Source organism: Azolla caroliniana, unplaced genomic scaffold (genome assembly GCF_043228905.1).
Source record: "Azolla caroliniana isolate FFs.n. ecotype wild unplaced genomic scaffold, voAzoCaro1.0.p SCAF_21, whole genome shotgun sequence".
In the NCBI taxonomy this organism is placed as follows: domain Eukaryota; kingdom Viridiplantae; phylum Streptophyta; class Polypodiopsida; order Salviniales; family Salviniaceae; genus Azolla; species Azolla caroliniana.
In genome coordinates, this window is record NW_028230456.1 from 1413909 (window position 1) to 1481158 (window position 67250).

General features: G+C 36.7%; 7 protein-coding genes across 13 annotated transcripts in view; 3 read left to right on the forward strand and 4 right to left on the reverse strand.

Annotated features, from left to right (window-relative positions):
- Positions 1–6686, forward strand: part of LOC147850226 (Putative N-acetyl-gamma-glutamyl-phosphate reductase) — a 7806-nt gene extending 1120 nt beyond the window's left edge. The window contains exons 2-14 of the mRNA XM_087336370.1: positions 27–102; positions 367–549; positions 970–1077; positions 1199–1285; positions 2083–2133; positions 2249–2320; positions 3292–3411; positions 4735–4795; positions 4919–4999; positions 5173–5252; positions 5612–5701; positions 5851–5979; positions 6370–6686. Of these exons, the coding sequence (XP_087192496.1) occupies positions 67–102; positions 367–549; positions 970–1077; positions 1199–1285; positions 2083–2133; positions 2249–2320; positions 3292–3411; positions 4735–4795; positions 4919–4999; positions 5173–5252; positions 5612–5701; positions 5851–5979; positions 6370–6477 (1206 nt within the window). The 5' untranslated portion in view covers positions 27–66 and the 3' untranslated portion in view covers positions 6478–6686. The remainder of the gene's footprint in view (positions 1–26; positions 103–366; positions 550–969; positions 1078–1198; positions 1286–2082; positions 2134–2248; positions 2321–3291; positions 3412–4734; positions 4796–4918; positions 5000–5172; positions 5253–5611; positions 5702–5850; positions 5980–6369) is intronic.
- A 2535-nt stretch (positions 6687–9221) lies between these two features.
- On the reverse strand, positions 9222–12198 carry LOC147850227 (uncharacterized). 4 transcript variants are annotated; one of them, XM_087336175.1, is made up of 6 exons: positions 12118–12197; positions 11609–11676; positions 11160–11231; positions 10856–10941; positions 10597–10696; positions 9222–9467 (listed from the first exon to the last, which is right to left on the reverse strand). In XM_087336175.1, the coding sequence occupies exons 2-6, from the start codon at positions 11639–11641 to the stop codon at positions 9399–9401; spliced, it is 360 nt and encodes a 119-aa protein (XP_087192301.1). In that variant the 5' UTR covers positions 11642–11676; positions 12118–12197; the 3' UTR covers positions 9222–9398. The 4 variants fall into 4 exon arrangements, with proteins under 4 accessions (XP_087192301.1, XP_087192302.1, XP_087192304.1 ...); XM_087336176.1 differs by lacking the exon at positions 12118–12197 and adding an exon at positions 11933–12077; XM_087336178.1 differs by lacking the exon at positions 11160–11231 and having other exon boundaries at positions 12118–12198.
- A 3294-nt stretch (positions 12199–15492) lies between these two features.
- On the reverse strand, positions 15493–20800 carry LOC147850228 (external alternative NAD(P)H-ubiquinone oxidoreductase B1, mitochondrial-like). The gene is made up of 9 exons (XM_087336417.1): positions 20546–20800; positions 18765–19041; positions 18210–18664; positions 17767–17986; positions 17530–17634; positions 16580–16852; positions 16233–16354; positions 15972–16091; positions 15493–15770 (listed from the first exon to the last, which is right to left on the reverse strand). The coding sequence occupies exons 1-9, from the start codon at positions 20734–20736 to the stop codon at positions 15683–15685; spliced, it is 1851 nt and encodes a 616-aa protein (XP_087192543.1). The 5' UTR covers positions 20737–20800; the 3' UTR covers positions 15493–15682.
- A 4466-nt stretch (positions 20801–25266) lies between these two features.
- Positions 25267–28553, forward strand: LOC147850229 (uncharacterized). Of its 2 annotated transcripts, XM_087336811.1 has the most exons (3): positions 25269–25633; positions 26976–27134; positions 27819–28553. In XM_087336811.1, the coding sequence occupies exons 1-3, from the start codon at positions 25319–25321 to the stop codon at positions 28197–28199; spliced, it is 855 nt and encodes a 284-aa protein (XP_087192937.1). In that variant the 5' UTR covers positions 25269–25318; the 3' UTR covers positions 28200–28553. The 2 variants fall into 2 exon arrangements, with proteins under 2 accessions (XP_087192939.1, XP_087192937.1); XM_087336813.1 differs by lacking the exon at positions 26976–27134 and having other exon boundaries at positions 25267–25633.
- A 2934-nt stretch (positions 28554–31487) lies between these two features.
- On the forward strand, positions 31488–37078 carry LOC147850230 (histone acetyltransferase MCC1-like). Of its 2 annotated transcripts, XM_087336589.1 has the most exons (7): positions 31488–31659; positions 31791–32099; positions 33483–33700; positions 33791–33938; positions 34023–34122; positions 34210–34438; positions 36732–37078. In XM_087336589.1, the coding sequence occupies exons 2-7, from the start codon at positions 32031–32033 to the stop codon at positions 36880–36882; spliced, it is 915 nt and encodes a 304-aa protein (XP_087192715.1). In that variant the 5' UTR covers positions 31488–31659; positions 31791–32030; the 3' UTR covers positions 36883–37078. The 2 variants fall into 2 exon arrangements, with proteins under 2 accessions (XP_087192715.1, XP_087192716.1); XM_087336590.1 differs by lacking the exon at positions 31791–32099 and having other exon boundaries at positions 31489–31659.
- A 1692-nt stretch (positions 37079–38770) lies between these two features.
- Positions 38771–49807, reverse strand: LOC147850231 (Pseudouridine synthase family protein). 2 transcript variants are annotated; one of them, XM_087336359.1, is made up of 9 exons: positions 49023–49804; positions 48743–48798; positions 48573–48655; positions 47560–47638; positions 47320–47430; positions 46506–46615; positions 40310–40393; positions 39389–39426; positions 38771–39282 (listed from the first exon to the last, which is right to left on the reverse strand). In XM_087336359.1, exons 1-9 carry the CDS (start codon positions 49777–49779, stop codon positions 39209–39211), a joined length of 1392 nt encoding a protein of 463 aa, XP_087192485.1. In that variant the 5' UTR covers positions 49780–49804; the 3' UTR covers positions 38771–39208. The 2 variants fall into 2 exon arrangements, with proteins under 2 accessions (XP_087192485.1, XP_087192486.1); XM_087336360.1 differs by lacking the exons at positions 38771–39282; positions 39389–39426; positions 40310–40393 and adding an exon at positions 45192–45371 and having other exon boundaries at positions 49023–49807.
- A 14383-nt stretch (positions 49808–64190) lies between these two features.
- Positions 64191–67250, reverse strand: part of LOC147850232 (187-kDa microtubule-associated protein AIR9-like) — a 10238-nt gene continuing 7178 nt past the window's right edge. The window contains exons 21-23 of the mRNA XM_087336766.1: positions 65293–65395; positions 64662–64855; positions 64191–64268 (exon numbers count right to left, since the gene is read on the reverse strand). Coding sequence (XP_087192892.1) covers positions 64191–64268; positions 64662–64855; positions 65293–65395 — 375 coding nt within the window. The remainder of the gene's footprint in view (positions 64269–64661; positions 64856–65292; positions 65396–67250) is intronic.

Here is a 67250-nt window from a genome sequence, read left to right on the forward strand (position 1 = left end):
TACATAGGCTTTTTGATATTATGCAGGTTTCAAATTTAATCAAAGTTCATTTTTCTGCTTCAACATATGGCTTCTGCATTGTCGACGAGTTTCCTATCCAAGGTAAATATCTTTAGTAGAAATTGGCAGAAATTTGTAAGCTCTACGCCTATTCCAGTTCTGCCGAAACCTATATGTAACATATGGCGAACATTGCCGAAACCTATATGCATTCATACATCTGTGTGTCTCTCATGTGTGTACGTGAATTTCTCACAATATTGAAAACGAATTGGAAAAAATGTTGAGCTGGATTAGATTATTAATTAACGTTTTTTTAAGTAATAGTTTATTAGTTTTGACATATTTGTTGATAATCATTTTTAGGTTTGCTGGAATGTTCAACCCTCTCCAGAGGAATGCAAGTTGAAACGTGGGTTACTTTGTACAAGAAATGTGGTATTATCACCCACACAAGATCAAGCCAAAATTGGAAAGCAGCCTGATTTGAGACTGGTGGAAACTAAGAAAATTGCTGTTCTTGGAGCTAGTGGCTACACTGGATGTGAAGTCAGTTTCTAAGATCTTATCTGTCTTATTTTATTTAAGTTGAGTGATGTTGGGAAAGCTAAAATCATAATAAATTGTGAGTATGCTGAACTGAACTATGAAGACCATTTAGTTTTAGTTCAGCATGGTGGTTTTCAATACAAATGACAATTGAAGAGGTTCCTAACATAGATAATTTTGAAAGCTTCTCCGAGTATCCACTATCTGTTTTTGGTGCTTGAAGCCCTCTTTCCTTAAAGTGAAGAATTGTTGTATTAAATGTTCTTTGCTATGCGAATGTTGGGATTGTTTATGAAATAACTTATGAGCGTTCCCATCCCAAGGAACTTTATTTTTTATTTGAGAGCTTGAATGCCTGCTTTATTCTTGGATATTTTTTATCTAATGCTTTTGTCTGCGCTTAATAACTCCTTTTTACAGATTGTTCGTCTACTTGCAACACACCCATATTTCAAGATAACATTGATGACAGCAGATAGAAAGGCTGGCCAACCTCTTGCTTCTGTGTTTCCCCATCTTGTCAGCCAGGTATTAGTTTAGGGAAGGATCATTACATATCAAAGCTCTTCTTCTATTATGTGTTACCTATACATTTGTAAACATCGGAAAATTGACCATGTGTTCGTGGATTTTTTTTATGCAATGCAAGGATTTACCAAATATGGTAGCCATTAATGATGCTGACTTTTCTGAAATCGATGCAGTATTTTGCTGCCTTCCACATGGCACTACACAGGTAACTTCTATAAAGTCACAAGCATATAAAATTTCTGATCCGACATGACTCCCTGCCCTTTTTCATATCTCTCTGCTGGGAGTGGGGATATGTCCAACATGGAATGTTGCCCCATGGAACAAAATAGGCTAATGTGAAAGCCATGTCTCTTCGAGTTTTCTATTGACAGAGTCTGAATGATTAATTTGAAACATGATTATAGATGGTTGGAAAAGAAGTTTTTTTCAACCTTTTACCTACTGGTAGGTCAGTATTATTGTGAAAAATGGGGGCTATAATGCAGTAAAATGAAATCTCAATAATATATGAAAAATGGGGCTGTCATACTGTAGTAAAATAGAATCTTGATATATTTATGTGTTTTTAACATTCATATGCATACCAATGTCCAAACATAATATGCACATTTTGGATATCCTTTGACCTCCTATGAAGTGAGACATACAATTCTCAAGGCGTTGCTCTGTTGAACAAAAAGGATTTGCATCATCTCTTACCAGAGTCATAGAAAGCTTGCATATTGCATGTATGTAAGAAGATTCAATATTCTACGAGTTGTTTTAACATGTAATTGCTAAAATCTAATATTATTCTTAATATTGAGATGTATTACTATGTATAATTTATGTAATCCAATGTTACTCTTTACTTTTCTTTGATTTATAAACATGAATATAGAAATAAATATTAAATTATTGCAATTGCATGGACTGGAAGACATTATTTATGCCAATGTGTCATCTTTGCAAAACAAAAATGAATTGCTTGTGATTGGTGTTACTATTGTTGAAACACAGGAAATAATTTCTAGCCTTCCAGACAGTTTGAAGGTTGTCGACCTTTCCGCTGTATGTACATTGTAACCTAATCTTTTTTCCTAGAAAGTTCACATTGCATTTTCTTTCTTCACAAGCACATACTGTTGAGTACTGTCTGTCAGAAGGTTGGCTTCTTTGTCTTCAGGATTTTCGATTGCACAATGTTAATGAATATGAAGAATGGTACAATAGACCGCATGGAGCAGTTGAACTGCAAGTAAGTTTACTGGAAAACCAAGGCACAATAAAATGCGCTATGATTTGAAAGCAAAAATAAAAATATTATAGGCAGTCTCGTATTGTATTGTCTGTTGGATTAGGATAATCTACTAACACTGCCTAGAGCTCAAAAGTTAGAGAATTTTGTATTCTTAGGATTTACAAGCGTTTAGATATAGAGATTCTTCATTGACCCCCTCCTTGGCAGTCAAAAAGGTAGGTCTAGACTTTTGATTGTAATGCTTCAAAATCTGAGACAAATGGTTGTGGTCAAATTTCTTGCATAAATGCAAGAATGTTAAGTTGCCAATTTATAAAATTGAACTTAGATATATTGGGCAAATTATGATTGCAATTGTTTATTTTGTTTGGAAAATTTCATTGCTAACTTTATCCAAGCTGCCTCTATTTATAAAAGGCCTTCCGTTTCATAATCTATTTGGAATCAAAGTTCTGAACATGCTAAATATCTTATGATAGTGGCATAAAGGCGCTTGTAGAGTTTGTGTTTAGATGCATACTTAAATTTATGTTTGGGCTATGAAACATTATGAAAGAGACAATTATAGAGATCCAGAACTTGCATCAACATTACTTAAAAGATATTCTACAATTAAACTTCTTATACCTATATATGCATGCGTAAGAAGGCTGATAAGAAGCAAAATTCATTCTTGTAATAGGTACTTTGGTTGTAGTTAACTTCAGGCTTCTAAATGAATTGACATAATTGTCCTTTTGCATGTGCTCACAACATTCTACTAATCTTTGCATGATTGGAGTTAGAACCATTTTTTGTGAGCATTGAAAGCATGAAGATTTTCAGATTTGCGCTGTTTTTGTGCATTGAGAGCTTGGGGATTTTCAGATTTGCACCATTGTGTCCATTGATAGCGTAAAAACTTTCATTGTATATCCCCAATAAAAATGGAAGAAATCTTGGTATAAATGGTAGCAGTGTTAGTACAGAAACAAGCGGTGTATGGACTTACTGAAGTGAATCGACAAGCAATAATTGATGCTCGTCTTGTTGCGAATCCGGGATGTTACCCTACTACAATTTTGCTTCCTCTTGCTCCATTACTGAAGGTAAGTGCTTATAATATAATACATGTTTGACTCTTGTTTATATGCTCAAGAAAGGGGAGCTGCCTCTTTTTATACGGGATTAAATTGGATCCATGACAGAAAGAAAGCTATATAAACTCTTCTTTTAAGAAAAGCCAAAATGACCTAAAACACCAAACAAGAGATTACATCTTACAATGTTTTCTTGTCCTTGGGAATAGCAAACCAAATTATAACTAAAGGTATGGCACTAAAGAATTTAGATGTCTGAGAACTTAAGATTCCAACTTAGACTGAAACTTTTGTCTTTTGAAAGCTCTCCAACATGGGGCATTTCACTATGGAGGGATCTCCAAAGCAAGGGAACCACCATCCCTCATTTCCCTGTAGCACTTGCAATGTGACAGGGATGATATTGGGGACAATGGGAGTTTGACAGGCAATGAAAGTTGTCACCATCTATGAGCATGTGAAGTACTGTCCGGATGTTTGGAATTAAGAATTGAAATTTCACTAGTGGCTGATCATCGAATATCTGCTTCACAACCTTGTCCATGTTGGGCAAGTAGCCTCGGAAGAACTGGTTGATGAGCACCAGGTATATCCTGCATGGCCCAATGCTGAGAAAATATTTAAGGCCTAGATGTGTCAGTGCAGGGAAGACTAAGCATGGCAGTTGGGCAGTTGTGGATGCCTGTCACAATAAACGTGTAGATGCAGGTGCGGCACCTCCATCTGGGAATGAAGAGTATTTGATGGCCTCAAAAGTGTAAGCCTGGCTGGTTCATTGAAACTTTTGTTGTGACTTTTTTTTCGTGGGAGTATTGGTATTTTTTTAGTCGACCCACCTGCTTGAAATTCTGTAAGGCAAATGTAGCAGGGGCATACAATAATCTCAATATGGGTATCACTGCTGAGCATGTTCTTGAACAGCCCAATCTGTGTAAGTAAATATGTCATCTATATTAAGAACTAAAGAACTAAGGGAGTGGCTGATAATGGGCATCCTTGTTTTACTCCAATTGTGCTAGCCAACCAAATTAATCCTAATTTGTTTGTTATTTATAAGAATACATCTAAACAATTTTGAAATGATCAGAACTCCTAAAGTTTTTCAGAAGTGATGAGAATATCTACGAGGCTATGACCCTACTCTAGAAAGCAAACCCCTCTTGGGAGGACAAGATTGACTGCTACATAGGGGTTGTGGTAGTGTTCTGGAAATGTAGTGGTATTTGGTTCAATACAAAATAAGCGAGGGTGTTTTTTCCCTATTATTTGTTTATCATGGTCCCAAAACAAACAAATCTTTGATTTTTAAATGAAACTAATCTTTGATTGCAGGCTGGTCTTGTTACTGCAGACAGTATAATAATTGATTCCAAATCAGGAGTTAGTGGTGCTGGTAAGAATAACTACATTTTAGAGGCCTAGGATTTTTACTTCTCAGGGATTTGACTACCTCATCTTTGCGTTCTATTTATTGTACATTTAAAAGAACTGTGATGATGCCTTCTACCTTTATCAGGACGTTCAGCCAAAGAGGCAAATTTGTATACAGAGGTTTCGGAGGGGATTCATGCTTATGGAATTACGAAACATCGACATGGTAAGTTAAAACATTTGCAACACATGAATGATAAAAAAAGGTTAAAGTTAATAGAAGTGTTATTTGAATGGGAATGAAAGGATAGCAATAAGATGAGAGTCTATTTTCATCTGCGCCAGGCATGACTAAATTTCTTAATTGGTATGGAATGAAGCAAATTTTTTGTTTTGCAGTTCCGGAGATAGAGCAAGGACTTTCTGAAGCATCGGGCTCAAAAGTGACCATCAGCTTTACCCCTCATCTAATGCCAATGGTATGTGTTTAACTAGCCACCTTTACATACATTGTTGGCAACATGTCGAAACATTGTCTCTTGAGAAAAAGCATTTTTTGTTTGTAGTTTCAAAACTCCTTTCAAATTTATATGAAACTGAAAAGAAATCAGTTTTCCTTTAATTATGAAACTTTGAAGTTTCAAAGTCATTTCTTTGATCTTTGATTATTAAAGGTTTTGGAACTGCAATTATCTGTTCTATGATGAAGGGCATCTTGATTCCCATGCAATGAACATACATCAGTAGAGTCTTAATTATTTATAACATATATTTGAATTTGCAGTCAAAAGCTCTTTGTATTCATTATCTAACATGTTCAATTGACATTCCTATTCAGAGTCGAGGCATGCAATCAACTATTTATGTTCAATGCGCAAATGGAGTGACAATTGATGATTTGCACCACTATCTTGAAGACATATACCGGGTAGTTAAATAGACAGCCTATAATGATGGTCTTAAAACTCTTAAAACCCTTAAAATAGATCCTTCTATATGTCTTTCTCAATTTGTTAAGATAAACTTGAATACAAATAAGACCTTGTTTGTGTTTTTCTTATGTATGATTATGTATAGGATGAAGAATTTGTAGTTGTTTTACCAAAAGGTGTGGTTCCACACACACGGCATGTGCGAGGCTCAAACTACTGCCACATGAATGTTTTCGAGGATCGTATCTCTGGAAGAGCAATCATTATCTCAGTGGTAAGGAAGTTAATAGGTGAAAATTGGGTTGTATTTTGTTCTATATATATGCTGATTACTCAGGAATATGAAAGTTACGGGGAAATTTGTCATTTCTTTTGTATAACCTTACTACCATAGGATAAGAAAGTTTTGCATAAAGCTACATGTTTTTACTGTTGTTGCCATTCAAAGAAAGTTTTAGGTGATCTGTGTTTTCCGTACAACCTTGAAGTTTTGAGTGAATGGTATTTCTACACATTGTCATTTCTTTATTATAGCCTAGTATTACATAATAGCTAAGTTTGAGATTGATCTGTGTGTTAGCTCACTTTTACTGTCACAAGTTGCAAATAGCTCTGTGCTTCCTTATCCTTAACTTAATACTTTACCTTTCCGTTTCTCTTGTAGATTGACAATCTTGTAAAGGGAGCATCAGGCCAAGCCCTTCAGAATATGAATCTGTTGATGAATATCCGTGAAGATACAGGTCTTCTTCAACAACCAATGTTCCCTTAAAAGGAACTTGATTTATTGTGCAGTTAGGATCGTGGCAGTTTATGTCAAGTACAACACCAAATAGCTTTAATAGCAGAAGAAACTCTCCAATACCTAGAATTGTCTATAAAGCTGTTTGAAGCACTAGATTTCAACTTCTTGAAGGAAATCTCTCTATCTTAAAATTTTGTGGATTATGGGAATAAGTTTGAGCATTTGTGTACTCACCTTATGCTATGTATTAGCAAAAACACGGTATGGGAACTCTCATCTTATATACTTGTATCAGTAAAAGAACATTGGATGTGGAAACTTTACAAAATGAGTAAAAAAGAGTTGATCTTTTTCCACTTTTTTGATGGATGTATGATATTTAGTTTAATTAAACATTGCATATTATTTCTTGTGTTTTTTATAACTGATGGTACATACAACACCTCACCTGATTTTTGTATGTTAATTAGTCAATCCCATCCTTTCATGATAGATATATCTATATATATTTCTCTTTTGATGAATAAGCACGCATGCATTGCGTTTTTGTTGTCCCATTTGTTGATCGGACACCATTAATTTCTGTCTTATTGTTGGATCGTCTATTGCAAGGGCCGGTCATCTACTGGAAAGACTAGTGATGTCTCTTGCATCAGTTTTATGCTGCATTCCTTTTTAGGCTTGATAAGGCATTTGCATATCCCAATGCATTATAGATGTGGGTGTAAGAGGTGTGGGCTTAGTGTATTTGACTTGGAGAAGTTCTACGAGGTTGATACATAATAATGAGAAGCATTATTGAATGGTTGTAAATACTTATCATATTGTGAGAACGCTCCTCATCCTCAATCTTGTGATTAAGGTAGATTATACCAGGTATGCTGCTCTCTTTAGAAAAATCGTCAACAATGGGAAGTGAACATTGAATGGTGTTGCCAAATTATCTATGCATAGAGAAGTAACATTGCCATATACTGCTTGATTTATTTTTCTAGCATGATAACATCTTGAAAGTGGTGACCAGGACCAAGAATGATTGTATTATAATCCTTGGAATTCAAATATCAATGGGAGCAAAGAAAGAGAGACAAAGCATATGAAAAAGAAATTTCAAACACTCAATACTCTTTTCATGATCAAAGAATTGTAAATGTATTTAGGTATTTTTTCTCGTTCTATTGGGCAATACTTACAAAAGAGCCAATCATGTATACCATGCAGCGGTGTTACTATGATACCCTTGGTGTTACTATGATACCCTTCCAACTGGTCCAAAATTGATGAAAAACCTTGGTTGTAAAAAAAGATTTTCGTTGCATTCTTAGAAATGGTTTCTTTATGTGATTTGACTTAATCCACAAAAACTGTAAAGAAAAAACTTATTTAATTGTGTTTTTGCAACACCCGCTAAACTAAGACAAGATCAAACTCTTGGCTGCAAATATTGTTTTGACAGCCTGATCAAGGGATGGAAGACGTAATATAATGCAAAATTTGGGCACAGATCATACTTCCATTAGATGGACCTACTGTTGGATGTATTTCCATTGCTTGGATGCAGATCCATCTGACAATGGAAGAAATCATATGAATTTAGATGGGTGACCCATTTGGAAGTGGACAAAGTGCGAGTTAACTTGCATGATGATCAATATTATGTATCACTCCATCAATTATAGAGTGTAGGAGATCATTTTGCTGATTATGAGCAAATTTTATAACTAGAAGAAAACTAGAAGAAAAAGAGAATGCTGGAAAAGTGTAGGAGATCATTTTGCTGATTATGAGCAAATTTAATAACTGTCTAGAGGAAGTTGGGCTTACCCCTTTCCAAAAAGAAAACAATGTTTAGGGTAGACGAAACATGGACATTTGGCATGTGGACCATTTGGGTGAAAAGCCAATGTTGATTAAGGTAAAGAAAGCATCCAATAGATGATGCTTGAATATGCATTGTCATTTCTCGGGACCAATGTCTTCACCAAATCTAGATCCCACATTTCTCCTATACAACTGAGTTGATGCACCAATTTATGTAGTGAGATCAAAAGTTGCAGTGCAATGTAAGTCAATTAGACAAACGAGAAATTGAAAAGACACTAGAACTCACACTAGGCAAACCATCCAACATGATAAAGAAAACAAGAATCGGTATGCTTTGCACACAGGCAAACAATCAGCCTATTTGGGATGGAGCCAAAGTCTTGCACCCATGTCATGAAATTATCCAGTAAAGATACAGTTTTGCAGGAATGTTATCATCCTAAAGACTACCATCAAGTATTTAAATAGAATGATGGCGATAAAGACATTGTTTACATGTATAGGGGATGATTAGCACTTGCTCTGACTTTGAACTTACCTATGTATGCTTCAGTAGGTTTTATGTGTATTATGTTCTTGAATCACAAAATCAACAATAAACGAAGTATAGTTTTTACCAGGAGTGGGTGTGGAAAACAACTGGTCATTGTGGATTTCCCCAACATTCCAGAAAGCGTGTATGGATTCTTCTTCCACATGCAACTCATCCGCTTTTGGTATAACCACAAATCGGTGGCGATTTCAAGGAAAAAAAGATTGTGCTTGCTCAGGGAGGACTCAACCAACCAAGTGGGGAAGATCATTGTGAATGCAATATGCACTTTCCTATTCAATGAGATTTACCTATCAAAAAGGAAAATGTATTGAGCATGACGTAGTGAATCACAAGGAGTGAAGGAAGAACTCTTCTCCTGACTATGAAATTATAATCTGGAAGCCAATAAACAGAGGAAAGAAACAATCATTTGCCTAATATTGTTCTGTTTAAAAAAACATTATCATCGTTTCCATGTGTGATATTACAAGAATGAATTCATGTATTAGTCTGTACATCCAATTGTATCTGACGAGTTACAGATATATTTTTCTGCAGATTATCCTGCTTTCAAATTATTTTTTTGATGTTATGAGTTACGATCTATACTGGTTTGCAACCTCAAGAACTTCATGATGGTTTCATCATTCTGCAATATCTGTCACATCAATCAGTGTAACATGAAATTGAGTTAGTCAGGGACAGAAAAATTGATGCCAAATGATAGATCATAAACAAAAATGAGTGTCGTTTGAAAAACAAGAATAAATCAATGAAAATATCACACCTACTGTGGAGTACTAGGGTTGGATATGTTGCAAAAAAGTTAAAGTAAATAACAAAGAAAGAGCACAGGGAAGTTTTGTTGGGCCCTATACATTTAGAATGTTGGGCCCAAGATACTAACTTTGCTTCAAGATGGATGCAAAAAATAATGAGAAATGAGAACTCATCATCAAAGACTTGCAAAATATTACAGTCAGTTTGGCTTTCAAAGTTAGCACTGGTCTACAAGAACAAATTTCTTCAGAATGTTGGAAAACAACCATCTAATGGCTATTAAAGGATCTCATTGGAAGGAACCCAGTTTAACCTAGAGTACAAGATAGAGAACAACAAAAAGATGACTCAAAGTCAGTTTAGCTTTCAAAGTTAGCACTGGTCTACAAGAACAAATTTCTTCATAAATGTTGGAAAACAACCATCTAATGGTTATCAAAGGATCTCATTTGAAGGAACCCAGTTTAACCTAGAGTACAACATAGAGAACAACAAAAAGATGACGCAAAATCAGTTTGGCTTTCAAAGTTAGCACTGGTCCAGAAGCTCAAATTTCTTCATAAATGTTGGAAAGCAACCATCTAATGGCCTACCAAAGGATCTCATTTGAAGGAACCCACTTTAACCTAGAGTACAAGATAGAGAACAAACAAAAAGGTGGCTTAATGGTAAGGATGAGCAAAGCAACATCTCAACAGTCATATGTGTGGAATTTTTCTTTTGAAAATATTTTTTGAGTGTTCATGAGAAATATATACAAAAATATACAACCCTTTTGAATTATGACATGTGCCGAGGTAACTGGGAGAATAAAAAACAAGGTAAAAAAGAAGCAAAAATGGTTTGGTTTTGATCATATGTAATATAATAGAACAAAATGCTAAAAAACTCAAACACATGCTTTTGGTTGTTTACTCCCTCTCATAAATGAATTATAACACCAATCCATTTTGTTTACTTTTAACATACAATCTTCTCTAAATGGAAAAAGAAGAAGACAGCATTACCTCTCTTTTTAATGAAGAAATTCGACGTCGTTGATACTCAATTTCTTCTTCGAGCTCAGTTCGTTGCCCAACTTCATCTTCTAGCATTTCCTTTGTAATTCTGTGTAAACAAGAAAATTTGCACACCCAAATTGAATCTAAATTCTTTTTTCAGTTAAAATTCTAAAACTTCTTAAAGACTAGATGATGATTGGAATAATATAATACTTCTTCACAAGTTTGGCGTTTTTTTAAAGCCAATGGTAATCAAAATGATAACCTTCTCTCTTCTGCTAATTGTTCATAATGAGACTCTTGATCTTTAATCCAGAATTCTTGCTCTTTAACCATAGTTTCAATGTCCTCCTAATTGCCAACAAATGATTTTTTTTTTTTTCCAACTTTTCAAATCAATAAAATATCCATACTTAAGAATACAACTTTAAAATTTCCCGGGAAGAATACATACTGGCATTATAAAAAATTTATATGCTAGAATACTTTATTGTGGAAATTATGGATGAATGAATACACATGTTTTTCATTTTTCTCAATATAATTTTTAGAATATGAAAAATACCAACCTTTAAGAAATCTATTGTTTTTCCGAGTGGATTAGCGGTGTGGCACAGAGATTGTACAATGTCTTTCAATGCCTTTACATTGAAAAAAATAAATTGATTTAAAAAGACTTTACTGAATGTCTATCATATAGAGTTACACTTAGAAATATATACGTGTGGAAATATATTAAGTAGTTTCAGATTCTATTTAAGATATATGAAATTGAGGCATAACAATCCTATATATGTATCCACTTAACGCCAATGAAACACAAGTGAAGTATTAACTATAAGAAATATAACCCAATTAAGAAATGAGTTGCAGACAAGCATCTGGATAAATGTATATAGGCACATAAAGAAGATTTAAGAATAGATTGAAGTATAACAATCTGATATAACCAATTAGGAAATGAAAACCGAAACAAATGAGGAAGAAAGAAAGACAAAGAAAAAGGAATAAAAAAAACCTCTGCTTCATTGTCGAGATTATTATCGCCCATCTCCACCAGTTTCCAATCCCGGTCTTCTCAAAGAGCTAAAAATGCAAGTTCACATTTTACTTTAAACGGGTGTCCTTCACAAATAATCTCATTTCATCCTTCATTTCTATGTATTCAAATAATATAACATAAATATTCATAACTCATTTGGTACAGAGGTTAGAAAACGAAATGAAAAACGAAATGTGAAACAAATGCAAATTTTTTAAAGAACGCTTGTTTTTCTTTTTCTAGAAACAAATTTTGACATCATTAATTCTCAAATCAATGTTTCTTTTCCATAATAAAAACCTAAAAAAAAAGCTGTTTTTGTTAAACTTCCATAGTTAGAATGAGAAGAGACAGAGAGAAAAGAATGCAATGACATTACAAATGTTGAAGAAGATGTGCAAACAGAAACTGTTGAAAAGAACATGAGAAACAACTGAAATGAAAAGGGGAAAGAAGAGAGAGAGAGAGAGAGAGAGAGAGAGTGCCTTTGTTTAAGAGACTAGACTGTGATCATCGCTAAATAACAGAACAGGGCGGGGCAGAAGAGAACAGAGCAGATCAAAGTAAGAAAGAAGGAAGGAAAAGGGTATTTAGGGGATTTGACAAAACGAGCCACTTTTATTTATTGCCTATACGACCCTATAATTTCTTGGGAAAAGTACCAGGATACCCCCCCTGGAAGTTCGTCTATTTACCAGAATGCCCCTGGAAGTTCCAAATTTACCAAACTACCCCTATGTCCAAAAAATAGACTTTATAAAGTAATTATACACTCAAATCTACAAGCCCTATTTACCAAAGATGGAAGAAATGGACCCGAACTAACCCTATTTACCAAAGATTTGAGTGTATAATTACTTTATAAAGTCTAATTTTTTGGACATAGGGGTAGTTTGGTAAATTTGGAGCTTCCAGGGGCATTCTGGTAAATAGACAAACTTCCAGGGGTATCCTGGTACTTTTCCCTAATTTCTTTACTTCTTGTAAAATGCTCCTCCACACCCTCCTCGACAGGAGAGTTCATTCCACTCTGAATGCGCATGTTCTTGTTCCGATTGTTTGTCCTAATTTTCCTTGCGTATTCATTAGACAGGAATTTATTCGTGACTAGTTAGTCAATTGTAATGCCCTACCCTATTTTCTGCAATTGTGTGATGAGTTTCTTCCTTATATTGGGGTTCGACTATGGACATTCGAGGGGAATAAAGAAAAATGTCAGAAGGGAGTTTTAGTGCAAACTTTTTTCCCTTTCAAGATTGTTCTGTGATAGAACAAAGGAACTTAAGGGCATTCACGAAAATAAAGGTAAATGATGAACAAGGGTTTAACTATGCCCTGTCTCTTCCTTTTCTTTAGCTTCAATTATGGGCATGTGGGAAACAATAGAAACTTAGGGGCATTCAAGGAAATAAAGAAAAATAAGAGAGGGGCATTCAAAAACGTTTCCATTTGTATACCATGACATATTTGCAATTTCTCAAAACTTGTGAAAAGACAAAGTTTTTGTTGCCAATAAGGCACTCAATTATGCAAAGTTGAGAACAAATAAAATGTCGAGAATTGTCCTTGCACATGTGAGCCTACAAATGCTCTATTATAGACGGCCAACTATAGACATCAGACAAGTGTCACATATCTTCATTACTTCAATGGGGCTAATTGAGACAAAACATCAGAATGAGCAAACTCCAACTACATTCGCAATGTGCATTAAATTAATCAAATATATCCTCTTGCATTTTGGAACCATGATTAAAGTACTTGTTAATGCAAATCCAAAAAATGGCAAAGCATTATTTTTCAACTAGTTGGACATAATGCCAAGGTGGTACGACATTACTAGTTATTGCATATTATGGAAAAGTAGGGTTTAGTGGACATAGATAAAGGTTTTATTATCATCTTCAAAGGTCAAATATAACCAATGAAACCAACATATAATGTTTTCACGTAAATATAATGTGAATGTGAGTAGTGACCGTACATGTTCAAGAATGTTACGAGTTAATGTCACAATTAAGAGTACACGTTGTGAGTGTGAGAGAAATTAGTGCAAGGATTGGATTGGGTCAAAGATGTGTGAAAAGCATAATCAAGTACGATCAAAGGTAGAGCACTATATCAATGTGTAACTACTAACATGCAAAATCCCGAACTTGTTTAAGGCAAAAATGTGCATAGTCGACTAATCCCGTCACATATGCCAAAGGTCATGTCTCACATTGACACAAGTATGGAATAACTTTTTTGGAAGCAATGGTTTGGATGGTTGATAATGTGATGGGCTCTAACACGTATCGATGCATGTGATCTGTCATACAATGAAGAATATGGTTTTGTACTTTGATGCAACATATATGGGATAGTGTATGAAGCAAGAACCTCCACATTTTCCCCATGTCTTGATACATTGGTGATATGTAGACTTCCGAACTTGTGTGCCCCAACATCTTGTGTACATTGAGATGAGTATGAAATAATTAATATGGAACCGATTGTTTTGATGGTGGACACACAATGGGATCTAACATGTATCAATGCATGTAGTTTACTTGTTCGACAAAGAGTAGTTAGATTCAACATATGTAATGTAACATATTAAGTGTGAGCCTTCATATTTCGTCCTTATCTCGATACATTTGCATTGTAAGAAGGCCTCCTTCACATAGGAATCCCTTAATGCATCACGAAGCAAATGTGTTGCATCCCATCTTTGAAAATAGTTTTTTAAATTTTGCATCAAACTAAAACACAAAAAATTGCTTTTATGTGTCCATTGGATCTTTTTGCATAACTTGCCATGTGATTCTAGGAAATCTATATGGGGGACTTTTTTCTATCATTTGAGGGAACTTCAATGCTAAGGTATTTAAAGATTTCTAGAGTTTCAAGTTGCTCAATATTTATACATTTGAGAGAGAGAGAGAGAAATATATTAATGTCTTCTAAGACCAAATTTGGTCCATGAGACAATTGGTTACAACAAAATGGGATGTGTACCCAATCATGAGAAGGAGAGAGAGAATAACTAATAGTGCTACCTAATAAATTTCATCCATCTTACAAATATGACTTCTCACATTCTGCATGGGATCAATGTTCACTCTTGTAATGTCTAACAATTGTATGCATTATCTTACCTTATCTACGTGTCCCCCTTGAGCTTTGAGTAGGAATGCAATTTTGTAAATAAGGTCTTAGCTCAATGCATATAGAGTGAATTCAAGTAAGTAGGGTTCTTTGAGTTTGTTTAATGGATAAAAAGTATATTTTTGGGGAATAAGGCTGTATTAGTAATTCTATAATGATGTAGATGAAAGGTTTTCTATTGAATGTGACACATCTTTCGCTTGTATTGCACAAACATAAGAGTTTTTTTAAGTAACATTCGGCATCATGAATTGATTTAGATGAGTTTAATTCCTATTGCTTCAAAGTGTCTTTCAATGGGGTCATAACAAAAACATAAGAGTTTTTTTTATGTTATGTTCGATACGAAGAATTGATCTTGTCCTTTGAAGTGTCTTCAATGGGGTTCCAACAATACCCAAAGCTTAAAATAAGTCATATCATCTTTTCAATGCCCATAACGCCAATGCTCTTGTGAAAATAATTTATTGAAGCATTGTGCTATGTGGAAAATATTTTCGATTTTCGATTTTCCTCCCGTATATGAACTTGATCTCCTGAATGATACTTCTCTTTCTCCCAATGTTATGCTCTTGTAGATATAATTGATTGAATTGTCATGACATGGAAATAATTCTGTTTTCGAACTTTATTTCCTTTGTTTGAAGACAAATACTCATTAATATTACTTACAACTATCTGCCGATATTTCAAGCCAAATGCTTTGCAAGGAAGTAAAAGAAGCTTTTTTATATGATACATAGGCAAAAAGTCTTTGTGCTGCAGACCACAGAATAAATCCAATAAAGCTGGAAAAAAGGAATACTACATCCCTCTCTTCTATATATCCATAAAGATTTTGAGAAGAGATAAGAGGTAGGAGAGAGGGCGAGAGAGAGATCATTACAAGGCAGAGTTTTTTTACATGCGACTTGAATCACGACCGAAAACAAAGCGTTTTGTCCAGTCGAATATCACCAATGCCCGAGTTCTCCAACTAACTTGCTTACTATACAAAAACACATTTTTTTGAAATTTGAGTGTGTTTATTATGTAAAAGAAAACAGAAGCACAAGATAGAAACGAAGCATATCTGTAAATCAGTGGGAAACAATTTGATCAAATGAAGCCTCAAATTTTTTCTTTTGCAGATATGATGCTGGATCAAATGATCAATCATCGAATAATTTAATTGTACAAAAATGAATACCTTGCATACACAGAATACCAAAGCCATTGTGTGCTTCTGCCAAGAGAGACCCAATCACCAGGCAACTCTGCGGCCGCCTGTTCTCCACCAAGGGGAGCAAATTGCCCAAGATGCTTGTATCTATCATATGAAAAATCAAACAAAAAACAGATGCTTTATTATACCTTCTTTCACTCTTTTTAGAGGTGCTTTTCATGTTCCCTGTTTTTTTCAAGCCATGAATATAATAAATATATATGTAAAGAATGGTGTTTCTTTTACTCAAAAGGACGAAATAGATGCCGCCCTTCTCCTCTCACACGGAGGGGACCCTCGGGTTTAACTTCACATTCTTTTCTCCGGTTGAAGCATTTGGCCAGATATTCGCCTTGTTGGGCAGCTACCTAACACATAATCAGGCATCAAGGAAGTACTAAATTTTCAAAGATGAAAATTCAACCAACATTCAAGACTACAAAAACATATTACATTTTTCAGGTGAAAACAACATTCTAGGTGAAATACTGCTCTTGTTATTCATAACCTTGATACAAATCATTCTTGTTTTTTCCAATATTTGGCAAAAAAAAGGCAACGAAAAAGAGGTTATAAATGATGCTTCAAAAGACCTGGGCTGTTGCTGGAAGGGCTTTCATCTGTGAATCCACCTTCACTAGAGATTTCTTGAATTCCTCAATATCCAGAAGGACCTCACTTTTATCGTCACTACCACTATTATTATCGATGATCCGTAGCACATCCTTCATGTGCTGACGTTGCAAATATATATCGATTTGCGGATATCTGCTTCTTAACAATTCAATCGCATCTCTGAACTCTTTGGCGGTTAGCGTACCTGAATTATCGACATCTGCCAGCTTAAAAATGAAGGCTACATCCTCCTGCACCAATCAATAGTATGTTTCAGACATTGTTATGCATGAAAATACAAATATACCTCCCGAAGTAGTCACATTAAAAGGAATATTTTAGCTTGTTGCATTAGGATTGCTTGTTAAACTGAGTCATAGATATAGACATATATGCTCTTATACACAACTAAGACCTTGGATCTAGATATTTAAAAAACAAATATAGAGTTCAACTTGAAAAAAAGAACGTATCATAGAAAGGGGAGATATACAGTGACAAAAAAGGAAGGAATATGAAAAACATGCACAGAAAAAAGGTAAAAAGGGAAATCGTGCAAAGAAATAGTTTTCTTTTGTAATACATTACGTCAAACGACATGCACAAGCTATGGGTTCTAATGCCGCTAGATCAACCAGGACAAATACCGAAAGATTGAACAATAGGTCTCCAAGTTATATTTATACTAACAACGCCTCCGGGTTTTCTTTTGTAATACATTACGTCAAATGACATGCAGAAGCTATGGGTTCTAATGTTGCTAGATCAACCAGGACAAATACCAAAAGATTAAACAAGAGGTCTCCAAGTTATATTTATACATACTAACAACGCCAATAAGTGTTTTCCAATTAATAAAACCCTCATAACAAATGCAATACACCCCTTAAGCCTCTAAAAATGTCTCAAAGAGGTTATAGAAGCAAACCAAAAGTTTTCGTTGTTCAATGGTAGCACAATCACCAAGTGCATATGCATTATCACATCCCTTAATGCGAAGCCATTCATCAGTAGCCAAAACGCGCCGATCATCCTGCATCATTATTTTTCAAATGTGATATTCAGTTCTCTTGTATAAAAGAATTTGTGTAAGATAAAAAGAATGAATATCAGAACATGGCCATGAATATCATTAAATTACATCATAACACAATATATTTTTGACCTGTCCAATTTGTGTCATAAAATTCGCTATGAGTGGACGTGTTCCGATACCCGTAGACCATATTGCCATGCCATAAGGAACCTCCACTGTTTTGCCTGATTTTTTCTCTTTTGTCACGATCACATTTTTCTGAACAGCCAAAACCCTGCAGCCTGTTCTTACATCAATTCCATCTCTCTGAAACTTCTTCTCTGCAAAGTCACTGATGCGAACATCAAACCTGAAAAACCAAACAAAACTTTAAATACAGTATGTAGCAACGAGATATATACAGTATATACTGGATGCTACATATATTGCATAGTTTTCTAATAGAAGCAAAGCTGTGAAATACCCCTGAGTTTTTCTTTATTTTCTCAAATGCCCATAAGTTTTCTTTATTTCCCCAAAAGGAATAAATGATTGACAGAAATTTCTAAGTCTGTAATCCTAATACAACTCACATATTCAAAATATGATCACCAGATTGAATGACAACAATGTTGACAAAGGGCATAAGGTTTGGGTATAGCTTGCATAAATCTTCATATATTAGATCATGAAGCTCTGCTGCAAATTCTACTCCTGTTGGGCCACCTCCAATGATCACAAACTGCAATAATTGTCTCCGCTCATCTTCAGATACGAAAGGAAGTGCCGCTAGCTCAAAAAAATCCATTATACTTTCACGTATCCTTTCTGCATCTTCAATTTCTTTCAGGAAATGGCAATAGGCTTCTACTCCAGGAGTATTGAATGTGTTTGGTTGAGCTCCTACAGCAACAATAAGGTAATCATAATTAATTTCGAATTCAGTTTTTCCTATCTCAACCTGGTTAGCGACCGGTCTGCATAAGACTTTTCTGTTCACAGCATCAATGCTGATACAATTTGCTTGAGAAAACTTTATGTTCTGCCTCTGCATATTAGGAAAAAAAATAAAATGATTACAATCCTAAAGACAACGTGTTTGTGGTATGAGAGAGTGATTCAATTGCATAAAGATAAAGAAGCCTTACATTTTCTGTGATCCTGCGGATTGGCTCTGTTATGCTTCTTGCCTCAACTGTCCCAGCAGTTACACTAGGTAATAGTGGTGTGAAAACAAAAAAGTTCCGAGGTGAAATGACATGTACATCGTAAAGATTGGTGTCCAAGGTTTTCAAAAAGCTTATGCCAGCCCATCCTGAACCCAGTACCACAATCTTCTTCTTTGTTTCCTCTGACTTTGAATTATTGTCAAGTCTATCTTGCCCAACTTCTGCAAATATAACTGATGAACCTCCTAGAATGCCACTGTTAAACGAACAGATTTATGTCAATGCCACATCGGCACGCATCTGGACTTACAAATAATCAGAGAAATGAAACGCAACGAAATGTTATACTGAAGGCCAAACTTATCTATAAGGAAAAAAGTCAAATACATGTGAATCTCATAGAATTTCTAGTAAATCAAAGAATGTTTTTAATTGTATCTAACCTAGGTAGCTAGCCTTATATAGCTGGAAGGCTTTGACCAAAGTACTGGTCACCAATCTATAAAATAAAACCATGGGATACAATGTATAAAAAAAATGGACTTCAATAGGTACAGAAAGGAAGATCAGCACAGGAACACACTCATAAGATAATACAGCATGTCATCAACGTCCTGCAAGCGGAACTAATGCATGGGCGGTTATCCTCGATCTCATGAAATGATACCAGGTATCCTCCCATGTAGGTGATATCTACTATGCAACGATCCATGTATCCCGCTTGATGGAGAATTCTACTATGCGATGATCCATTACCCATGAGTGTTTGAAGCAAAACTGTAGTGCTCCAATCGAGAGGCATAATGAATGATTGAGAGAAAGATATCTTAACATCTCCAAAAGACCAAAGTGCATTGTCATTGAGACACAACAAGATACAATTGAACATATCGTCTCTCTTCTATTAATCCAAGAAAAACAAAAAACGAAAGAAATGATATGTGTGTCCCTAAGTATGCTTTCTACTGTATGTACTTAGATTTTTATGAGAGTCGAATAAGGAGAAGGTGTCTACTTGATGAAATTGATTATCTTCAAGAATATCCATAGCAGGCTGATCCAAGAATCCAGCCATATGGTTTCATTAGGTAGTGTGACGTGTCCAATCACAATAGTCTTCTGATTGTCAAGACATGGGATCTCAACTTTTAAAAGTGATACAATGGTCAGATAAATCATATAATGTGTTTGCAAATGTGAACCAGACCATGGATGAACATGTTATATAAGAATGCTAGCCATGTTTTTCATTGGATCTATTTGATGTTCTCTCACTCGATTGTCTCAAGAATAGGTCAGACCATGGGTGAACATGTTATAGGAATGCTAACCATGTTTTTGATCTGACATCTTCCATGTTCTCTCACTCTATTGTCTCAAGATATAAAACAGAGTACATAAGTCCTCAATTTGGCATGAAATAAAAATCCATGGATCTCCTAACAAATACAATTATATATTTTCAATTTGGAAAGAGATCAAATCATGGATCTTATGACTTAGATATAGAACCAAAATACATACATACATTCTCGATTTGGCTAAATACATACAAATTTAATTTTCATACATTCTAAAGGAACAAAAATCACTTTGGAAAAACACGTGCAGTTTCAAGATACAGAACAAGAATACGAACACATTTTCAATAGGGGAAAGATTTCCATTTTCAAACGTTTCCAAGATACATAACAAGAATGGATACAATTACAAACTTGGTAAAAGAGATGGGAGAGAAAGAAATAAGGAGGCGGCGAAACCTGGCAGCAATAACAGCGACGAAGAAAGGAGACCAATTCCGTTCATTGTTTGTTCGTGAAAGGTGAGCGATAAACCGGCAAGACGATTTCATAATCGGGGCCTTGTTGTTGTAGCCATAGCCAATGTTCCTTCCTAAGAAGGAGGCGGGAGGAAGACATGATTTGGAACAGATTCGGAGGGTGGAAAGCATGACGCGAGGATGAAAAGGGCTCAGGGGAAGAATCAATGGAAAGCTTGTAGAAAACAGAGGAAAAATCCTAGAAAAGAAATCAAAAAGAGAGAGAGAGGGGGGGGGGAGACAGATAGATGGTGAGAATGTATTGAGTAAAATTGGTTGAGACCATTATGTTACGCCATCAAAACCAAATCAAAAGAGCAGAGCAAAACAGAAAGTAAAACACTGGGTGGGGGTGATGGGGCTTCTTTCTTCTTTCTTTTTGCTTTTTGCTTTTTGCTTTCTGCTTTCTGCTTTCTGCTTTTTGCTTTTTGCTTTTTGCTTCTTTCTTCTTCCTTCCTTCCTTCCTTCCTTCCTTCATTCATAAATTCATTCATCCCCAAGCATTATAGAATAGGAAGGTCTCGGCTTCGCCGAGGTCGCCATGGGGGTGGCGGGGGCCTATTCTCTCAGAATTCCGGTCTATGTATCGCCCGCACCTTCTCCTATCTCGTCCCGTTTTTTTTTATCGTACTTCGTCCCGTCCTATTCCATAGTGTCGTGCCTTCCCCGCCCCTTCGGGTTATGCATTCCCCCAATCCTGTCATGTTGTGATCGTGTGCCAACAAATCCACACCATCGTAGGCCGTCATCATTGGTTGTGGCGAATGAACGAGACTTGTCTTGGAAAAGGGATATTCTGCATAAAGATTACCCTTTTTCTCGACATTTGCCTATTTCTCTTTAAAGACAATCTTTTTGCCATCGTTTTCGATAATAAAATGTTTGAGTATTAGACTCTAGGCATGTGTTTGTGTTGTATTAGGACTTTACACGACTTTTTAAATAAAAGTGTATTCCATTAGGAACTCGAAGTTGTTGTATTTTGACTCACTACCTATGAATTCACATTCACGTGGCACACTCACACTCGATCCATGAGAGATTGAGTGTAGAGAAATTGTATTTCACGCTAGTGGGCATAGGAATAGAATCCATGAATGTGTCAAGAATGTCATATAATGATCTCCATCCATGGGGGATTGACAAATATATATATCAATGATCACGTCCATGTTAGACCAAATGTCGACCTCATGTAGACATATATATTTGTAAGTATGTGCTTGGAGTATGCGAAGTTGGATGTTTACCTTGTCAAGCTAGTTAATGAGGCCGAATGCCTCATATTAGGTGTGTTACATCCATTGACTTGACTATACGTCAAATGTATGACTTGTCCAACTAGCTAATAAGGCGAAACACCTCAAGTTGAGTATGCTACAAGTATGAAAGTATTTTCGTAAGCATGATATTGTAGTCGTACCAATAGTTCACATAGGTCATGACTATGTTTGAGTGGACTTGGATACAATTTGAAAATGTTTAGACACGATGATTTTACTTGGGACAATTGATTATCTTAAAATACATAGTCAAATTGGGGAATTATTGGTTAGTTATCGAGTTATGCATGTTACTACGACCAAGGTTTATTTAGTCCATTGACGTCCATGTATGAATTGCAATATGATCACATATATGGGTAACATTAGAAAATAATAACTTTGTGGTTAACAATCGGCAACAGTTCAGTTCGGTTTGAGAGGGTCAAAACCGAACCAGGTTGGAACCAAATCGTTAAAATTTTTTGAAACCTAAACCGAACCATGAAACCGTTAAACCGCGGATTCGGTTTTCAACTTGGGTCAAAATTTAAATTTTAAAATTTTAAAGATGTTCCTAAAATGTGAGAATAAGGTCTAAAAATGAAAAGATTGTTTAAAATAAAATAAAGGATTGTTTAAAAATTTTAAAAATAAAATCAAATAAAACCGTTAAACCATTTAAATCGCGGTTTCTAAATGTTGAAACTGAACCGGACCATTTAAATAAACTTGAACTTGAACCGAAACATTTAAACTATTAAGCCGTGGTTTCATGAACCGAACCGTTGCCGATTGTTATCTGTGGTGTTGTAAATATCATTCATGAGCATCAATGTTTTTTGAAAAATGCTAGATGCAATACTCATCACGAACTGAAATTTTGGGAGTATTATTTGTATGTCCTTGAGTTTGGGAATAATAGTCCTTGCCATGTTTTTATGAGATTCATTCCATCTCATGTTTATACGATTTTTGTTTCACATCACGTTGGACTATAGCCCATTAATCAGCGAAGAATGAACTATAGTGCTTATTTCAAGTTTCAATAATTGATGGAAGAACCCATAGGTTGGTTTCCCGAGTCACACATCGCAATATACCGAGCTTCTAGTTCGGGGTTCAACGATTTGCAATGTAACTTTTACGTGTTGTTAACTGCTTCATCCACAATTGGGTAAGTGTATCTTAGTTGGGACTCATAAAAGGTAATAATCTTACCAATGGGATCATTTAAGAAGTTTGTACTCTTCAAAAAATATTAAATTGACATAGATACTATGGATACTTTTTAAGTGGAGGGGATTCAAAAAAGTAACAGGATTTCATTATCTCATGATTGTAGGTAGCAATAGGGTTGAAAATATAAGAATTTCTTTGTGTTGTTACTTTCCTTGATAAGTATTCAAGCACATAAACCTTTTTGTCAAGGGGTGGGGAGTTAATGCAAGGAATAACGTAGTTTGCATAGGCGAACCATGACACACTATACATGTGTATGAAAATGAGCAACTCATGTGGGAACACTTGAAATAAATGTAGAGTAGATTTATATATTGGATGGTTAGGAGGAAAATTAGGGTTGTGTAAAGGTCAGTATTGAGTCCATAGGGGTTGTGTTCCACTTAGTGGGCTAATCGAGGGATTGGGGGAAGTCACTTCCAATGGCAAAGACAATGGCATAAGCACATAGAATCACTTGTCTCTCCACTCTATGTAGTTGTAGAAGCCTCGAGGCTTATTAAGATAAACTAAAATCATCACACTCGTAATCACTACATCAATTAAGAAATGAGTTTGTCTTAATTAAATAGATAATTATTGCTACATATGTGTTGTCATAGTTGAATAGATGATTGCTATATAAAATACATGCATACCTCAAAAAATATACATAGATGAAAGTGACTCTCAGTGGATCCAAATGGGAGAGAATGACATCCAAAAATATAGTCTCAAACGCCTTTTTTAGCGTGATGGGTTGCTTTCACATTACAAGTCCACTAAACATTAACCACTGGTACCTTATCAAGGGTAAGCTCTCTACAAATTACAATATGACCATGTTTCTTATATATAGTTGGTGTATGACTGGATTGGAAATGTTAAACCATATAGGGTCGTAAAGCTAAAGAAAAATAACATTATTTCCCTTAACGTCATTGTTGCTCAAATATCAATTCTAATTGAGACAATGAATCAAATGCTTTGTCTTTGAGATAACTGCAACACGATACATATGACGAACGAGTTGCTATTACTCTCTCTCTCTCTCTCTCTCTAGTGAAAACACACAATTATATTAATAAATGTGTGTAAAAAAGACTACTTGCAGTAGGTGTGAGTCGTGACAATGGAGTATGGTCACCCACTAAGTACACTACATGGGTTGTGGAACATGTTGAATTGCCAATAGGCAAGACAAACACTACACTAAGGAAAGAACTTCTACTTGCTCCAATAAAGAAATTTGCCACATTAGTACTCCCTTCAACTTTCGTAGATTCTCTCTCTCTCATCACACACCCTAGGTATTGCAGTTGCATTATGGAATCAAAATCAGCCAATAATGAAGGCATGTAAGGTACGCAAGGAAGGGCTAGTCGAGGATGAGTATCACTTGCTTTTTACATGCTCTGCAATGGTCCATTGTATGAAAGCTATGGTGATATATTAAGAGGGGATGATATTTTGAGTGTCACACCAAAGATAATACCTATAAATTTGAACTCATTTGTGTATGCCTTATTCACAAATTGAGATTTGGTGCTTGAAACTTCAATGCATGAATATTCCTTCTTAGGAAGGAGGCACACATCAAGATAAACTTTTGTACTAAGGAGTCTAGACCCATGGGTCAATATTGGCCTCTCTATGGGCGCTGAAAATATCTATCTATCTATCTATCTCTAAAAAACGAGACACCATTTTAAGATGTAATCTCAAGTTTGGTCCTATAGGTTATTTTGGCCTCTTAAAACACGTAAGTATATATGTATGTCTCTTTTTCTTCTCTTTCATGGGCCAACTTTGGTCTTAGAAGAGGTTAATGTATCTTTCTTTGTTTCTTTTCTCTCTCTCTCTCTCTCTCTCTCTCTCGGCTTGGTGATTTACACTATAACATTAAAAGTCATAAAATTGAATAGAACCAAGTTTAATCCTTGCCCTGGGCAATGCCCCAGGTCATAGATCACAATTGATCTTCCATGGACATTAAAACTAAATCTCTCTCTCTCTCTCTCAATCAATTCCATAAACTTACCGACGTGTATACATTTGTAGGCAGATTTGGAGATAAAAGGTAAAAGTTGAGGGGCAAATTTGGAGATAATGAAAACTTGAGGGGCAATTTTGGAAATAAAGAAAAGCTATATTCTGAACTTGAAGTATCTCTCTGTTTCCGTTTCTCTGTATCAGAGAGAGTAGACTTTTGTGTGTGCAGCACAGAAACCATGGCTGCTTCAGCACCGATCGAGACCGTTTCGTCTTCTTCTTCTTCTTCTTCTTCATCATCATCATCGTCTGTTCCTGCTCCTCCTTCGTACCGTCTCGCAGGGATGAAGCACTCCATGGAAGATATACTATTCTGCATCGACGCTGACCGGCAGATCGATGCTGACATGAAAATATCAGGTGCGAGAGGGCAATGTATCTCTCGTCTCGATGCCATCAAGCAGTCCATCTTCCTCTTCGTCTCGTCCAAGCTCTCCATGAATCCCCGCCATCGTTTTGCTTTCTCTTCACTCTCTACCACAACGTCTCTTTCTGTAAGTTCCCTTTATTTATCTTTTATTTTCAGTATAGAAAGACCTTCTTCTGAAAAATTCAACAAGAGGAGAATTTTTCTCGAAGAATTTTTCTATTCTGCAAGAGAACTATGAATTTTGTATTTTAATAGTGATACTGAAAACAAGCAATGGACACAATCAAAAACCTGTTGGGAGAAATGTTGAATGGAACCTCTTGAGAGTAGAAAAATCTGTTGAGTAGAAATATGTGATTGAGAGTAGAAAAATCTTGAAGTATAGAAAAGTTCTCCTCTTGTGTATCCTTCTTTGACTCATCTCATGCTCAAGAATGGATGGATATAGATTGGTCAAATGAATGATAGTGGCTACTCAAGGATATAATTCCAAATGCACAATCACATCTGCAACACAAGTATATGTAGAGACAATCGTGATAGAACTTGTCCAGTTCTCAAGAAAACTCTCACACTATGCCTATGGAACACACAAAAGCATGACAAGGTCCTGTAGATCATAACTTGGAGCATATATGAATTTTGCATTGCAATTGTCTCCTCATTATCTTGACTCTCCCAAGTTCTCATGCACAGCATGTTAGTAGCCTCCATCACTATCTCTACTAGGAAAATAAATAGAATCCAAAGGACAAAGGCACTGGTAGAGGCAGCAACTGTGGAAGGATATTATATAATTTTTTCCATACAAATCCCATGCATCTGAGGAGTCGAGGGGTGGTCATGGGAGAATGTGTGTCCTCATGAGTTCCTATTCTTCCTTAGAATCCCCCATGTGATGAACATTCTGTAGGTGTGTAGTTTTTAACTGAGCTAAGGCCATTTCTTTCATTACACAGAGGGCAATGTTTGTCAGTTAAAGCACCCTACCCCCCTCTGATGAAAAGGGAAAAAAGGAAAGGACAATTCTATTCCTGTCTCTCTCTCTCTCTCTCTCTCTCTCTCTCTCTATCTTTGATATAGGAAATTTGACTCTATACACTTTTGACTGGTGAGAGAAATGAGAGCTAACAAGACATTGGTGAGAGAATGAAATTTTTTTATTTCTACTAAACAAATAAATTGTAGGAGACATTGTCAAAACCCAGTGCATAACCGTTTACCGGTATGGATTTCAGGCCTCAGCTACATGAAAGGAAAGTAGTCATTTTTCACAAGGTTGCAAGTGAGAAAGAAATAGATAGCTATTTTAGAATATCATGTGATTAAAAAAGTGCCATTAAAAAAAAATGCTAAATGAAGTTTTAAACAAAGTCACAATCTATTGCATAAACAGTGCTCAACAAATTAAGATGCACAAAATAAATATTTTGGAATTTCTACTCAAAAGAGGCCTTAAATGACAGTTGCAACAAAATTTCACCAGTGACATGGAAGTGATTAGCAATACGGTGCACAATCTCACCTCGAGTGGGAAATTCCCAGAGTGTGATCTGTCCTCATTATTTCATCTGGCAGCGTTGGAAGCTAGGAAATCACAAGCACAAGGTCGAGTCTTCAGAGTGGCAAGTCCTTGACTTTAACAAACTTCTCTCTCTCTCTCTCTCTCTCTCTCTTCTCATTACATTTGTTTATTTATTAACATTTCATGGAAGTTTATTCAGTAGAGGGTTTTGTTTCACAGTGGTATTTATTAGGAAAATCATTGCAAACCTGATATATTACTATTTGAGAAATTCCCAAAACACTGACCTACTTTTCAACAATTAATGAATTGCCATTGCGGCTAAACAGTATTTCTGTATTGTTCTTGAGCAGGGAGCTGATTTGGAGGATAAATAGAAAATAGACTAACTCAGGTTCAATTAATCATTAATAACCACCAAGTCATGATTAATGATTAGTTTAGATTTTATTTTGGCCATTTGTGGTTTGCGGCTGCTTAGTGGGCATGGTTAGCTCTTGACTGGATGGGGTGATATGCATTTGGTTGGGAGTAATTGGGGCATATTGAGATTGTTTGATGCTTGATTGGAGGTGAATATCTATTTCCAGTCTGTCAGTTTCAATGGCATTTTGGTTATTTTTAAAATTGTGTGGTGCTTTGGGAAAATATCTGCAAATAGTAATGTTATGCCCTTCAACATCTCTATGTTTTAACATTCCATGTGTAAAATTCTGAACTTAAAAAGGTTTTTTTCTCTGCATTGTATTTTAACATTTTATGTCAATGTTGTTTGGTTGGGCAGATATTAATTTATTGCCGATCAGAAGTAGTGCCGACATTTCCGGATGAATGGCCAACCGGTCAGTACCCATTTGTACTGGATTCTCTTTATCTTCATGATAAGCCCACTGACATGAATTGCCCACAGAGAGTATTTGATACTTTAGTTGAGGCATCAGACAAAGTGAACATGGGTGAAGGCTATATATATGAAAATGGTTCTGGACTCACGCGTGTTCTATTCCGACAAATTTGTTGTTTATTAGTGCATCCTCAGCAACGATGTGGACAAGATGATTTCAAAGTGCCCAAGGATATCTCTAAGATGACAATTACATTAGATGGAAGCACTAATCAATCACCTATTATCAAGAATCCAGAGGAATTTGGTCTTGTCTCGTAGTGTAATTGTTTTTCTACTGCTATTATCATATGCTCGAGCAATTTGTGGAAAAAATATGGAGATGATTGCCTCGAATATAAATCGTTAATATTAATCCCCTAAAACAAAGTTGGTAAGAGGATGGATATACCAATCAATAGAGCAACATTACTTTTGATTTGTCTGTAAATAAGCATTATCTTGAAGCATAATATATGGAATGCAGATAGATGTATGGTGTGTTTGAGATAATGCTTAGATTGATCATGTCTCACAGGCGATGATAAATACTATTATAACATTACACATTTTGTTGTTGTGTTGAAAGCTCCATCATGAATGAATGTATGCAATGGAAAAATCTCTTCATTTCAATGGAGTCTGGCTCCTCTCCTTCTTTTGCTATTGGCCCCTCATTATTTTGATTATCATGTCCTTACATCTTCATTCAAGATATTGGCTGATATATAGCCTATATTATGAAAAGATTATAGATTTGGTCTTGCATCATCAATATGTAACATTATTGTAAGATTGAAGAAATATATTGAGTGTGGGTACGTCGCATTGGTTGTTTGAGATTTCATTTTGTATCTTTGCCCGTGGATCATGATATTGTTGGTGAATTGGTATAACCGTTACACAAGGAGGCTGCAAACCCTTGTTTTTATATGGGTTCAAACATTCTTTGCCCTTGGATTGGTACAACATTCACATCACGATGCTGCAATACCTTGATTATATTTGTGAATACTAACGGCTAATGCATCAGTGACCCATACAACCCATGAGAATTATTGTATCAAGATTTGGCAAGGAGACAAATGGCCATCACATATATGTTTGCCTTTAATATAATGGCTAGTGTATTAGTGACCCATACCTTGATTATATTTGTGAATACTAATGGCTAGTGCATCAGTGACCCATACAACCCATGAGAATTATTGTATCAAGATTTGGCAAGGAGACAAATGGCCATCACATATATGTTTGCCTTTAATATAATGGCTAGTGCATCAGTGACCCATACCTTGATTTTATTTGTGAATACTAATGGCTAGTGCATCAGTGACCCATACAACCCATGAGAATTATTGTATCAAGATTTGGCAAGGAGACAAATGACCATCACATATATGTTTGCCTTTAATATAATTTTCTAGCATTAAATTGTCATGTATTTGGAAGAGTGCTTGATCTCATAATCTTCAATCTAACATTGAATCACGTTGACTTTTATCTAATACGATGCATGCCTTTAATATGAGTTTGTTAAACATGTATTCTATCTCATTCATTTTTCCACCATATGGTATGAGCTTATGTGTGCCTTAGAGGAATTGGTTAAATGCTTTAGTTGGTTACACATGGCAAAGAATAAGAAGGCATATCTCTCCATCTAGTGTTGTGATTCTTATCAAGCATGTAAATGTCAAAGAACCTAGATATCCAATTACCAAAGTGTTTAAAAAGAGAACTTAAAGACATGAGGACGATATGTGAGCATGTGCACACTGAAAATACTCAAAAAACTTGAGAATCTATATACAAAATGCATAAATGCGCTTAGAAAATACTTAAATACTTGCCATATACCAAGAGGATGAATTATAGGAGAAAACAACCTAGATATTCATAAGTCCTAATCTTCTCATATACTTTGGTGCATTAAACACATGTTGTACTTGTCACCATGAACACGATCACAAACTTAATTAGCACACTTACAAACACAATGATAATCAAAATACAAATATATACTAGTAAGAACACTTTGTTACTTTCTCTCTTTTTTCGTCGTATGTGCCTCTCATCTTCCTACCATCCAATGCACCAACTTGTAGATCATTAAATGAAGTGTTGTTGGGGCACATGTGATATGATGGTGCTCTAGTGTTCCTAGTAAGTCACCTATGTGCACATTGCGTCAAAGCACCCATGCACTTGATTGATCAAGCTTGGACCACAATGGGCATGTGATGAGTGGGTGATGGAAGAAAAGCGTGAGTGTGCACACACATAGATATTTGCCATTGAAAACAAATGTTGCACCTTGGGTGGATTGGTAGTTACAAGATGGTGCATGCTTGTTATAATTCTCTATAGATATATTGTATCATCATGCAATGACATCATTATCTTGGCTATCTCCTAAAGTAGAAACGGTTTGGAATGTATGTATGTAGAATGCAAGGTGGTGGCAAATATTGCAATGTAGTTGGCATTCCCATTTGCCATTTTGTGAAAAACTATTCATATGGAGAGTCATGATTGGTGGGATCCCGTTAGGTTCAACTTTAAAGAGATGAGGAGTAGGGTCAAGTACATGCTTCTTTTGCACCATTTCGTTGGACGATAGTACACAGGTTCATTAAATGTCCTATAGCGTGTATCAATTGGAAGTACTTATAAGACACTTGGCAAGTTTTAACTCGTTGTTATTTGAGGCCTCAACAATGGGATTTTTCTCAATATGTTCAAAATGGTCCAAATGGCAGACTAGAGATATTGTTCCAATTTTTACGATATTAGGGATTGCAACACAATTGGATATATGTGTAATGCTTTCATGTTTGATAGTAGACATGGGGTGAAAGCCTATATGAAGAAGTTGAGAAGTATTCTTTACGTGGAAATTATGGATGTTAGAGCATGTGGGGATCATTTTCTCAAGTGCGTATTCAAGTTTTCTAGTGGCATTAAAGGACGTCCTTCTCCCTACATAGGATAGATAGGTAGAGGAAACTAAGAAGTGTTGTAACCGTGGATTTTACATACAATTAATATATATTGTTTGCTTTTATATTGAGAGAGAGAGAGAGAAGAAATGTTGTCCAATGTAGTTGAGTTGGTAAGGTTGTCCAATGTAGACCAAGAGGTTGTGAGTTCAACCCCTACATTCTACAGTGACATCTAGTGAATTAAGAGACATTATTTGAAGTAATAGAGAAGTGAAGAAATTGGGTTTCGAACCCAAGACGTAGTGCTAGTAATGTGACAACTTAAAATTTAGGGTAAACAAATTACAACAAAAAACCCAGAGTAAAAGATAATAGTGATTCCGGAAAAATCTACGGAGGAATAGATCTCCATATATTTCCGAGAAAATGTATGGAGGGGTAGATCCTGTAATTTTCCATCTGATTTATGTGACAACTTAACATTAGGGTAAACAAATTACACAAAAAAAAAACCAGAGAAAAAGATAATAGTGAATCCGGATGGAAAAATCTATGGAGGAATAGATCTCCATATATTTCCGAGGAAATGTATGGAGGGGTAGATCCTGTAATTTTCCATCTGATTTGTTTTGTTTGTTTCTGTATAATTCCAGATAGCCTTGTTCCGTGGGAGGCACTCCCTGCCTCCCCCATCTCTGTCTCTCCATCGATCGGCCGACCAATCGATCGATCGATCCTCTTTTGATCAGACCGCCATTGCCTAAGCAGATGAATGGGCTATGGACGTTCTCCATCAGGTTTTCCTCTCTCTCTCTCTCTCTCTCTCTCTCTCTCTCTCTCTCTTCCTGTGCTTATTTAGGGTTTCTTTATGAATCGATATTCTGCATTGCATCTACCTCAGCATTTAGATCTATATTTCTATATCTAGATTTCGCTGGACAGAAACACGAGGTTGGACAGTGAATGTTGCTTTCCCATTGGGATTCTGAATAGAAGCTGGAGAGGAATGGTGCATAGATGTGGTGATTGATATGGTCAAAATGTGATGGTTAGATGTGGTGGGTACACATATTCTAATCGTGATGGATATATGTGGTTACAATGTGGTGGATAGATCTGGTCACAATGTACGTGGTCAACATCTGATGATAGATGTGGTTCAAATGCGATGGATATATGTGGTCAAAATGTGATGGTTATTTGCTGTCAAAATATGGAAGGATTCTCTATATATCAGGTACACAGCCCTACATTTTACATAGACTTCAGTCTATACTTATCGTGAAAGAAACGATAATATTTTTAGGATATGGGAGATCATATTGCAAATGATTTCATTCGGAAGTATGCAATACAGTTATATACACTGCATGTTCCAATTGATAATCTACAGATCTATGGTGATTTAATATAAAGTCACTGAGAAGCAATTTCCACCTTTGAAGCACTCTGTCTCAGACTGCAGAGCCATTCAGTTCTCATTGGGGTTGAGGTGAAACATTGACCAAAATGTATATATTATATGTATAACATACACACATACAAGCACAATGCTGGCGATCTGGATTAAGAAGTGAGGAATAAGGAAGATTTAGGATGGAGAAAACATTAGGGATTTAAGAATAAGAAGAACAAGAACAGTTGAAAGAGAAACAAAAAGAGGCTCGGGGAGGTTTAAGGAGGGCGAGAAGCAAGAGGGGAATGTGAATGGCAGGATGAGCAACATCAACATGAAGAGATGGAACTAAAAGAGGAATAGGCGATGTAGCAACAGGATGAAGGATATTTAGGAAGGATAAGCAGAAGGAATGAAGAGGGACGGAGAAGAAGAAATAATAGTGTGAGCATGAAGGACCAAACAACGGACAATAGTAAGAAGAGGCTGAGAGTCAAGTTTTGGGGAAAGCTCAATAAATCCTGATTGTGTTCCTTGGTGACACACATAGCTCACTTGTCATTCCTCATACTATTATATCCCTTGTAAGGATTAACTTTTGCACATTATCGTCATCATTATTTATGTCCATGATTTCTATCAAAACTGTTTTGTGTTCTGAAGTGACTCAATATGTGAAAGAATAACTTTGATACCAATTGCACAACTTATTGCAGTAACTTTAGATTATAAGGCTTGATATATGATACAAGGTAGGGTTGTCACTTTGCTGGAGTCACTGGATCACAAGACTCAAGACTTCATCACAAGATAAGAACTAAATAAAAAATGTTGCAAGAAAAGCAGTTAGAGAAAGTTTGAACAAGTTTTTATTACATTTCAAGCCTATGAAGTATGCAAAATTTCAAGCATTTCATGTTTCAGGATGGCGAAAAGCACAGTTAAAGGCGATGTTGGTTTAATAATCTTATTCCAACCGCATTTGGATCTGATTTTATACTATATGTGTCATTTTCTGACATTTTAGCAGTTGAAGCCTATTGTTTCTTGTGGCTATTGCAGCTGTTTTCCCTTTCAAAGAAAAGATGAATGTACTTTACTTGTTGAACCATCATGTTATTTGAAAAATTGCAAGATTTTGGGAACAATTTGAAGTTAACCTTGTAAGAAAATGGTCACTTTCTAGATTGTCAAATGACTTTATGGCAGTGTTTATGATGGCAGGGTCATGACTTGAAAACTGATTATAAGCAGCCACATAGTGGTAGACTTGGGGCTTCTCATACACTCAGCTTTCAGGAAGCCTCGGTAGGCACTACATACAGCTCATCTTCTGTTGCGTCTTCTTTCCCAACACATTCTCCTGTCATCAAGTACCGAGAAATTCAGCCCCAGGACTTGGATGTACTAAAGGAGCTCCATCAAGAACTTTTTCCAGTGAGGTGAGTTTATTTTCTGTTTTTTGTTAGATTGTAACCACCTGGTTGAAGTGTTTTTTAATGGCTAAGGGAGATATGTACATGCCTGTCCAGATACGAAGATGATTTCTTTTCGAATGTAGTACATCGCCATGGTATCCAGTCATGGGCTGCAGTTGATATTAGTCGAAGTGGTCTTCATGATGGTGACGAAATAGTTGGTTTTGCCACAGCAAGGGTGGTTTCAATGACAGAGATTGATGTAAGATTCATATGTTGGAGTTGATCGTTAAATTCAAATTTATGTCAATTTATCAAGTCTGATAGCTTTTTATTATTATCTCAGACCACTGGCATGATGGGTTATGAATTTTCAAAAACAGATAAACACCTTGTATATATTTTAACCCTTGGTGTAATCAAATCTTATAGGAGACTGGGCATAGGTACATGATATATCCTCCTGTCTCTGTCAGATATTCAATTCTTCCAATCTGTTGATAATCTTGCTTTATATATATTTTTTGTTGCAGCATCATCACTGATACAGAAGGTTTTGAAGTATGCATCTGACAAGCCAAGTTGCAGAGCTGTTTACTTGCATGTTATCTCATACAATTCTGGTGCAATTGATTTCTATGAGAATAACTCCTTCCAATGTCTGCAGAGATTGCAGAACTTTTATCATATAAATGGTCACCAATATGATGCTTACCTTTACATATATTATGTGAATGGCGGTAGATCGCCGTGTCTAGCACTGTAAGTATATCCACTATTTTTTGAATTTCAAATGCATATAGTATCTCATGATAGGTAGTGCATATGTATAGTTCCAGCATATTTTCTATTTGATACGTAAACTACTGTGGCTTCTTAGAAATGAAACGTTAGAACAAGAAGATGGAATAAGAACCAATATGTTCTATGATCATCTAATAACTGAACCTGCTTTATTCAATTCTGTCACAACTTTGCTGCTAGAGAACTACCAAAACAATCTCCATGCTCTAAGCTAGTAGATAGGTAGATATCTAACATCCACAGAGATTGATTTGTGATCCATCGGATGGGGCCGAGCCCATGGTGACAATTCTCTCAATTTTATGAATCCAATGCTATTTGAATTCTCTCAAGTAGCGGTGTAAAGGGTGAAATCTTTTCTGCTGGTTATCTATTTTCAAATAACTGCTAGGTGCTGTTGAATTGAAATGACGTGTTATATTTGAATCTTTAAAGGGCCAAAGTGGTTCATAAAACCAAAAATTACATCTGTGTATACCATGTCTGGTAAATTAAGGCGGATGTAAAATTGTATGTAGCTGTTCCTATGTACTTTCAAGGCTGTTCAAAATGCAATCATTTAGGAACACGGGTTGCAAGTTTTGCCATATTATATGCCACATGGGCATAGGCGCACTATGCTTGGATGAGCCTATAATCTCTCCTATGATGCTCTCCATTTTGATGATCCATTGTGATTCATTCCTATTCGTACAAGTTTCGTTTTTGTGTTTATAGCAACGGTCTCTTTTCATGTGTTTTTTAAACAGTTACACTAATCATGTGTGGTTAGAGCTGGTGCTGATGCAAAAAATTGAACAGTTTTTTTTTCATGTGTAACAGTTTCTTGTTTTGTTCACTAATTACAGGGGGCTGGGATTGGTACTGATGCTAAAAAATGAATAATCAAGATACAATTTAAATTTAGTATGTAGAATTTAGAGCAGCAAAAACCCCTGCTTTGCCTTTATAATGTGAGAGTTAGTTGGTAAGGTACTGTAATTATGGTATCAATCAATCTCTCAGAAAATCCCTCACCTTAATGCATAGGTCTATTGAATGTGAAGATTAAAAGCTAGAGCTCCGCAATCATATCTATAATTGTGGAGATATATAATTTTCTCCCAATAGAAGTAGGCACTGACAGACCTTGTAGTGGTGTCTGATGTGTTATTGAAATAAGTTGCATGTTGATCATATCTATTTGGGAAGTTGATGGATGGAATTTTGAAATGGAGATTGTTCTGTTATAAGGTATTATGTCTTTCTTGAATTATTGTGAGAGAATAACTGGTGGGTGCTTATCTCTTTCCAACTGGTCTGATCTTATCTGTAAGGTGTCTATGAAGTGTGAGAAAAGCTGTTAATAGCAGCAGCGGAACAATTGTTAGAACAAAATAGACACAGCCAAGCTGTGAGAAGGCTGTTAGACAGGTATGGTTGCAAAGAGTAGAGACAGCCAAAGAATAGAGCTTGTTTTGTAAGTAGCAGCAAAAGTAAAAGTCTTTACAAAAGAGGCTGGTATAGCCTATTTATACAAAATTGGGGAAAGTGGGTGAAATGGTTGTTTGGTAGTTAAGAGAGAGAGAGAGAGAGAGAGAGAGAAAGAAAGAAAGATATATTAACGTCTTTTAAGAGGCCAAAATGGCCTATAAGACCAAATAAGAGATTACATCTTAAGTGTTGTCTCGTCTTTGCGAACAAATCAAAATAAAATAAATATTACATAGTAAATATAAAAGTAAATAACATGAAAAGAAAATTAATGAGGGAATCTGGTGTTTGGCACATGTGAGATCCTCAAGTTAGGTATATTGAGCTTTTGTCTTCGAAAGATCTCTAGCATAGGTCGATCCAGAATGGAAATGTCTCCGAAGCGAGGGAAGCACCTACGATGGCGGGAGATAATGGCTTTTAGAGAGAGAGAGGCAGGGAGGAGCTGAGATAGATAGAGATCTTTTTGACGTCCACGAGAGACAAATTGAAATCTATGACATGGGACCTTGTCAAAAGTTAAACAGATGTAGCTTAGTTGGTAGAATTGTCTGGTGGAAACTAGGTCTACATTCATGCCTACATTCTACTGGTGTTTCAGTAAATAAAAACCTGGCTGACAACTAAAGTATAATGCTCCTGTAAAAGAAAAATGAAAGTAAAACCTTTGAATAAGTTACATTATTGGTTTGATCTGTTTAGGTTTCATGGAGAGAGAGATGAGAAAATATTTTATATCATTATTTGATCCTTAGATTTTTTTTCTGAAAAATTTCAGTGACTTCTTCATATCAATAAGTGGTCTTCTCCGATCATTCTTTACATCGTTGACTTCACAGTTTTGGAGAAGAGGAGGCAAGAAGATACCCAAATGGCCAAAGTACAAGGAATCAGGTGGCCTTTATGATAGCACTGTGTTGTGTGTGTAGGAAGTTTAAACCATGAAGTGATCATCTTTTTAGCGATGCATAACCTAAACCTTACTCCCCAGTTACTAAACTCTAAGCTTGTACTTGATATATTCACTTCTATTTCTTTGTGAATAGTAGGCACTTGTTTCGAGATGTTTTTCTTCGAGATTATCAATGATATTTAATATGTTCTCAGAACCATCTGTTGGCTTCATATTTTTATCTCTAGTAATCCGGAAATTTGATTTAATTAATGGAGATTAATTGGATAAGAGAAAATTAGGAACCCTGTAATGATGCCATGTAGAATTTGGATTTTTTTTCAACCATAATGACATTATTTGGGCAGTTTCTACAGACTATTGGTAATTTGTCACACATCGTACACAAAAACATTGTATCAATTAGTTTCCATATCGCTTGGGATGTCAGAGCATTGTAATGATAAATTAAATTTATTTTCAGCATACTGTTTGGAGAAAAAATTCAGACGGATACTTTTAAAATGCTGAATTGGGAAAAAAATACAAGTTTTGGTCACCGAGGTCACCAGGTTGGTGAAAATTTTGTGAAGATGGGTTGCATTAGGGAGCTTCTTTTATGTCATCATTACTTTTGGAAAAGAAGCATGGAAGGAGAGCTCAACCATGACGTGCAGCTCCACCATCTAGTCAAGACTAATTATTGGAATTTCCCTAAGCCTTTTTATCTTATAGCTATTGGTACGCACGCATGTACACAAGTCTCATTTGATGCTTCCTCCTATCAATACCCATCAGGTGCAACGGAACCAGTTATGTGCAAACGGTAGTTCATGAAGATAGCTCCTTACACCATTCACGTATGTTTATCCAGCACTGATGAGCTAACCTTAGTTAATGAACTCTTTATGCCATCCAATTACTTGTTTGCACAGTGGGGTTTCATTAAGGTTTTATCGCAGTATCTTGTTAACTTCATCCAACCAATGGGGATTATGTAGGTGTTTGACCAGTATGCAACCTAATGACGTCTTTGATAACATTGACAGGAGCAACTTCATAAGAGTAGTCTTTACTAAAGCTATAAACGACATAAACCAAGCAATAAACTTGATGACTAATGAGCAAAGCTCATCAATTGCATTGCCAGCGAAATACTTCTTTAGAAGATCCAAAATGTGTTCTTACAAAGCCACCTTGAGGTCAATTAACTAACATTATATATAGTGTTCTTAGAAATAATTCCGTAAATAGATTGATTTGATGCACAAATTGGATACAATACCATAGCTGTAAAATCTGTTTTTCTAGTTGCTACATAGCACGTGCAAATCAACATTGGAATGTGGAAACTCTTTGACCTTCCACGAAGGCTACATTGATAAGAGACATAAAACTCATATTCATGATGCACTCGAAACAAAAGGGGATGACATTGTGGAATTAAGGGCCATTGAAAACGAAATGCTTAGTGTAGTCACAATCTTGCTATAGAGAATGAGATTGTACGAAGTGGGGCAAAAAAGTCATCCAAAATCGTTTCCCACTTTCGATCAACACATAGACACAGAATCATGTGGCACCCTTGCAACACTTTTTAGATCATATATTATCTGTTACCAAAGTACATGGCTGTGGAGGATAACCATTGACATTGTGATATGATAGGTACAAGATGGTGTTCAGAGTTGTACACTAACTGAATATAGTTTAAAACAATGCGATCATACACATTCCAAATTCTCCAAAAGGAGTTTGAGAATGTTAAATTAAATAGAACACAGGCAATTACCAGAAGATTGCTGAGTCTGAGATCAAGTTACATAACCCAGATATGTAGCATCAAGTAAACATGATTGCAATAACAAATCACCTCATTATAGATATGAAAATGATAAGAATTGATCGCATGGCACAAGGCAGACAACAGTGAACGGAGAAAATAATTAAACTACACTATTGTCCCAAAAATATGGTAAAAATGTCTGACTACTCAGTGTGTACATTAGTGCAATATATGTATATTACACACAAGATTCTTCACAAATGAGATGACTTTTTGTTAAGATGATACTGTTTGAGAAGTCATCAGCAATGAATGACTCAAGGTCATGTGATATGGAATCAACAGTCACCAAAACATGCTACAAATATTTGTGACACCACATTCAATGATGTGGATGATCATTCACCATCAATAAAAAATAGCTCAGCATATATATGACAAACAAGCTCTTGGTCTTTGTGTCCTTGTGATAGTGGTTGATTGATGGCTATTTGCCTGGATGACCCTCATTCATAGTTGCTCAAACATTACTTTGACAACAAACTATGTGTTTTTGCCTCCAAAGTTTCCACTAGTATCAAGCACCATATAGACTAGAATATGTCTCTGCTAAGTCCTGGAATTGCCATGCATCATCCACACTCAAGTCACCTGCAAATAAATACCCCCAGACTATAATGCTGTTGATTCTGACAAATCAATGTTTTTTTGCCAACAAATCAATGTAAAACATATACACACACATAAAATGCCTTACCAATTTTCTCACGCCTTAGTTTTGTTAAATGGGCACAACTACAAAAAGAAGATTTGAAACCTTGTCAGAATGTATAGTAAAGCAAGCCTTTCTTTGTGAGAAAATTAACTTTTACTCTTTAACAGTAAGGCAATTAATGATAAGGGTTGACTCTATGTTGTATATACAATATGGTACAGTCTCAAAACAGACAGTCATCAGGATGCAACCTGAAATAAATAGCGGAATAGGTCTAAGGAACTGCCTTTGAGGCCAGTGTACTGCTGGTGCAAAAAGGAGTGACAGTGAGGCCAAACCTGACTGCATCTTAAAAAATCAGCACATACTGGAACCAAAGGCAAGACAGTTCTTAAGAGATTGCAGAACTGGCCAAGAAAGGATGCAAGGCTAAAACGATGATCTGGACCTACCTTGAAGCCACATAACAAACATGAGCTTTTATTGCCAAATACTTTGATGTCTTGTGATCCCCACCACCATGAGGGCCACTTAACATGATCCTTTCTTCACATGTAGCTCAGAGTAACAAATATCCTCATGCATGATTTTGATGTTAAAAATAGTTTTGTAATAACGTTATCGATTCTTTCTAAACCAATGTCTGATGTCCTCTCTTATGTTTTCTTCTTTGTGTTTATATTCGAAGAGCTGGTTCATGATAGGAATAATCCCATGTTGCAAAGACCTCAAAAAGATTGCATAGGCATCAGAAAGAACACAGTGGGTAGTGAGCTGAGCATTTCAACCGCATTGAGCACTGTACTAGGTTTTCTAGCATTGTACATAACCAGCTTTCTTTTATACATAATATAAGAATAGGCAGTGTAAACTATCTGTGAAGTATGGAGTTTGTATAGAAATTAGAATCCTAACATGTCAATAATACAGTCCTTGATCCTTGACAAAAAAAGAAATGTGTACCTGTTCAAAGCCCTCCCCATGTCAGCACATAGAGAACGTATATATGTTCCTTTCGAGCAACGAACATAGAAATCCAGCTGTTGCCTGTAGCCCCACGTTTGAGGATGAGCTAAGTTTCCTCCACAATCTTTCTCAAACATTGTAATTTAAAAATAAACCCGCCATTACGTTTTAACCATGTATTGGAGGTTAACAGTAACAAATTTATTGAAGGGCAGCATGAGGATTAGGGTTTAGGTGAACCAAAGAGGGAGAGAGTCTGAGTGAGAGAAAGGGAGAGAGAGAGAGACGCATGCTGTCTTGGGTACAAAGAGTGTACCACATTTTTTTGGTTTTTAGATATAGATATATATATATATATATATGTATATACAAGTCAAAATGTGTTACAAGTGCGTTCACACTCGTGCACTAATAAAAGGCACGATGGTCCTTTATTCCCAACCTCCCACCTAAAGGAAATGTGCCGTGAGGAGAAAAAAAGGAAGAAGAAAATCAGTTAAGTCCAAGTATGTACAGAGCTGAACTACATACATCTATCCAACTCCCATCATCTGTCGGCAATGAGCAAATCACTCAGCTGGAAGACCCTTCGTGAGAAGATCTGCAGAATTATCATTTCTATGTACTTTGACAAGCTCAATGTTCTTGCTGTCAAGTACATCTCTGATGAAGTGATACTTCACCTGTATGTGCTTCGTCTTTGCATGAAAGACGGGATTTCGAGCTAGCATGATAGCACTCTGACTGTCACAATGAAGAATAGGTAACTCTGTAATGCCAAGATCTCTCACTAGATATGAAAGCCATAAAGCCTCCTTGCATGCCTCAGTGGCAGCAACATACTCTGCCTCTGGCAACACTTCTGTAGCCTGGAGATCCAAGGGACCGCTCCTCCTGTGAAAGTAAACACATACCCAGAAGTAGACTTTCTGCAGTCCGCGTGACCAGCATAGTCCGCATCCGTAAAACCAACGATAGATGCCTTTTGCTTTCCAAAGCAAATGCACAAGTCCTTCGTGCCTTTGAGGTATCTCATAATACCTTTCACCGCTTCCCAATGCTTTTTACCGGGATTTGCCATGTACCTACTAACCACTCCCACTGCAAAAGCAATATCAGGGCATGTAGCAACCATTGCGTGTATCAAACTGCCAATGGCTGAAGCATATGGAACCTTAGACATTTCAGCCTTCTCATCATCAGATGCAGGGCTGTCTTCTGCACTGAGTTTCAAATATGGAGGCAATGGAACCCCAATTGTTTTCCCCCCTCCATATTGAAACGCTGAAAAACCTTAGAGATATACTCCTGCTGAGATAGAAAGAGTACCCCTTTCAACCGGTTTCGGAGTATTCGCATGCAAAGGATGTGATTTGCATCACCAAGATCCTTCATATCAAAGCTGCCATGAAGGCTTTGCTTCAATGAATCCAAGGCATGAATATCCTTGCCAGCAATCAACATATCATCAACATACAAAACCAAGATAATCAGGCTGCCATCTCATGCCTTCTTGGTGTACAAGCAATGCTCCACTTGACTTCTACGAAAAGCTTGAGACCACATAAATGTATCAAATTAATGATACCATTCTCTTGGTGCTTGTTTCAACCCATACAAACTCCTTTTGAGCTTACAAACCATCTTCTCTTTGTCTTTAGCCACAAAACCTTCAGGCTGCTGCATATATATGTCTTCATGCGGATCGCCATGTAAAAAGGCGGTCTTCACATCCATCTGCATGAACTCCATATCTTTAGCTGCAACTAAGCCCAAAATGGTTCTTAATGTAGTCATCTTGACTACAGGCGAGAAGTCTCATCAAAATCAACTCCATATTCCTGCTTGTATCCGTTTGCAACCAATCTTGCTTTGTACTTTGGCGAGGAATTAGAAATGACCTTCCTTTTATAAACCCATTTGCATGGAAGTGTTTTCTGCCCTTTAGGCAACTGCACCAAATCCCAAGTGTCATTTTTCTCAAGAGATTCCATCTCTGACAACATGGTTTTATACCATTTCTTATTGTCCTGTCTGTCCATTGCTTCCTTGAAGCAAGACGGTTCGCCACAATCAGTCATCATGACATAATCAGCCACACTGTTTGCATCAGGAACAAATCTGTCAGGTTGTCTAGTAACTCTAGACGATCTCCTAACCCAATGCTCATTGTTTGGTAGCTGTTGAGCCTGCAAATCATCATTTTCAACTTGTTGTCTAGGCATTACAGACTGCAAATCAGCATTAAAAGCTTGCTGTTCTAGCCGTTCCTGCACATTTGGTGGCTCATCATTATGGGCAAAGGCTGGCTGATCATTTCCAGCCTCATTTTCTGCATTTGCAGATAAGTTTACAGCAGGTGTTTGCTGCTAAAAGGTATTTTTTCTCAGAATACAACCCTATGTACTTCCTCGGTCTTTTCGGGTTGTTTATGCATGCAATTTTCCCGGAACATAACATCATTGCTGCGTACTATTTTTCTTTTCTTGGGATCAAACAATCTATACCCCATTTCACCCTCGCCACCGTATTCTAGGAAAATACATTTGCAGGACTTTGGCTCAAGTTTGTTGCGTTCTTCTTTACAAATGTGCACAAACGCCTCACAGCCAAACACTCTCAAGCGAGCATATGAAGGTGGCTTGCCCGACCACACTTCTTGGGGTATTCCCCCTCCCAAAGACCTATTAGGTGACCGATTAATCAAGTGAACAGCTGGCATAACAGCCTTTGCCCAAAAACCATGGGGTAACGCAGCATGAGATAGCATAGTACGGACCCTATCTTGAATAGTCCGATTCATACGCTCTGCAACTCCATTTTGGGGTGGATTATAAGGGGCAGTGAGTTCCCTCTTTATCCCTTTGCTGTCAAAATGCTTGGAAGGCCTTGGACACATTCCCCACCATTGTCAGAACGAAGACACTTAGGTGTCTTATCAATTTGATTCTCAACTAATGCCAAGAATGTTTGAAACTTGTCGAGCACTTCATCCTTGCTACGAATAGGGTAAACCCATACCTTCCGTGCAGCATCATCGACAAAAGTGACTTAGTATTTCTTTCCCCCTAATGATAGCCCTGGCATCTGACATACATCTGAATGTACTAACTCAAGAGGGGAAGACTTCAGTGAAAGAGACCTTTTATGAGATGTTTGTACATGTTCACCAAAAATGCAATGATCACAATGCTCAAATTCAGCATAACAAAGACACGGCAAGTAACCCAAACGAGAAAGTACTTTCATACCAGTTTCACTCATGAGTCCCAACTGGCCATGCCACAAAGAGACACTTGGCTGCTCAGTTATGGCAACAACATGGTCACTCACACTAGATACATGAAGAGGATACAAAGTATCACTTTTACTACCCTTGGCAATAACTCTAGATCCCTTACAAATCTTCCATTTCCCATCACCAAAGGTGGTGTGAAATCCATCGTCATCTAGCTGTCCTGTGCTAATCAAGCTCTTCTTGAGCTGAGGTACATGCCGTACATGCTGAAGTGTGAAAGCAGAACCATGCTGAAACTGTAATTGCACAATGCCAATACCTGCAATTTCACATGTATAGTTGTTCCCAAGATTGACAACACCATGTCGACCCCCTGTGTAATCTGAAAACCACTAATGATGAGGGGTGATGTGAAAAGAAGCACCGGAATCGAGCATCCAAGTGTGCATGTCACCATCCATATCTGCATGTAAAGCATGTTCTCTATGGCATGAAGAGACAAAGTACATCATTTCCACTATCATTGTAATGAGTGACTACATTCACCTCTTCAATTTTAGCATTGCTTTTCCTCAGTTGAATGTCTCTCTTCTCTTCTATGCCATCATCTATCTTCTTGCCATTTCCTTTCTCTTTCTTCCATTTAAAACAATCATGTTTAATGTGACCCTTTTTGCCACAGTGATGGCATTCTACATCTTTACCATGTGATTTACTATGGCCATTACTATCAAATTTGCCTCTCTACTATGACCTACCCCTAGTATGCAACGCACTAGAGGACTTATTGGATGCATTGTTTTGCCGACTCATCTCTTCCATGAGTAGAGAACTCTCTACATCGGCATAAAGAAGCATCGCATTTTGAATTTCTCATAGAAATCCTGAAAGTATCCCAACTTTCTGGCAAAGTGCAAAGTAAAAACATGGCCTTAAACTCATCATCAATGATGAATTTCAAGCCAACCAGCTAGCTAAAAATGGAATTGAACTCACTCAGGTGAGTTGATATGGGTGTGCCCTCTGTCATGCGCAAATCCATAAGTTTCTTAAGCCAATAAGCTTTGCTAGCTGCCGTCTTCTGGGCATATAGTTCCTCTAGTCTAGTCCATATAGAATAGGCAAAGTCCAAACCTTCAGTATTAAACAGCAAAGCATCAGAAATTGACAACTCAATAGTCGAGCATGCAAGCTCATTCATCTCTTGCCAATCATCAGAAATTTGATCCACACTATCAGAGCCTACAAGATGTTTCTTCTGTACATGGTCAAAAATGTGACCTGCTCTACACAAAAACTTGCTTTGCAGAAAACGTGACCTGCTCTGCAGAAAAAAAAACGTGACCTACTCTAACTTGCTCTGCTGTGATACCAGTTTGAAGGGCAGCACGAGGATTAAGGTTTAGGTCAACCAGAAAGGGAGAGAGAGAGAGAGAGATGCACGTCGTCTTGGGTACAAAGAGTGTACCAGTTTTTTTGGTTTTTAGATTATATATATATATATATATGTATGTATATACAAGTCAACATGTGCTACAGGTGCGTTCACACTCGTGCACTAATAAAAGGCACGATGACCCCTTATTCCCAACATTTATCAGGATACAAAACACGAGTACAATACTAAAAAACTGAAACATAGGACTAGTTTACTCAGTTCTAACACGCATGGTTTATAACTAAACATACCAAATTACAATATGCATGCAAATATAGAATATGCCACTCTTCTCATCCCAAGTATTGCTTTTCTATACTTGTGTAATCCCATTCTTGCTTAGCAAGGTTTTTCCCTCTGAGTTTATTAAAACTCTGCTTCATCTGCCAAATATTCACGTGTTTCAAATTTCAACAAAAGTAATACAGAATGTTGGCTATAAACTCCTATGCAACTGCGTTGTTTATAAGATGCACGTACTATACCACTATCAATCTATTAAACAAGAATTACAACCCATTCTCTGATCAACAAAAAATTTGCATCGTCCATACATTTGTTTCTTAAATGCTATGTTAGAGAAAGAACACCAGCCAAAAACAGGATGGGTTAATTTATGGAAAGGTTCAAATGCAGTGTACACATTAGTGTACTACATAGCATTGATGAACACATATTGTCAGACCAGTGGAGTTAGAGCATTGATATTAGAACATTAGAGTAAATGGGTCTATTTCCTCAAAGTAGGAAGGATTTCAGCATCCTTTTCCTTTGGTTTTGCATCGTCCATACATTTGTTTCTTAAATGCTATGTTAGAGAAAGAACACCAGCCAAAAACAGGATGGGTTAATTTATGGAAAGGTTCAAATGCAGTGTACACATTAGTGTACTACATAGCATTGATGAACACATATTGTCAGACCAGTGGAGTTAGAGCATTGATATTAGAACATTAGAGTAAATGGGTCTATTTCCTCAAAGTAGGAAGGATTTCAGCATCCTTTTCCTTTGGTTTTGCATCCAGATGTACTTTAATGCAATAAAGTCTGACAAATAGAGTTCTTTTTTGTAAAAGATTTGGACATCACAGCATGCATATCTACTTAAAGAGGAAAAGATTTCGGCACAACCTACTCTAGGGATACTTTTAAAAGACATACAAGAGTAACGACCAGAAACCTTTCTACAGCCCATGAACCATTGCACTCATCCAATCCATAGGACAGGACATGCATTTCCTAATCGCATAGTTGATTATAGGGTTCCCACAAACCTTAGTAACTATTTTAATCAGAATGTGTTCTATGCTTCTTGCTTGGATAAAACAGGGCCTGAAATTTTAACAAAAAATGTAAAGTTTCCTCCGTATTCCATGACAAGTTGGGGAACATTCAAGTAGCAAAAAGCATGATGGTGGTTCCGATGAGGTCTTTGTCCAGTGCATGAGCTATATTACAAAAGACACAGGAGTATTCCACAAATGTCTGAAGTATAATAGGTTGTTATAAGATTTGACCTGTCTTCCTTGTTCCTCTCTATTTGAAAATCATATATTGTTATCTTCCTTGCAGGAACATCAATTTTTTCACCCCGCCTTGCCTTCTCATATAACCTTTCGCCTTCAACCTTTACAGAGAAAGAGAAAAAACAGAAGTAAGTAATCATATACCATAGGTATACCTGGAATTTATGGCAGCTTTGGTAGATATAAGCTGCCTTTTCCATGGGACTAAATAGTATCAATTTTAAAACAATAATACATAAACACCTTTCGATAAATCCAGATATAGAAACATATCTACATTAATTCCTCATGCATGAAAGCACCATATGCATTGATAAACAATTTGTAACCATCCATTATTCCCATAGTCTGACTTCGAAGATCATAAACCAGAAACAAGCCTCTCATAATCAGGTTCATCAGTATTTCTTCACTTTGCATCTCCTGAACAATAATGCTCAATCCTCCTTTGATCAAAATACAATACCTACTCTAATGCACATATCCTAAGTCATAAATCATAAATACCCATATGTAGAGAAAGCGATTGCTTGTATCCAAGAAATACACAATACACGTTCTGCTCCAGGGTCACATCATAGTCCTTGATGAATCAAACAATTTATGACAATTAATTATTCTTTGCTCCATTAACAGCAACTTTAGTGGAAATCAATCGATGGCAGATGCTAAAGAAATTTTGCAAGACTTCCATCAGAGCATCAATACAAAAACCTAAGATTGAAATACATACACAGTTACCATTTGGCACAATGAATATCAAAGACATACAGTCTACAAAGATTTAGGTGTCCAAAAGTAATACCTTAATTGCAGAGAACATCGGTGGAATCTGCATAATTTCTCCTACAAACCTTTCCTTTACTGTTTGGATGTCGGTGTCAGTTATGTGATCCCAAGACTTTCTTTCAATAATCTATTACAAAACAAATCATCAGGTTAGTATATCTACAAGAGAAAATGGTTAATCATCTAAACAGTTCAATGTGAGTTCAAGTGTGAATGCTTTCTAGTAAATATAACATCTGTCTATTAGTATTCACACCGGTGAATCAGCATCACAAGAAGATGTTGCTTCTCCCAACCGAAATGTGCCAGTGTAAACCTTTACAAGAGCTTGAAAGCTGCATCAAACAAAAATAGTGTTGTCAAAAGAAAATCTAACTCCAAATAAAAGTTAATAGAATGCTTCAGAAGAATCTCAACATCAAATTAGACTATTACAGTAGACAAACCAAGGATATATTTAGATTACTATAGGAACGAAATGTAATTTATATTATATTTGTTTTTAGGTTCGTGATGATACATGGGACTGTGTTCGATGACATTGCATCCAATCATCAGATATCCTACCTTCAAAAGGAACGGTAGTCTTCCTTAATAAAAATCATCTCAGGGATTGCTAATGTACTTTTTTATTGCAGGTTCTCAAATCATTATATAGTGGTGATAAATACTATCAAGACCATTTTCCGGTAGGGACGAGGTAAATGTAACCTTCCAATCCCTAAGAACAGCAGGAGTGTATTGACTACAATTGTTGTATATACTACCCATAATACATCCATCAGAATTATGGTCACAAAGGCAATTATGAATGATTTTTGTACAGATTGTACCCAGCTCTATTTTTTCTTAAATGGATTTATTCTTGATATCATTGAACCCTTTGCTAATCACACGGGGAAAAACCCAATTCCTCTTGTTGCGGCATATTATATGAAATGTAAAAAACTGGCATCAGATCTGAAGAATTGTGCAAAAACTAGATAGAATAATGATTTCTTGTTCTCAATCAGTAGAAACCCATACTTGATGCATGATTGGTTTCCCAGAAAAGAATGGCATTCAACAGTCTGACGATGGATGTGCATTCAACGAACTATATAGTGTTCTGTAATGAGTCGACATATTTACCCATCTTATGACATGTAGCAATTGTAAATTAATATTAGATTCAATGTTCTAGTTCTACACTTTTCTTGAGATGTGGAAACATCAGGCCAAACGAACTATGATATCGCATACCATTAACAAGTAAAGATCCTCACCCACCTATCTGCCAATTTCGTTGCAGGGCCTACACATACAACCAAAAGGCCAGTAGCCATGGGATCAAGTGTGCCCGCATGCCCTACCTGATAGTATAGATGACACACTAAATATCAATGTATAAAGAATTGGGTAAGAAAATCGTATGGCACATATGAGTGCTTCTTACATACTTTCTTTACTTGTACAAGTTTCCGGATTTTCGCGCAAACGGTGAATGATGTCCACCCTATTGAGAAGAAAAAATATTTTTTCAGTAGAATCCGTCTTTTAATCAGTAAGAGGTTCTTGAACCTGAAAGCCTCAAATCCAAACCCCTAAACCCCAATATTTGATTCTTATGAATCAACTGGTTAATTCTGTTAGTTGTGAACATAATCAATGCATAGATGTTTTCCAACCAAATCTAGATAACACATGCTGATATTGTAGTTGGTAAGATAGCATACATACCTTTTGGTTTGTCCATGAGAACAACGGTACCACCAGGAATGTTCCACTTCTGGGGAAGCTCCATTCCACACTTCAAAATGGGAGGCTCCGGACGACAAACATTCACGTCCACATCATCTTCTGCCATGAGCAATGATGTCTCTTCGCTGCAACCTTCCAAATATTCAATCTCCGGAATTACTGTGGCATTCCCCGAGCGATTCCTTTCAACATTCCCCTCACTATCTGAAGGAATTGTCGGCATGGCCCCACATTCTGTACGTAAAGATATCCCATGTGAAGCACCCGATACTGGAGTCTGAAAGAAACGTAATGATGAGAGTGGAGAAGAAGAAGAAGAAGAACGGCAACCACCAAACATAACACCTCTAAATCCATTACAACTTCTGGCTTTTGTTATCGAGAAACCGTGCGACGGAAGAACATGTATGTGTAGTCCTTCATTCCCCAGAGATGCCTTCTTTTTATGACATACTACACGATTATGATGGCGATGAAGAAAAAGTAGGCCTGGTAACGATGCGATGGAAGCGGAAAGCTGGAAACGAGAAGAGACGCCATGGATTGGATGAGGAGGTGGACTATGTCTGATGTCTTGTGATCGGAAGGAAAAGCCAGGGCTATCTGCTCTGTTCTTCATGGTCAGGAGGAGAACCGGAGAGGAGGGGTAAGAGGAGGTGGAGCAATAGTATCTAGCATAGCTGAAGCTGCTCATGGTTGGTGCGTGAATGGAACGAAGACACAGAGCTTCGGCCATGGTGATCTTTCTTTAGAAATTAGAACAGAGTTAGGGGCCCCTGGGGCTCTATTATGCCTGCACTGCACACTTCAGGTTTACATGTTATGTTTTGTATGTATTTATATGTATGTATGTATACAGTATGTATGTATGTATACAGTATGTATATATGTATACAGTATGTATGTATGTATGTATGTATGTAATGTATGTAATGTGCTCGTGTCTATTAGCTACCAAATCCTAAATAGGGCTGGGGAGGGAATCACGGCCACGGATAACAATCGGCAACGGTGCCGACGGTTCGGTTCGGTTCGGTTCCGGTTCGGTTTTCACAGTCCGAAACCACGGTTTACACGGTTTAACGGTTTTATTTTTATTTTTTTAAAATATTTTTAAAAAATTCAAAAAAAAAACAATTCAAAATTATTTCTAAATAATCTTTTCCTTTTTAGACCTTATTCTCACATTTTTAGGAACATCTTAAAAATTTCTAAAATTTAAAATTTTGACCCATGTTGAAAACCGAAACCGAACCACGAAACCACAGTTTTTACGGTTTAATGGTTAAACGGTTTGAAATTTGTTTAATGGTTCGGTTTGGTTTAGGTTTCAAAAATTTTAAACCGTTCGGTTTGGACCCTCTCAAACCGAATCGAATCGCACCGTTGCCAATTGTTAGCCACAAACGGTGCAGGTTGCTCAGAGGAAGGCGCATGCGATCTACACTGTCCGATTTGGATAAGAAAGAACGTGCGAAAAAAAATATCTCTGAGATCGCCCAACTCTAAGTCCTTGGTCTCCCAACCCTGACCCTTGCAAGTTGCCCAACTGCCCAAGTATTTTAGAACAATAAATGAAGTACTCAACAAAAATAATACTAAAATGTAATGGTTTAGTGGTTAAATATATTCTTTTTGGTTAATATAGGTGCAAGGTTCAGATCTCTTTTCCTCTCTTATTGAGAAGAGGGTTTATTTTGCTTATTGGTCAATTTTTATTTTTTATTTTTTTGGTAAAGCACACAATTATATTAATTGTATGTAAAATCCACTTAGTTACAATACTTCTTAGCGTCCTCTACCTATCATATTCTATGTAAAGAGAGGGATGTTCTATATTGCTATTAAAAAACCAAAATATGCATTTGAATATCAATACTTTTTGGATGTTAGATTATTGGTCAATTTTGATATCGTTTAAGTTTTCTTCTTCCTCAACTTCTTTCTTTTTTAGGGTTTCGACATTTGGTTTTGGGATTTTAGCACGAGCAATTGATTCTTTCATGTATATTAATATTCCTCCCATCAACGAGGAAGAGATTAATATATGATTGACTCAATATGTGAAGCTTATCGATCAATATATGTGCTACATATCAATCACACTAAATATTGGCAATGCAACATTTCTTTCTAATGCACCTTTTCCTTAGATGATATAGTTTGCAACAAAAATACAAATGCAAAACCAACTTACTATAATAATGAAATATGTTTCAAATCAAACCACCATTACACCTAAGGTTCAAATGATGTTTCAAAAAAACAATAATTCATTAGACTAAAGGAAAGTAATGGAAATTGGTCTACATTAGGGTTTAGGGTTTAGGAAAGTAATGGAAATAGTTCTACCGTATTTCACTTAGTGGAATATGTTATTAAACCCCAACATGCTTTCTTCTTTTCATATTCCATCTATTTAGTCAATATTGTACCTCTTTTTACATGCAAATCAACACAAATTCAACTATGAGATACTCGAAACGTAAAACTTAAAACATAAATCAACATATTACATACTTGAAACATAAAACTTAAAACATAAATCAACATATTACATACTTGAAACATAAAACTTAAAACAAAAATCAACATATGACAACTAGCAACTAGCATGTATATTAATGTATTCTTCCTATCAACGAGGAAGAGATTAATATATGATTGATTCAATATATGAAGCTTATCGATCAATATACGTGCGACATATTAATCACTCTATTGGCAATACAACATATTAATCACACTTCTCCCTTAAAAATGCAACACTAACAAAGAGGTTAACAAAATTTTCTTATAAGATGAGAAGTTTACTAAACAAAATAATGTCAAGAATATTGATATTTGTGACATAATGTATGCAAAAAGAAATATTTGTCTACACCTAATATAACATATGAAGATCATAAAATAGCTATAATTTGCAACCATACTTATGTTGGAGTTCACAATGGATTAGAGTCCACTTATTAGGATTGAGAGTGAATCAATATATAATATAGACCCTAGTCAATCCAATCCAACTTTGAGATGATTTACCATACACATTGTCGTGTGGCGCGTGACACACGTGCCAAACGTCGGGATGTGCCCGTCACAAGTGCGGACAAGCACCGAGCCTCTATCCGCTAATGGTTATGGATGATGGGCGGCTGAAGTGACGCACTAATGTGGTGAGAGTGAGAGTGAGAGAAACAAAAATTGAGGAAGTTTTTAAGATAGATAGATACATACATACACATCACCAATAAGATAACTAAGTTTTCTTATTATTAATTTTCGATTTGATACATAGATTGATTCATAGATTGTTTGATTCATCCATTGATTGATCCCCCCCCCCCCCCATTACACAAGCCTTACGAGGGTTTTTATATGTTTATCTAGATTCCTTCTAACATGCACAAAACCATGGGCTTGAACCCATGGTTTTCGGGCACACGGTTTTCCTTGTGGCATGCACAAAACCATAGGCTAAAACCATGGTTTTGTGTACACGGTTTTTTATGTTTGTTTCCTATGGAATACTAAATATGAGAAGAAAATATACAAACCTAAAGCACTTAGTAGTAGCTTTAGTGGTAAGATAATTGCTTCCCATCTTAGAAGTGCAAGGTTCAAATCTTGCTTGCACCTTTCTATATGCACTTGAATGTCATCAGACCCTAGGCTAATTTTCATATTTATAATCATGTGTATAATGTGAGTGAAGCCACACTATTTCACAATTTCTCCTATTGGACACAAAACATCACGACATCGTTTGATTGAATCATTCTCGAATGCGAATGCACGTATGATACATATGGTTCATTCTATGGCTATATGTATAACATTACATAGTATTTTTTAGATATAATTAGAATTTTGTGAGTGAACCTTATTTCACTTAGTGGATTCTATTACTAAACCCCAAAATGTTTTCTTCTTTTCCTATTCCATCTATTTAGTCAATGATGCACCTCTTGTTACATGCAAATGAACACAAATTCAATCTTAAAATATCTAAGTTGGGATTTAAATTTAATAACATTTCTCCTAAGGTAATAAAGTTGACCTAATAAGCCTCAAGTAATAATAAGTAATCTAGGACCAATATTCATTAAACTACTAATGGTGCTATAATATTTTTCAACTTTAAATTTTTTGTGAATCAGACTTAGAACAACCGAATACTAATGATTACTACTTAGGTTAATCTCTCATAAAAAACATGTCATCTTGCAACTCATGTTAATCTCTCATATATGTACTGCTACCTATGTACTATTCTATATGCAAACATGCATTTACTTCTTTTGTAAATCCTTTTGTTGCAATTTTGTCAATATACACGAACATATTCTCATCAAACATATAGAATGTTGCTTGGTATACGTTGTGATGTTGATCATGGCGTAAGCGTGCAACGGAAAAAAAATGCGAACTTGGGAAGTAAGCACCGGGCTTCTTGTCAAAGAAAGAGGAGAAACGAAAATAGCTTGTATTGATATATCAAGATGATTACAATAATATTTGACATCTATTGTTATTCCCCCCCGTTGATAAGGTTACTCTTCCCCTTTTTATACATGAGGAAGGTGGGTGCATGAGTGCCAAGTGTCACCCATGCATGAAAAAGTGGGTGCATGAATGGTAGGTGTTACCCATGTATTAGGAAGGTGGATGCATGAGTGCCAAGTGTCACCCATGCATAAGAGGCACCTACATTAGTGGGTAATAGCTCTAATACATAAAATACTTGATAAAAATGTACTTTGAATAAGTATTTAGCTTAATAAGTGGGTAATAGCTTTAATAGCTAAAATAGTTGATAGTGATAACAAGTGTGTTGATAATAGGTATTTAGCTAAAAAAGTGGGTAATAGTTCTAATAGTTCTAATAACTTTAATAACGAAAATAACTTATAGTGATAATAACAAGTGTGTTGATAATAGGTATTTCACTTCAAAATATTTTACTCGATATTATGTTTTATCGTAGATTCAACTAGCTATTATCATCCTATAGCGAATGTTCTTATCAAGTTATTAGCTATCACTTAGATAAACAACCATTTACAAAGATTTGCATCAATTCATATAATTTGGTAAATGTTGTTTTCTCATCGTGGCACGAAAATGTCACAACAACGTAACCATTCAATTGTTCCATTTGCATAATTAAATTTCTCCACACAAAAAACATGAATTCATCTTATGTGGAATATACAACAATATGACAAAAAATTACAATTTAGTCTTTTTATTCATGATTAAGCACATATTTACAGATTTTTTTACTGCCCCTTTGCATTACTAGCAATAGTGTGTGAACTATATTACAAAGAATTATACATTGCTTCGCCTTCGTAACATCAAGTAACAATTGGGATGTTAGATGAACTATATTTTTGTTTATCCAGACAACCCTTCTCTTTGACTTCAACTTTTATAGCTCACAGAATAAATTTCCGCAACCAGAACATTCTCTACAAAACTCGCTTTAGTCAGTCATAAATAATGTTGTTACCTATCCTGAAATATAATCGTGTAGTAGCCATATCCTGCAAAAATAGTTTCATGTTAGAACACATGTCTATTGTATGAAGTAGAAGACACTGCACTAAAAACAAATATGGATATACATCAATATAGATCTATCACGTCCCTAAAGCACCACGTTCAACATACGAATATAAAAAATTGTGTATATATGAGTTTATAGAAATATGTAAGTGTAAATATAATGCACAAAGAACTGCATTCATAGATGTGGGTATATGTCATGTATAAACAAGTAGATAAAAATATATATCATACAAGCAAATTGCATACAATCCTTAATCAAATACTATGGTAAGCATCTAGATGGACATCAAACATCAATCCTATTTCTTGTTTAAGATATGCATGTACCTGAATCGTAAGGAAACAGGAAAACATGCAAAGATCTTGAGAGCTTAGAGTCGCAGGAAAAGACACATTTACCCACAATATCACGTGGTAAAGTAATCAATGAAGATTGATAAAAGGTAAGATATAAAGAAACAACTCTGTAGATGCCAAATGATACATGAACAAGACTACAAGTGATTCTACCAAAGAAAAATGGCAAGTGGTAGGTATGTTTGGATTTAAGACCTTTTAATGCAACATCAAAGGGCATACTTATTCTCTTGAAGTTCAGCCTGAAATACTTGACAATTACATATAAGGAATCTTGTGGTTATCTTTCGAATTGGACTTGTTGAAGAGGATCAAAGAAACATTGGTTCCATTGGCTCATCCGAGTATAGTTGTGCCCCTATGAGTAGTTTTTGCCTCGAGAAAATGGGGATACCATCGTGTACACCACAATATACTTGCGCATCTATTGTAAATATCTAAGAGTGAGCCCAAAGATAAAGGCATCAGTCCTAGCTTCTCTCTTTTGCATTCAACTTAATTTTGCTCCATTCCCTAAATAATCTTACAATTGCAAGAGCAACAATGTTTAAATTGTGCTAGTATTTATTTAGGTGTCCGAGAAGAAAATTTTAAAATATTACAGTCAATTGAGGTAGCTTATTTATGGTATTGAGAATAATGCCAAGGTTGGGCGACGGAGGACTCCGGGTTGGACGATGGAGAACTCAAGGTTGGGAGACCGAGGACTCAGAGTTGGGTGACCTCTGACAAGGTTGGGTGACCAATGACTTAGAGTTGGGCGACTTCTGAGAGCTTTTTTTAGCGCGTGTTTTTTTTTTTATACAAATTGGATGACGCAGATCGCACACGCACTCAATTGAGCGACCTGCACCGTCCGTGGCCGTGATTATTTATGATTTATAACTTGCACCGTCCGATGCACCGTCCGATTTGGATAATAATAAAACGCACAACCAAAAATGTTGTTAGAGGTCGTCCAACTCTCAATCCTTGGTCGCCCAACCCTATCATAGGTTGCCCAACTACCTATTGTGGTTGCCCAACCTCTGTAACGTATGTGGTTGCCCAACCCTATCATAGGTTGCCCAACTACCTATTGTGGTTGCCCAACCTCTGTAACGTATGTGGTCGCCCAACCTACCTTTTTTTATGTGGTTGGCTTTTTCATGTCGAGGGATTAGGGTTTGGGAGAAGGTTTTGGTTGATATTATGATTTTAATGTGATATTATGGCTTGATATTAGAATCATAGGGAGAAGGTTTAGGGTTTGGCGTGATAGTATGATTGTAGAAACTGTGTAGGGTTTGGTTGATACAGTGAATCGGTTTATTCTCAAAAACTATTTACAAACTGTTTAGAACATCTTTATTGATATGTGATCTTAGAATGTAAATGGTTTACGGTTGGAGTGTGTTGATATTAGCTTGATATTGATTATTAATGGTTTAGGGTTGATATTATGATTTTAATGCTTGATATTAGAATGTGGCCCAAGTTTAGAACAAGTTTAGCTCATTGATCATTGAATAGACTTGCAAAAATTGATTGATTATTAATGGTTTATGGTTTAATCCTTTGCTTGATTAAAGTTAATATTGTGTGTGTTTGAGTATTAAATTCAAAAAATGTTTGATTACTTATGGTTTCTTTTCCTTGTATGGTGGTAGATGGCTGCTAGGTCCAAGTACAAAGACTAGTGGGATTCCGATAACGGTGAGATATATCCAACTCAAGAGAGGTACATCACGAACCAATTTCCCCTAATAGTGGTAATGATGTGTGATGCATGCATGATGACTGATGATTTGTTAAAGGGTTTTCCTTCGAAGACATTGGAGAAGTTGTGTAGCTGACAGGTGAGGAGAACATGGATCAGCCATTGGTGGTTCATCTGCCTCGAATCGAGCCGATACAACCCATGGAAACATTCAATGAAGATGCTCCTCCTGCAGATATGTGGATTTAGTCTCGTTGTATTATGTCGAACTTCATGTAACACATAAAGAAACAACAAATGCTCATAGCCTTAGCTCGTTGTATAAGGTTGGAAGAGATGCCAATGGGAACAAGGCATGTGCATGTATCGTGGCTGAGTATTGCCGCCTCTCGCCAAGATAGTATCGCAAAAAATGCGACATGGAAACACATTTATGTAGGGCACATGGAATTGATATAGTCCTACCACGAGGGATGCGGATAGAGGAGGAGGAGGGTACTCCGGGGGCATGCTTTAATAGCTATGAGCGTCAGAGATCACTCAGAAGATTCATGGATCCCAAAATCAAGTACCATAGAAATCAACAGTCACACATCCAGAAGTTGAAGGTTAGGGTTGTTTCGAGGTACAACTCTATTCTCGTTGAACTTTGACATGACACAAAGGCAGAGTTCGTGGCACGATTTATGGACCATGAGATGGCCATCTACGACTCCAAAAAGGATGAGCAATTGGAGATGTTGAAGAAGAAGATTGCATCTAGTTTGGATTCTTATGTAAGTATGAGCGAGGGTTCCATTCTTGATATGTGTTGGAGGGTTTATTGGCAAAATTTAGATAATAACACGTGTCTTATTGTGGTGAAACAATGTAAGAAGGCGGGGATATCCACAAAAGAGGGTGGTGTGTCCACTGATGTGGGTGAGGCTCTAAACTTATCTGAGGGTTGTGTGTCCACTGATGTGGGTGAGGCTCTAAACCCATCTGAGGGTGGTGTGTCTACTCCACCGAGACGGAGACGGCCAAAGATGCAAGTCTGACGGAAGGAGGTTGCGTCAAACACTAATGTTGTCCCCTAACATCAGATGCAGATGATGCGACATCAGATGTGGCCACAATACAAATTGAGCATGCCAAGGCGGGTAAAATGTGGATCCAAACACCGGACAAACACTGTTCCAGGTTGTTTTTTTGTGAAATATAAATTTGTATCCTCTTAAAAGACATTGAGTGTGAGTTTTTTACTCAATCTACGTATTTCTATGCATACAGGTACCGGCTGACCTACCAACGACTCGATATGGCCATTGATGTTACAGATTTAGATCTTGAGACCATGTGCAAGGATGGAGAAATGGCATCAACATGGACGATGACATTATTCACGTTGTTTATGGAGTACTCATTGCCAACTGAGGTGACTGAATGGTTCACCATTGTTGACCCACTATGGGTGCAACTACACAAGCAAACGACGAAGAGGCAAGACATCCTTGGGAAGGTGGCCGAACGTGATTTTATCTTCATTTTGATTGTGGTTCAGGGCCATTGGGTGTTGTGGACAAAGACAAGGCAAAAAGTTTCTAAGTTGACCAACAAAGTAGTCTTTTGCAATCCACTAAACAAAACGACGACTGGCAACGTGCGGAGTCTTGCAGAGATCGTGATTTGGACCATTTCATCTGAACCTCAGACCACACCATTGTGTCTGAGGGTTGACATCACCTATTGCATATCCTAACTCAGCCAAATGGTTGGGATTGTGGCTTTTATGTGATGAGGAATATACAAATGTTGATCGGGGAGTTCTTACGAGGATGGATATCTCCGACGTTTGTAAGTGTAGTTACAAATGTCTTATTCATGTGGTGTATAATTGTGTTCTTATACATATTTGGTGACAGGGCACAGAGATGTGGATGAGTGGGCACGAAGGGTACTGGGATTTGCACCTACGACCGGTGGTCCCATATTGTAAATTTTAGATTGGCTATAGAAATTTTATCATGGCTGCCATGGCCACAAATATTAGACCTTGGTTGTCACATAATGGATATTATGTATACGACGAATATTGTAAATATCGTCATATTATTTGTACCGGAGCGGATGTTGTACATGTGGTATTATATTTTGTTATACACGGATATTGTAATATGGTCACCACTTTTTGTATAGTGAGTAGTGACTCATTGTATATTGAAAAAAACTGATTAGTGGAAAAGTTGTTTATCTCAAGTGTTGGTAATCTTGGTAATCTCAAGTGTTGGACTCTTGCCCCTAAACCTGATTTAGATTCAAAGATATGTTGTTTTCTCAGTCATAGTGTGATTTGTGTCTACTGTATTACAAAGATATGTTGTTTTCATACATATGTTTTAGATTCAAAGATATGTTGTTTTCATATATATGTTATTTCATAACTATTTAGGTCACCCAACCCTCTTAAATATGGTTTCCCAACCCGTTTAAAAATATATCTTCTCGTAAATTAGGTCTCCCAACCCTCTTAAAAAACATCTCTTCTCATAAACAGGTTGCCCAACCTGTTTTAATATGGTCACCCAACTTATTAAACAAGTCGCCCAAGCTATTACTCAAGTCACCCTATTGTATAAATCAGGTCTCCCAACCCTCTTAAAAAACATCTCTTCTCATAAACAGGTTGCCCAACCTGTTTTAATATGGTCACCCAACTTATTAAACAAGTCGCCCAAGCTATTACTCAAGTCACCCTATTGTATAAATCAGGTCTCCCAACCCTCTTAAAAAACATCTATTGTCATAAACAGGTTGTCCAACCCGTTTTAATATGGTCACCCAACTTATTAAACAGGTCTCCCAACCTATTATTGGTCACCCAATTGTATAAATCAGGTCTCCCAACCCTCTTAAAAAACATCTCTTCTCATAAACAGGTTGCCCAACTTGTTTTAATATGGTCACCGAACGTATTAAACAGGTCACCTAACCTATTACTCAGGTCACCCTATTGTATAAATCAGGTCTCCCAACCCTCTTAAAAAACATCTATTCTCATAAACAGGTTGCCCAACCTGTTTTAATATGGTCACCCAACCTATTAAATAGGTCACCGAACCTATTACTTAGGTCACCCTATTGTATAAATAAAGTCTCCCAACCCTCTTACAAAACATCTCTTCTCATAAACAGGTCGCCAAAAAATGGTCATATTAAGGAATAAATTAATCACATTTTAAGTCACATTAATCCCTAAACCCCCTGTTGGTAATCAGAGCTAATTCATCCTCCAATTAATCACATCTGACATGGAGGGGACAAGTGTCGTGAAATATAAAAAGTCTAGACCCATAGAAGTGATCGAGATATAGGCCCATAAGGTAGATGATACGCTCACAGATGTTCAAAAGAGGTATCACACACGCTTTTGTAAAGGGGTCGGAAGGGGTGCGCGTGTGACTAGGTATGCTTGTCACCGAGCCGGTGTGCCCATACGACAAAATCCGTGCAGTCAACGTAGAAAGCTTTCATCTCAATGTGGGTGTACTTTTCATGTGGACGCTCAAAGGAATGAAGGAGTTGACCATGGGACCATGAACATTTCAATATATGGACCTCATACGGGTCATGTACCGGGAAGTAGATAGGATGTATATGATTTGCCGGCACACCCAAATGTTTTAAGTTGTTGCAAAGATGACCTTTTTTATGTTGGATGTGCACAACATGAGGCACGAATGAGCATGCGTAAGGAAGCATAACATAAGTCCAAGGCTAATCCATTAGACCTTATGAGTTATAGGTTCTTTATGATACCAAAGGAGGTCTATAACATGGCCAACAAGTTAAAAATTGGGAGTGCCATGTCAGAGGTTGATTGGTCTTCGATGATGCAAGATGCCTAATATGCACTTCGAGATCTTGGGAAGGTGGCTCATGTACAACCTTACTTGCCTGGTGATTATGGATCTTCCGCAAGGCAACCGTTCATCTTGGTGCTTCAAGATGAATGGATGTTAGAGATGTGTGAGCGATTGTCAGTAAACAACTAGCGATTGTCAGTAAACAACTCTTGGGCAATCAACTCCACATTTAAAACAAACCAATTTGGGTTGCCATTATATGAAGTTGTGGCCCCAAACGTCATGGGAATTGGCATCCCATCATGGTACATGATATGTAGTTCTCATAAGGGGTCAAACCATGAGCAAGTAGCTTTAGAAACTTGCTTGAGAGTCATATTCGTACGGAGCCCAATGTGAGGCCAAATGCGATAGTCATTGATAAAAGTTGGACATCATATAATGTCATAAGTAATGTGGTTGCAGCTGACCAATTATCTTAGATTGTTGCAAATGGGCAAAGGTCGCAATCACATTGTCTACTTTTGTTGTGTTAGTTCCATGCCAAAAAATCATGGGTGGACAACTTGTTGCCAAAGGTAAGTGCAATTGAGAGAAACCATCTTTATAATCGAATGTGCCAACTCATGCAATGCATTACAGAATCCACATTCAATACCCAATGTGAGGAGTTAAAGGTAGAATATGCAAACAAACCAGGTGTTAGGCAATATATAGAAGGAGGATGGTGTGGCTTGACATGTGTGTGGAGGAAACTGTGGCCCAAGTTTGGTAGAATGTTCAACTATGGACATGTTGACACCATAGTTCCTAATATTCGCATATGTCCAATTTGGTGGACATATGCGAATGTTTGCATACATTCGCGTAATTCGTTGCGAACAGAAGTGACGTCTGACACACACACACACACACCCACCCTCTCTCTCACACGAGAACTGACATATCTTCTCTCTCTACAGAATCCAATACACACACTCAAGGACTGACAAAGTTTCTCTCTCCCTCACACAAACAAAACCCTTAGCTCCTCTCTCACTCTCTCTCTCTCTAGACATACACTCAACCACTGTCTCCTCACACATGCAAAACAGGGCTTCACTCTAGACCACACATGCACACACACAGACTATGTAGTATGTACACCGTATGTATTATATATGATTATATCTATGTACCGCGTATGGATTTCAATCATACTCGGAGCCTTTTCACGTATGAGTATGATACGAATATTAGCGTATGAGTATGGCACGAATGGGACGTATAACTAGAACTATGGTTAACACTACCAATATTGTGGAGAGACATTTTCACTTTATCAAATATACTGCCTTGAGATTGAGAATAAACCAATCAATTACGATCTTGTGCATGTTTTAATCGGGGATAATCAAACTGGCACTTGCGTCTGAGGCACTGTTATTGAATGGTACAAGCACGACAAGAAATATGTGAGAGTGGTACATTTGCACCTCGTGCAATTTGTAGGGATCAAACAACAATACTTAAGGAGGCAGAGAGGATACTAGAGAGGTATCATGAAACTAATGATGCGTCAATGCATATTCTGGATGAGGCCCGATATTGGTTTAAAATATTGAGCTTGACTAAACCTATTGTATGGTATAATGTATCACTGCAACGCTCATATTGTGATTGCCAAGACCCTGCAAGTAAATGTAAGCATATACTCGGCATTCGGATGATTATTGAGAGGCACATGCCACATCTATGTGGGTCGTTGCCTTTTATAGATCCCGTCGAGGTAGACCTAGTCAAGGAGACAGAGGTAGAACCAGTCGAGGAGACAAACCCAAGTGCATTAGATATGGAGGAATGGGAGTCAGAATTACAAATGACCAAGGCAACTATTCAATGTCTCAAGCAAGGGTTACGATCCCTCGACTGTGCTCAAGTTTTAGCATGTATGGCGTCCTGCAAAGAAATGAGACTAGCGATGGGGTACCACGTTGGTGCATCGGAACCAACAAATGAAGAAGACGGTGGATCCATAAGGCGAAAGCAAACAATTAGTGTGAAGAGAAGAGCATTAGACAATATTTCACAAGATCTTATTTGTAGCTCCCCAAACACTTCCAAGGCACACACCAAAAAAATGCAAAGAGGTGCAAGTTGAGCTAAGAGGCGGTTGCCAATATGTGGGATAGAGAAGATTCGATGCTTGCATTGTGATGCCTTGACATTTAGATCAACAGACTTAAATGTTGATTGTTGCAAGAATTGTGGCCGCATCTTGTCATCATCTCCGGATGAGCCATAAACATAGCTTGAATGGTTTTGCGGACTGGTGCATTTTGGTTGATGATGTTTAAAGTGGATTCTATTAGAAGGATGTCATATGTTGATTTATGTTTTAAGTTTGGTGTTTCAAGTATGTCATGTGTTGATTTATGTTTTACGTTTTATGTTCCCAGTATGTCATATGTTGATTTATGTTTTAAGTTTTAAGTTTCAAGTATGTCATATGTTGATTCATGTTTCAAGTATGTCATACATTGATTTATGTTTTAAGTATGTCATTTTGCATGTAACAAGAGGTACAATATTGACTAGATAGATGAAATATGAAAAGAAGAAAGCATTTTGGGGTTTAATAACATATTTCACTAAGTGAAATAAGGTAGAACTGTTGCCATACTTTCCTTTATTCTAATGAATTATTGTTTTTTTGAAACATCATTTGAACCTTATGTGTAATGGTGGTTTGATTTGAAATATATTTCATTATTATAGTAAGTTGGTTTTGCATTTGTATTTTTGTTGCAAACTATATAATCTAAGGAAAAGGTGCACTAGAAAGAAATGTTGTATTGCCAATATTTAGTGTGATTGATATGTAGCACATATATTGATCGATAAGCTTCACATATTAAATCAATCATATATTAATCTCTTCCTCGTTGATGGGAGGAATACATTAATATAAATGCAAGAATCAATTGCTAGTTACTAAAATCCCAAAACCAAATGTCGAAACTCTAAAAAAGAAAGAAGTTGAAGAAGAAGAAAACCTAAATGATATTAAAATTTACCAATAAGCAAAATAAACTCTCTTTTTAATTAGAGAGGAAATAAGATTTGAACCTTGCTCCTATTAAAATAACTCTAACCACTAAACCATTACATTTTAATATTATTTTTATTAAGTACTTCATTTATTGTTCTAAAATAGTTGGGCAGTTGGGCAACTTGCAACGGTCAAGGTTGGGTGACTATTGACAGGGTTGGGCAACTAAGGACTCAGAGTTGGGCGACCAAGGACGGATTTTTTTTCGCGCGTTCTTTCTTATCCAAATCAAACAGTGCAAATAGCACACGCCTTCCTTTGAGCAACCTACACCGTCCGTGGCCGCGATTCCCTCCCCAACCCTATTTAGGATTTGGTATAAAATAGACTACGAGCATATGTATGTATGTAATGTATGAGTGTATGTATGCATGTATGTATGTATGTAGCTTGTGACTAACTACTACCAAAAATTTAAGAGGGCATGGGCGCGGACGGTGAAGGTCGCACCGTTGATGGCGCGTGCAATCTCCACCGTCCAATGTGGATAAAAAGTTGACAATGATTGTCACCAGGAGCCTGACTCTGTCACAGGGAGTCCCGCTCTCTGACAGCCTCTGTAACTAGGAAGCCCGACTCTGTCACTATGAGTTCCGTTGTCGGACAACCTCTGTAACTAGGAGCCCGACTTTGTCAAAAGGAGCCCCATTATCTAACAACCTCTGTCACCAGGAGTCTGATTTAGAAACAAACATAAAAAACTCCCAAAAAGTGGTGTACAACATATATTTGCCATGAAAATGATGCATAAAATTACTCAAAAAAACCTAAACTTCCAATTGCTCAGAACCTAAAACTTAAAACTCAAAAATCACACAAACTTATATCTCCAAGCTTCAAATAACAAGTCTTACATAAAATATGAGAACTTCAAGTGTTGACAATAGGAATAATCCAAGCCTTGGAACCCTAAAATGAAATATGAATACACACGTTACATATAACAATTATGGCTCGTGTCAAGATGATGGCAAAATGCAACCACAATTTTTATAACATGTAACAATCGAGTCCCTTGAAGTCAAGGTCAAGCCATCACAACACAAACACCTAACCTTCTCATGGTCACATATTGGCAATCGCCTCCTAGCCCGATTTGCACTTCTTTGTAGTTTTCCAGTGTGGGATTTGGAAGTGTTTAGGGAGCTGCCAATAAGTTCTTGCGAGGTGTCTATTGTTGCGCTTCTTTTGGCACCGATTTGTTGCATTTGACTTATGCATCCTGTGCCTACCTCGTTGGTTGATCTTGCTGCACCCAAACCGTACAACTTTTTCCTAAGATCTACCATTTGTTGCAGATCGTCCTCAACAACAACCCTCTCAAAGGATCCTAACCCGTTGCTTGAGCCATTGAATAACTTCCTCACTCGTTTGTATTTGAGACTTCCATGATTCCATGTCAAATGGTTTTGCCTTTATATCCATGCTATTTTTGTGATATCATTCATTCGCATTTGGGTTGCATGATCTATAAATGGTAACAACACATATAGGGATGGTATATGCCTCTCAATGACCATCTGAATTCTGAGTAAATGCTTACATTTACTTGCTAGGTCTTGACAATAACCATATGAGCATTGGAGCGAGACATTGTACCATAGGTTCGTATTTGTCATGTTTAATATTCTAAACCAATATCATGCCTCATCCAAAATATGTACTATGTTGGTATCGATCACATACCTTTCGAGTATCTTCTTGGCTGCTTTAACTCTTGACCTTTGATCCGTACAATTTGCAGGACATTTGTTCCCCATATGTCATTTGGTGTTGCCATTTGTATTAACTGGCAAAGACATTGGTCAATTAGTGCTTTTACGTATGCACTAGCAATGCCATGATCACAAAGATCACTTGCCTAATGTTTTTTTAACTCATTAAGAGTCTGTGGCAAAGGATGACACAAGCTTATACCTATGTTGTATCATCCCTCTTATCATAATTGCACATAGGTACTTCATTGTATAAACTCTCTATGCTTCCATTTATCTATGTCGAAATTCAATATGATTGTGCAAATCCTATACCCACACATCTTTAATATGGTATTAGAACTATAGAGGTTATGTACATGCATGAGGACAACACTTTCTACAATTCAATAGTGACCATAAAAGGCAATAGGTGCTTGTAAAATACTACATAATCAACATTGGAGGCGTAACAAGACCATGGTCCAAAACATATAGAATTAGTTAACAGTGGAGAGGATGGTCAAAGGAGAGAAATAAATGGTATTTATCATGCAGATAAAACGCCTTACGAACTAGGTGGTTGAGGTCATATTGGCACCATAACCCTCCCTACTACAAACTACCTAGCATCTTTGTTATCGAGAATGTAATTTTGAATTTCACTCTCATTTTGAACCTCATTCATTCATGGTGATCAAACGTTTTGTGAAGCCCAACCACTTTCTAGTTCCTAATAATAAAAACTTAACACCCCCCCAAAAAAGAGCTCTTCACGAAACAAAGAATTACAAGCATTGTCCACTAAAATTATATCACAAATTTGTAACTCTTAATTGATGGAGATATGTTTGGCACCTTGGGTGATAAATTGATTTTTTAATTTTCAAATTACAAAATTTGAATGTTGTATGTTCCTATTCCAAAATCTACATCCTTGTTCCCAAATGTTTCCGCTCGAGTACCTATGCCTACCATGTTGCTTTAAGAGCATTCATATTTGATACCATCAATAGATTTATAGAGTGAGAGACCACATTTAAGTCAACCTGTGACACTTTGTATGTTTCCTTACACTAACATATGTTTCAAAAAGAAAAAAAACTAAGTGTGAGAAGGAGTGCAAATGAGCTCACATGGATATATTGTCTAAATAGCTGTGGCATTAGGTGCATTAGGCTAAGGTTAAAAAATCCATAGTTGCATAATTGAGTGTGGATCTGTGTCCAACATAGGGTTAGGAAATGCTCTCATAAACATGTATAGCAAGTGTGGGGCTTCGATGGAAGCATTCGTAGTCTTCAATGACATTAGGCAGGATGTGGTCTCCTGGAATGTGATGCTCTCTTGGTTTTCTCAACTTGGTCATGGAAAGAGATCTATTCAACTCTTTGAACAAATGCAAGAAGAGGGCACAAAGCTAGATGAAGTGACCTTCCTTACTGTGTTAAGTGCATGTAGCCATGCTGGACTAGTTGAGGAAGGATCAAAATTCTTTAAATCAATGAGTGAGGAACACTGCATTTTACCCGTGATGGGTCATTATGGATGTATGGTAGACTTATTTGGAAAAAGTGGCGATCTTGATGTGGTTGAAAACCTTATTTATAGTATGCTAGTTCGTGCCTTAGCTCTTATATGGATGACTCTTCTTTGTGCATGTAGGAATTTAGGTGAGTTCCAGTGAGGGGAATTGGCCTTAAATTACATATCTCTCTTCGAACCTGATAATGGAGCTCTGTATATCTTGCTCTCAAATATTTATGCCAAATGGGAGGTGGAATGATGTAAAAATGCTAAGAGAAACAATGCTCCAACGAGGAGTAAAGAAATGACCAAGATGTAACATGATTGATGTGAATGATGAAATTCATAGACTCTTTCCTCGATCAATGGCATCTCGATTGCAAAGCTATATATGCAAAAACTAGACACTCTGAATTCTCAAGA

What these genes read in the sequence shown, in the direction of transcription:
- LOC147850227 (XM_087336175.1), bottom strand. Translation starts at nt 11,641, where the DNA reads ATGGGCGATAATAATCTCGACAATGAAGCAGAG. An exon ending in ATCTCGACAATGAAGCAGAG is followed by an intron (nt 11,232 to 11,608) that starts GTTTTTTTTATT and finishes TTCAATGTAAAG; the next exon opens with GCATTGAAAGACATTGTACA. An exon ending in CAATTAGCAGAAGAGAGAAG is followed by an intron (nt 10,697 to 10,855) that starts GTTATCATTTTG and finishes TTGTTTACACAG; the next exon opens with AATTACAAAGGAAATGCTAG.
- LOC147850228 (XM_087336417.1), bottom strand. Translation starts at nt 20,736, where the DNA reads ATGCTTTCCACCCTCCGAATCTGTTCCAAATCATGTCTTCCTCCCGCC. An exon ending in GTCGCTGTTATTGCTGCCAG is followed by an intron (nt 19,042 to 20,545) that starts GTTTCGCCGCCT and finishes TTCGTTTAACAG; the next exon opens with TGGCATTCTAGGAGGTTCAT. An exon ending in CATCTATTTCGTCCTTTTGA is followed by an intron (nt 16,092 to 16,232) that starts GTAAAAGAAACA and finishes TTCATATGATAG; the next exon opens with ATACAAGCATCTTGGGCAAT.
- LOC147850229 (XM_087336811.1), top strand. Translation starts at nt 25,319, where the DNA reads ATGGCTGCTTCAGCACCGATCGAGACCGTTTCGTCTTCTTCTTCTTCT. An exon ending in CTACCACAACGTCTCTTTCT is followed by an intron (nt 25,634 to 26,975) that starts GTAAGTTCCCTT and finishes CTTAAATGACAG; the next exon opens with TTGCAACAAAATTTCACCAG. An exon ending in AAGGTCGAGTCTTCAGAGTG is followed by an intron (nt 27,135 to 27,818) that starts GCAAGTCCTTGA and finishes TTGGTTGGGCAG; the next exon opens with ATATTAATTTATTGCCGATC.
- LOC147850230 (XM_087336589.1), top strand. Translation starts at nt 32,031, where the DNA reads ATGGATATATGTGGTCAAAATGTGATGGTTATTTGCTGTCAAAATATG. An exon ending in AAGGATTCTCTATATATCAG is followed by an intron (nt 32,100 to 33,482) that starts GTACACAGCCCT and finishes TTATGATGGCAG; the next exon opens with GGTCATGACTTGAAAACTGA. An exon ending in TTTCAATGACAGAGATTGAT is followed by an intron (nt 33,939 to 34,022) that starts GTAAGATTCATA and finishes TTATTATCTCAG; the next exon opens with ACCACTGGCATGATGGGTTA.
- LOC147850231 (XM_087336359.1), bottom strand. Translation starts at nt 49,779, where the DNA reads ATGGCCGAAGCTCTGTGTCTTCGTTCCATTCACGCACCAACCATGAGC. An exon ending in TCTCATGGACAAACCAAAAG is followed by an intron (nt 48,799 to 49,022) that starts GTATGTATGCTA and finishes TCTTCTCAATAG; the next exon opens with GGTGGACATCATTCACCGTT. An exon ending in AACTTGTACAAGTAAAGAAA is followed by an intron (nt 48,656 to 48,742) that starts GTATGTAAGAAG and finishes CTATACTATCAG; the next exon opens with GTAGGGCATGCGGGCACACT.